Here is a 72,089-nt window from a genome sequence, read left to right on the forward strand (position 1 = left end):
CAGATCAAAATACCCCACGGATCATTTGTTATATGATGTATTAACTGCCTCTTTTTGGGTGGGCGAAACAATGTGCTGATTTCATGTGTTCGTGATTCACTTTACACTGACAAACAATACAGGAGAAGCTCACACAGCAAATATAACTCAAAATGGATCATTAAAAACTGTTCATGATGCAGAAGTTTCAGATCACAGTGACATGAACATAGGGAGAAATCTGGAATGGCATGTTCAGAGAGACTGTTTGTGATTTAGGGGATTATAAAAAAATGAGTGGGTGGATTTTTACCATTACAGGTGTTGATTACATACACTGTGGACACACAATTGTGTTCAAACTCCTTATAAAAGAGAATTTTGCATGATAGGTCCCCTTTAGTTTAACCTAATCTAACGTAACTAAATTGGACAGACTGATTATAAAAACTAGGCTGAATGCACACATGTACATAGAATTTTGTAACCTAAAAGAGAGAAGCTGATCAAGAATTGTTGACTCAGGAATTGAATCTTTTAATAAAGGTTTCATATTTACATTTTAATTCTAGAATTTTACCTTTCAAAGCTTTGACAACATCATCATAAAGCGTGACGGGAGTGTTCTGGGGAGATGTCCTCTGCAAAAGACTGTTCTCAAAATCCTTGCTTACATTATCTTCTTGTTCGCTTCACTGTCCAGTGCAGCCTGTATGTTACATTTGGCACAAGGTTAGAAGAGGCTTAAAATATATTTTTACATATTTAAACATTTCTTTTCAATCTTACTGAAGGAACCAATTGGACACCTGAATTAGAGCATGCTTTATGAATCTCCTTCTAAAAATAAGTGGTGGCTAACCTTGCTCCATTAGTCAGATTTGAAAAAACAAACAAACAAAAAAACTGTTAAAATTATTTCATATGAAATTAAAACTCTGCTTACTCTTTTCCTTGATGGTCTCTGCTCTGTATTTTCAAACGGATCAATGTCAGTGTTATCTGAATCGTCTGACATTGGAGTAGAGGTTACAGGTGCTGCTTTTTTCCTTTGTAAGTTCTGGAGGTCTCTTTTGAGTTTGTCTCCCATCGCAACATCAGCTGCACTTTGAGTTGTACTTGCACTCTAAAAGCAACACATTAAAATTAACACTTAAAAAAAAAAACAAACAAAAAAACCCTTACAGGTGCCGTATGTAGGATTGACACCGAGTGGTTGAACTAGGTATTGCAGTCCAAATTCTAAATATTGGAGAGGGTTTTTCACCCTGCCTCTCCTCCTCACGCAGGTTGCCAGATTGCCGACACAAACAGGAACGAGCGCACTTGACGATGAATGAAATTGAATGCGCTGTGTTTTCCGCCAACTGGCAACCCAGGTGCCGAAATACAATTGGGTAAACTGGCAGTGGGCGGGTTTCACAAACCAAAACAGATGGACATTACGGCCCGGGACGCACATTTTCAAAGGAGAATAACTGACTGTAGCATTGTATTTCAGATAAACAAGTATGTTAACTTAGCATGTTTCTTAAATATCTGCAAACATATTAGGATATTTTTATGCTTTAGTAGAGTCAAAATCTTACATACAGCACCTTTAATAGAAAAAGATTAAGAAAATCTAAAACCTTTACAGCTATAGATGTTTTTTTCCCCTTGCAGTTCAGTGGCCTTCCAGATGTCTTCTCCTCTCTTAAAAGCATCTCTCTTTACAATTAATCTTTGTAAGCGTCTGTAATCATACAGACACATACACAAATTATTTACATATTTATATATATGGTTTCAATGGAAACAACATAAACAAACTTAACTTTCGTTAGACTGCCACAAAGAATTGATAACAAGAGTCCCTCTAGGTATTTGTTCCAGAGGTCAAATTGCATCCCACAGCACAACAACCTCAGCCCAACTACTCATCACCTTAACTTTAACTGTGTTTGTAGTCGGCGCCATATTATTAGCCACTAGCCAGACCAAAAACAAACACAGACCTGAAGCAAACTTCATGCCAGGCATGCATGTCAGATGAAACACTATTTATTGCCGTTTTAATTACACAATGTACATTATTTAATTTGTTGGTTTTTTATATATATATATCCCTATAGTAAGTTAACTCTTTTTATAAGTAAAGACAGTGACAATGCTTTTATAGCTATTTAATCAAACAGAGGAAGTCACTTTCTACAATAAGCATCATAATTTTCTGTTCAATCAATTTTGTAGGTAACGTTAGCAAATAAGTATTGAAAAATGCACACTATCCACGTGGAAAAATAGTTCATACACCCAAAGTGATCTTAAAGCTAGTTATACTAATCACTAACAATAATAAACTTACCACTAAGAAGTAGTATTTTTGCTGGCAGTATCTTGGTCTGTCCATGTTGGCTGCGACTTGTCAGGCGCACCTCTACGTAGCCCTCTTCACTTCTAAGTTGTTAGCGGGAGTTGACCTGGTACTCTGCTCGTCTGTGTTCTCTTAAAAGTATATCGGTGCTGTCCACCTTCACCATGTCCGAGTCAGGGAAATAAAACAAAGCATAGTTAGGAAACGACATGATTTCTGTTGAAATGTTATATCGGTTGCCCGCTCAACCTGTAATTTGACAGTCTGTGATTGAACAATTACCTGTAAAGTCGATTTGAAAAGCTTGTTTCTGATTGGTCAAACAGAATGCACTGCTACAAAAAATAAAATAAAAAAAATAAAAACAAGAATGATCAAGTACTGATGTATAATTATTACTATAATTTCTGTCACCTGACTTTCAGCTGAAATGAAGAATGAAGAAAACTACACATCATCACTGCTTTAAGTAGTTGGGTACAAAAAATAAAGAGGTAATTGTGAATTTTATGTGTAATTGTTGTTTTAAGCTAAATGTATTCTTTTCTGAACTGTTAGAAGACAGTTTTGCAGCCAAATCTGAAACAAAGGAGATTATACTAACAACTACTTGTTATCTTTTAGCTCCCGGTTAATTACAATGACAACGAGGCCACCACAAAAAAAAAAAACAGGGTCCATTATTCTGAGTGCGCAAGACCAGCAAAGAGATACAAAATGGAAGAACAAGTGCAGAAAATAGTTGAGTGGGTAGGTAAAAAATATCGTGTGAACTGTTTATTTGTTTATTTATTTGTTTGTTTATTTATTTGTTTCAGTTTTTTTCCTTACACCACATATATATTAGTGCTGTCAAAAAATTAGTCGCGACTAATCACGTCCAAAATAAAACGTATTATTTACATAATATATCTGTGTGTAGTGTGTATATTTAATATGTATATATAAATACACACATACTGTATGTATTTTGAAAATATTTACATTTATTTACATGTATATGTTTATTCATATAATTTATGTTATATATAAATACATTTAATATATAAACGTAACATATTTTACATAAGAACTTTTCTTTTAAGATGTCATATATCATTTGGACTTACAATTTTGTTATATGTATGTTGTATAGTGCTGATGATGTGACCAATAATGATGGAAGAGGGCAGCCTCCCCAGAACAACTCATGCCAGTCTCTTGTGAGTCCTCATCAAGAACCAAACATACATTCTCGGGTACATATATTATTTGCTATTATCAACATCAACATTTCACATATGTGGTTAGATTGATTCTGTTAAATATTATATGTTTCCTGTTACAAATTAGGTTTTGGAATTGTGAAAGGGTTACATGGGTTATTTTTGTATTTATTGATTTATTCATTCATCTGTTTCTTTATTGGAAGTTCACTTTACAAATAGTATGTCACAAATATTTAGACAGTTGCAGATGCCCCTATGATTTAGGAAGACTGCCTCAGAATGCAGGCATAATTGTAACAGCTAAGGGTGAAGTAATTATAAAACTATTACAGGTCATTTAAAATGTCCGTTTTACAATATTTAACACTTCTCTAAATTCTTTCATATGAAAGTTGTGTTTTTTGGTTAGTTGTTTGTTGAAATTTAGATCATGCAATTTTGTATTGTACAAATATATTTTGAAGGGAAGGTTAGGTATTGGACCAAAAAAGGACCAAACTCAAATCCATCACAGGTATTGTCATAAAATATGCATGGTGTGGCTTTATGAGTTGCATCCTTATAAATGACTTTGAAATTAAAACCCTGCGTAAAAAAAGGAACCTATTTATTATGATGTTTCATAGGGAGGACAAGATGCAAAAACTGTTAGGCCCACACTTTTGGATAATAATTTATAAGATAAACTGCATTGTTGCATATTATGTTGTGGCTCTAATTTTCGCAACCGAGGACCAGGAGCCATTGCAGGGGCAATGGTTTCAGAACTGTTTGTTTGTCTCTCAGCAAGATTCCCAATAAAAACACAAGGTATAATTTCATGAAACTTGGTAGAGAAGTGTAGCATGGCCTAAAGTATAAACTAATAACTTTCTGCTGTTGATCAAGATCAATTTCTTTAAAACTGAGATAGGAAACTGGCCCAGGCATATGCTTTCTGCAGGCAACCCTCTAATTGCTAATCTGTTTGTTTGTTTATTTTTTTTTTCTTCTTCTTCTTCTTCTTCTTGTAGGGATCAGAGGAGGATGAGCTCCTTTACCGAAGAGCACCTATCTCCAGAGGACAGAGTTTGCTGCTTTTGATGTCCTTCATTTTGAGACACAACCTCACAGGGACAGCTCTTGATGACCACCTCAGATTGTTTAACAAACATTTCCCAGGATCAGTGCCAGCTATTTCTTACCTATTTCATAAAGCTTATGGGCAGTATGGACAATATGAATCACATTTTTAGTGTTCTGGACGCACAAACTATATAGGTAAGGTTAATGGTCAGACACAGTGTTCTATGTCACATGATGTTTGATGCAGACACAAATCTGAAAAATGGGGCGTATTTTCTGGTTTGAATTTATCAAGCCAAATTAAGGACATTCTGGAAAATCCTAAGAATACTTTAGACAGAAAAAGGTCAACTAATGGCATTATTAGTGACATACATTCAGGAAAGAAGTATGAAAAACTAATCAGGAGTGGTAAAATTAGTGAAGAAGATGTGTGCTTACTATGGAACTGTGATGGTATCCCAGTTTTCAAGAGCTCAGATTGTCAGCTGTGCCCCATTCAGTGCCAGATCATTGAGCTGGATCCAAAAGAACAAAAAAATACCATTTATTTGGTTTGGAGAGAAGAAACCCAACATGACAACTCTTTTAACTCCATTTCTTGATGAGCTTCAAGAACTGGTTAAAAATGAAATACAATGGATAGACAGACACACAGAACCAACGACATTTATCTAAGGTGCATGCCCTGGTCTGTAGCTTAGATTCAGTGGCTCGTCCCCAAATTCGAAACACGAAACAGTTTAATGGCACATATGGCTGTGACTTTTGCTATCATAAAGGTGGAGGTTCATACTCTTACATAAATCCTGAACCTTCTCTCGGATGTGAATCTGAGCATTTTCAACATTTCAACCTCTCAGCAGCCAGTAATGGGAGTGAAAGTTGATATTGCAAATGGTTGATATTGATATTGCAGAGAAAGCACTGAAGAAATTTGTAATGGAATTTGAGAAGTTGTAAGGCAAGGACAAGATGACATTTAACATGCACTTGATGACACACATATCTGCAAGTGTGAGAAACTGGGGACCCCTGTGGGCTACATCCACCTTTTCTTTTGAGTAATTTAATGGCACACTCTTGAGGTTCTTTAATCGAACCACACATGTCCAACAACAGATAGTCAAGAGATTCCTCAAATGGAGAGACCTCACAATCAAGGCTGACAAGTACATGAACATACCAAAGACACAGTCAAAAAAACTGTTCTGTGATCTGCAGAACAGCAAGCAAGACAAAGCTAAATCAGCACAACTGTCAGAGAATGTTAGGGTTTTTGGTCATCCTCATCCAGTGACCATTCCAGTACACCACATGCTTGCTATTGAGCATCTTTTTGGTGTCAGAGTACAGGAAAGCCAGTATTCTGATCAGTGTACTTTATCACACAGAAACTAACACAAGGCTTCAAAAAAGAAACAACTCTGTTGCAGAATTAGCTGATGGCACATTATGCAAGATTCTGAGTGTTGTGGCATTTAACCCTAATGTTATTAAGTATATATTTACTACCAAAGTAGTTGTAGTATAATTTTTAGAAATATATTTATAGTACACTTATGTTTAGCATATTTCTTAAAAGTATAATAAAGCATATATTTATTACCAAAGTACTTTAAGTATACTTTTTGGAAATATATTTAAATACAATTAAGTATATTTTTAATGCACTTAAAATAAGCATGTCGGTAATACAAATGCATTGAAAACACACCAATTGAATTTCAAGTATATTTTTAATACATTTAATACGTCTATTTCACCTGGGATGTCACAGAAAATTCCCATGATACAAAGGGTATTACAGTTATTTACTGTAAAGCGAATTTGCAGTATTATACTGGGTGATATACAGGTGCATCTCAATAAATTAGAATGTCATGGAAAAGTTCAATTATTTCAGTACTTCAACTCAAATTGTGAAACTCATGTATTAAATAAATTCAGTGCACACAGACTGAAGTAGTTTAAGTCTTTGGTTCTTTTAATTGTGATGATTTTGGCTCACATTTAACAAAAACCCACCAATTCACTCTAAACAAATTAGAATATGGTGTGCCAATCAGCTAATCAACTCAAAACACCTGCAAAGGTTTCCTGAGCTTTCAAAATGGTCTCTCAGTTTGGTTCACTATGCTACACAATCATGGGGAAGACTGCTGATCTGACAGTTGTCCAGAAGACAATCATTGACACCCTTCACAAGGAGGGTAAGCCCCAAACATTCATTGCTGAAGCTGGCTGTTCACAGAGTGCTGTATCCAAGCATGTTAACAGAAAGTTGAGTGGAAGGAAAAAGTGTGGAAGAAAAAGATGCACAACCAACCGAGAGAACCGCAGCCTTATGAGGATTGTCAAGCAATATCGATTCAAGAGTTTGAGTGAACTTCACAAGGAATGGACTGAGGCTGGGGTCAAGGCATCAAGAGCCACCACACACAGACGTGTCAAGGAATTTGGCTCCAGTTGTCGTATTCCTCTTGTTAAGCCATTCCTGAGGCGTCTTACCTGGGCTAAGGAGACGAAGAACTGGACTGTTGCCCAGTGGTCCAAAGTCCTCTTTTCAGATGAGAGCAAGTTTTGTATTTCCATTTGGAAACCAAGGTCCTAGAGTCTGGAGGAAGGGTGGAGAAGCTCATAGCCCAAGTTGCTTGAAGTCCAGTGTTAAGTTTACACAGTCTGTGATGATTTGGGGTGCAATGTCATCTGCTGGTGTTGGTCCATTGTGTTTTTTGAAAGTCACTGCACCCGTTTACCAAACAAATTTTGGAGCTCTTCATGCTTCCTTCTGCTGACCAGCTTTTTGAAGATGCTGATTTCATTTTCCTGCAGGATTTGGCACCTGCCCACACTGCCAAAAGCTCCAAAGGTTGGTTAAATGACCATGGTGTTGGTGTGCTTGACTGGTCAGCAAACTCACCAGACCTGAACCCCAGAGAGAATCTATGGGCTATTGTCAAGAGGAAAATGAGAAACAAGAGACCAAAAAATGCAGATGAGATAAAGGCCACTGTCAAAGAAACATGGGCTTCCATACCACCTCAGCAGTGCCACAAACTGATCACCTCCATGTCATGCCGAATTGAGGCAGTAATTAAAGAAGGAGCCCCTACCAAGTATTGAGTACATGTACAGTAAATGAACCTACTTTCCAGAAGGCCAACAATTCACTAAAAATGTTTTTTTTTTTTTTTTTTTTTTGTCTTATGAGGTATTCTAATTTGTTGAGATTGGTGGGTTTTTGTTAAATGTGAGCCAAAATCATCACAGTTAAAAGAACCAAAGACTTAAACTACTTCAATCTGTGTGCAGTGAATTTATTTAATACACGAGTTTCACAATTTGAATTGAATTGCTGCAATAAATGAACTTTTCCACGATATTCTGATTTATTGAGATGCACCTATACAGTAAATAACTGTAGAAATTACAGAAATGTCTAAGTGTTCTTAAAGACGAAAATATATTTTTAATCCTTCCCCAGATGCATTTGTAAAAAGTATAGTATTTTACAAATGAATTTGTAGTGCACTATGAATTTGAAGCTTGTGCTTGATAAAAGCATGAAATACACTGAACAAAATTATAAACGCAACACTGTTGTTTTTGCCCCCATTTTTAATGAGCTGAACTCAAAGATCTAAGACCTATTTCGCTCAAATATTGTTCACAAATCTGTCTAAATCTGTGTTAGTGAGCACTTCTCCTTTGCTGAGATAATCCATCCACCTCACAGGTGTGGCATATCAAGATGCTGATTAGACAGTATGATTATTGCACAGGTGTGCCTTAGGCTGGCCACAATGAAAAGCCACTCTAAAATGTGCAATTTTACTGTATTGGCATAGAGTTGATCAGGTTGTTGATTGTGGCCTGTGGAATGTTGGTCCACTCCTCTTCAATGGCTGTGCTAAGTTGCTGGATATTGGCAGAAACCGGAACATGCTGTTGTATACACCGATCCAGAGCATCCTAAACGTGCTCAGTGGGTGACATGTCCTTTGAGTATGCTGGCCATGTTCCAACCAAGCAAAATCGATTTGTTTAACCCAAGTTAAAGAATAATAATGTGCATTAAATCAGATATAAATGCAGTACAAGATTATGAGATGCATTATTTGAATGCTTGGACGAAGAGATGTGTCTTTAATCTAGATTTAAACAGAGAGAGTGTGTCTGAACCCTGAACATTATCAGGAAGGCTATTCCAGAGTTTGGGAGCCAAATGTAAAAAAACTCTATCTCCTTAAGTGGACTTTGCTATCCTTGGTACTACCAAAAGTCCAGAGTTGTGTGACCTTAAGGAGCGTGATGGATTGTAGGGCCTTGTAGGTAAGTCATAATATTTTGTAACTGATACAGAACTTAATAGGTAGCCAGTGCAGAGACTGTAAAATTGGGGTAATATGATCATATTTTCTTGACCTGGTAAGGACTCTAGCCACTGCATTTTGCACTACCTGTAGCTTGTTTATTGAGGATGCAGGACAACCACCTAGCAGTGCATTACAATAGTCCAGTCTAGAGGTCATGAATGCATGAACTAGCTTTTCTTCGTTTGGGAGCATGGTTGAAACATGAGGAGCTGAATTCCACAGAAAGGCTCAAGATACAGGATGTTGTAAATCAAATCATAGTGCAGCCAGTCTGAAGCAAGCCTTACCAAACAACTCTTTCACAAAACAGCTTTCAACATTAAACAACAGAACACTTATTGACAATTCCAACACTAAGCAAGATTGATGGTCAAAGAGATGCACAGCATGACCATCACATGTAAACCAATCATGATCACAAGTTCTTTGGACTGCTATCCCCCACCCAGGACAAAGACCAGGCTCCTTCAAGACCTTTTGATCTTTTGTTCCTCACAAAGCACACTCTCACGTTCACAGAACGACAGAGAAACTGCCTTTTTCATACATAGATGCAACTAACACAATCTTAAAAGGACATAAACAAATATCAGTCCATTACATAACTTCAAATCATATATGTAACCCTCACATTTAACTATCATGTTTCTAATCACTTATTGTGTGTCTTTTTAATAACTATTGAGAATAGCTTAAGGGATCATATTCATGTTAAGTATGTGTGTGTTTGAATCTTCTTGCTTGAAATGTTTCTGCCAATCAATTATTTGTCAAATGTATCATATTCTTATCATAGGAATCATGTCCAAAATTATACTCTGCAAGAGGGGGAAAATTCGTATCACATGATTGATAAGATAACATTTGATTTATGAATGGGGTGGAGAAATATACAACGCCCCGAGCAAAGACAATATCTAATTGGTTAAGACACCATTTGGGAGGTGTCCCACAGCCCAGTTTAAATACTCAGGACACCATCAAACTTTGCTTTTTAGTTTTTTTTTTTTTTTTTTTATTTTTTCAGTGATTTTTTTTGTTTTTTTTGAGCGGTTTTATTGTGTTTTTGGGTGTGCGCGCGCTCTTATACTTAGCCACGATGAGAAGAAACACCACCTAGTCTCACCAAACTTTACTTCTAATCTTTAACTTTAGTTTCTTTTCTTTCCGTTGAGAGTTTCATGTTCTGAATTAAGTTTTGGAACTCCGTGTCTCCGAGTCTGACCTCGAGTGCCCGTCTGAAACTTCAACCAGCCCACAACTCTGCATCGTCAGCCAACGCCCAACCACGGGCTTCCCAAGATGCCACTTCCACGACAACTGAACTTCCAGCCAATCAGCAACATAGGGAACCCCCTAAACAGGAAATACAAGTAACGTACCTCCAGATTCTGAACTGGTGTGCATCTAATAGAATTTTAACCTCATTGAGGAACTCAATGCGAGGGTTAATTAAGTGATTGACAGTTGTTCATGTCTATGCAATTTCACATATTGCTTTAAACTTGGGATTTCACATTTTCATTGTCTTAAACTCATTCTTTCCTAACTTTCTCTCTTCCTGCAACATGTGTGAATGTGTGAGTGCGTGTGCTTATATGTTAGATTAGTTTATATGGCTTAGATTTATCTAATAAACCCTTATTCATGTTGAAAAGAGAAGTATCTTGTGTTTTGTGCTTACAAGTTAATGTCTTAAACTGCCGATCTTGTTACTGTGCTAATTAATAGTGTTTTCACTATACTTTGGATATTAACATCCATTGCAGAGTTGATGTTAAACGGCTCGTTCAGTGAATCGCTGGCCGTTTCAGTGATCAGCCGTAAAACAGTGATTCTGTCCAAATTCCCTTTAAAATCTTAAATGATTCCCTTTGAGCTAAATTGACCTGTTTCCCAGCTAAAAGTAGCTGGAAGCGAATGTCACCGGTAGCCAGACCTATAATGTACAAATGGCCACGCCCATTCTTACGGGAAAAAATAAGTTGGGCATGTAAGTGTTTTACTTTGAACAATTTACTAGAATTATCAACACAATATGAAGCAATAACAGTTTTTATTTTATGATCCTCTACAGGCATTGCAAATTTGGTACAATTAAAATGGTTACTCTTTTGTAGTCTTTGCCAGGTCAACTGCTGAAATGTTAAAGGGATAGTTGACTCGGAAAGGAAAATTCTGTCTTGTACAATCCTTCATGGCATTCCAAACCTGCATGACTTTTATTTTTTGGTGGAAGATTTTATTTATCAATGTATATTTTAGTTCATTTTCGCAAGTTTTGTTTTATTTGGCACAGATCTGATTCCATACTTTTCTAGAAGGCAAAAGAAGAGATTTAGAAGAATGTTTAAATTGTTTTTGTGCAAGGAAAACAACATTGGATGCCATTGACTTTCATTGTATTGACAGAAACAATTTAAATGTTCTTCTAAACTCTTCTTTTACCTTCTAGAAAAGTATGGGATTAGATTTGTGCCAAATAAAACAAATGAAACTTTCGCGAAAATGAACTAAAATATACATTGATAAATGAGAAAAACACACTGAAAATAAAAAAATCAACTAAATAGGAAAAAAAGTAATATTGTCTTCAAATAAACTGCATTCTTTTTGACTTTCAGCTTCACTTTCACTAAACGCAGTTTTGAATGCGCTGCCAGCGTTTTAGTTTTCGCTTTCCAAGGCTACGTCTACATTAATCCAGATACATTTGAAAACAGCATTTTCATTTTAAAACGCTCTCCGTCCAAACTAGCGTTTTCCAAAAGTGTCTCATCCACACAGAAACATCAGAAAAAGTTAAATTCGCTTTCTGCGCATGCGTAAAGCCTCAAAAAAGCTCACTGCAGATTATACACATGGAACCGACATGAAACGTTTTCATGCAGTTTTTCTGACAGGAAATTTTATATATTTACGAAAAGAACTCACCATTCACTGATGCGTCCAGGTCGCACACACTCACGATTCTATAACGCAACTCGCGATAGCGAGTAAATTTGCTTTCATCTTTTCAGGACTGTGATATGAAGAGTGTACAAAGTAACACATTTATAGCAATAGTGTCAAAGTACATAGCACATAACGTGCACAATACCAGTATAAACACGGATATATATTGTATAATATGCATCACATGACTAAACTTGCATCATTGTTTTCAAAAGCCTCCGTTTTCACAGTCCACACTACAACGTGAAAACTGCGTTTTCAAATTTATCCACTTTGGAGAGCGTTTTTAAAAAGCTCAGTTTTCCTTGATAAAAATGCCATCTCAGTGTGGACGGAAGGCCAAAAAAAGGCCAAGTCTACACTAATGATAATAAGAGTAAATTAAAGAACATTAATGATACACAGATATTTTCCACATCAAAAGAAGAAGAAGAATAGGGTTATTCGAGATGAGTAATTTGGATGCTTACAGAGCGTCATCAACATCCTCCTCGGCAGGACATTCGAGGCAGCCTGAGGTATGTTTGTTATAAGTCAAGTCAAATCACCTTTATTTATGTAGCGCTTTTAACAATACAGATTGTGTCAAAGTAACTTTACAGTATTAAATAGGAAATAGTGTCAATAATGCAAAATGACAATAGTAAGCACTAAATTTTCAGTTAAAACTCCTTTTTTGGTATTTTTGCCTAAATTTCACACCCAAATTCAAATGTTTACCTACATACACAAACAATTTTTTTTTTTTTGTCATTGTATAGAAAACAGAAAACCCTTTGATCTACAAAATATGATTATAATTCTTAATAAATAACATTATATAGGTTTTAAAATTACAATAAACACTAAAAAAAACATAGGTGCTTTTTGATTTTTTTTTTCGTGAAAGTCTGTTATTCAGGTTCTATTTGCTCCAGTTCTCTGCAACTTATATTGTTTGATTCCACTAGGTGCCAAGATGTACCAGAAAAAAAAAAGAATCTTTCAAATAACAGCTTCTTAACAGGGGTTATTGAATTATAACCGAAGGGAGTAAAATTGTCCCTTTTTGCATCTAAAAGTGTCTTTGTGAGTTTCCTTTGCAAAAACAGGTTTAATTAAGCATATTGTCCCCAGAATCCTATTTTACTATGTGCCATAGCACTTTTCTTGATTATTGACTGAATAATGTTTCATTTTAATGTTTGTCTTAGTAGTAATATTTGATATAATTTGCTTATGCCATTTTGTATATCAAAATTTGTGTTTTATACAATCTGTTTTTTTTCTTTCAGGAGACACAAGACTCTATAAATTGTAAAATCCATGTGGTTTATTAAAATCTAAAAAAGAATCCACATCCTCCAGATTTATATCATTCCATTTGTTGACATGTATAAATGGTATGCTCTCATTTGTATTTGTATTTTTGTTGTTTTTTTCTATTTGGGACAGGCAATCCAGTCACACTGTGATATGTCATGTGACCTAATCAGTGACTGAATGAATGCACGTGTTTTTCTGTTTTAATAAAAATGTGCCAGTCAGAGCGACGGTTGGTAAAGACGTATCTTCTCGTCTGTTATTTAGCGTACTCTGTTAACACCATTTATGTGCATAATTGTAGTGTTAGCTGTGCTTTTATGTTTCAAAATAATGATTCTATTAAAAACGGAACAAAAGCGCTCGTATGCGCTCACCAGACGCATTTTCTCTCCTCTGCACAGCGCTGTTGAACGTTCTTCATCATTTTTAGCTTTTGTTTTTGCTTTCAAATATCGCTTTTATCCATGCCGCCGATGCATTAGCCTTTTATGCCACATTTCCACCGAAATTACCCGGAACAATTGTGCCAGGAACTCCCCCCCAAAGTTCAGACTTTGCGCATTCGACTCAGGAGTGTGATCTCCCGCGGACGGGACGAGCAAGTCCGTTAATTCTATAAAACAGTAGCGTACTTGGTAACATCAGTCAGCTCACCTTGGTTACTGCAATTTTCCTCACTGTATATTTACAGTAAGACGAAATATGATATATAATAACAACTCCTTTCATTTAAACATATTAATAGCCGCAGAAATTAAGTTCAGGGAAATGTGTATATATATACAGCCTACATTACAATGAAACAAAATATTATATCAGTTGCCTCTTTTTATTTTCATTTTAACATTGATCAATTGAATAAAGACCAAAGATTACCTGTTAGATTTACCCAAAACGAATTATATTTTATGTTTAACCACTGAAGAGACATCAGAGCCAGTGGCAAATGTCAGAAGGACTAGCCGAGTTGAGAGTGCTCTCGGCGGATACATGATCACTAAGCTCCCGCTGATCGCGTGGAGCTGTCCGTCTCCGAAATCGGCGAAACACATTTTTAAAAAGGCGCTGTCTTTATAAATAAACCACAGATTTGAGTTTTAAACAACTACGTTCTCGCCTGAAATACTTTAAAACTACATTTCATGACACAATAACAGTAATATTTTGAAAATGATCAGAATAAATGGTGGTTGAAATCACAATGCTGCGTGAACTCAACCAATCAGCTTGTTTAGCGCCCAAGTCCCGCCCCCGAAAGTTCCGGACCTTTGAAAAAGTACTACCTCGCCAGCAGGGACTTTCTGAGGGGCTTTTTTTTACCCGGAACTTTATTTAGTTCCTGGTTCCTGCGGTGGAAACACAGAGTACCAGCCCAAAGTCCCTAGTTCCTGGGTTAAGTTCCAGCAATGGAAAAGCGGCTTTAGCGTGCCATTATCGCCTTCAAACCAGTTAAGCGGCTTTAGCGTGTGAAGCGCAAAACAGCTCGAGTGCTGACCCAGATCCTCCCTGTCTATTGACCCATAGATGTCAAATTTCACGGCTCTGAGTGCCCGGCGCGCTTGAGTAGCATGTAATCTGATCTATTGCAGCCCACTGAGCAGCTCGTAGAACATAAGAGCCGCTGGCTGGAGCTGCTATGATTTGAAGAGTGCATGTTTGTCAAGAGAGCATCTTTTTCTCTGGTGCACTTCTATTGAGCTTCTGCGACAAAACAGTGGATTTCTCACCAATGCGAGAACACAGAAATGTGAAAATGGTCTCTTTTGAAAGAATAATCTAAAAGATAATATAGAGTTTTTGGCTGTTTGTGGCTGACTGAAGCAATAGTGCGATTAGGAATGTGACATCTGAATGTTTCCTCAGAGGTATCAAATTTCACATTGCGATTCTATTGTCACACAATAAAATAAACTACACAGTCAAATTCTGAGAATGAGAGCTTTCTTGTGATATATGACTTGACTGTTTTGTGAAAAATATAAAAAATACACATTCTTCGTAAAAATTCTTTGCAATCATTAGGCGGAAATTTGTGTGTGGAATGAATACATTTCTAAGCTTCATTTTACTGCTTTGTGTATCATAAAACCAAAAGGTATGGCATTCTTTGTAAAGAAGAGACTCTAAGCTTTCAAATGATACCATATGAGCTGCATATTCATGCAAATGAAGCATACGTTTTTTTTTTTTTTTTTTTTTTTTACTGATTTTATACCTGTATCCGGGTCCGCAGAGCTGAGGTTTTAAAATTATGCAGGATAATATATGTTTCAAGTAATTTAAAAATGTATAATTTCATGCCCAATATATTTTGTAGTTCAAAATAATACGAAATACACTGTTTCATGACATTTCTTTCATGCAAATGTTAAAGTTATATTTAAATAAATTTTGACCTGTTTTTCAAGATCAAGAAGTTTCAAATTATTTGTTTTGTTTGTTTTGTGAAATTATAGGTGAATTAAGTTATGCATTATACAACACTTCATGCACTTAAATATTGTTTAAAGCTTATGCAGTTAATGAATAGTTTAAATTTAAAATTCAGCTGCCAGTCATTATTTTTGATTACTATTATAGCATACACACTTTAAAGTAGTTTAATGTAAAATATTTTTGATTAATATTATGGAATTGTAAAATAACTTTAATGAGTAATTAGAGGATATTGTTTTTTTTTGTATTTTAGATTAAATAATGTATAATGTATTAAATTAAATTGATGGGATGGCTGCTCTGATTATTTTACTGTAAAATTTACAGGTTATTTTTTACAGTGTTGATTCAGTTCAGCTGTAAAAATGATTAATTAATAAATCAGTTCAATTTGGCTATAAGGCAGCTCTGCAGAAAACAGTGATGTCATCATCCAGCTCAGTTCAGTTCTCATCAAATCGAACTGTTTGGTATGGTTTTGTTTATACATTTCCTTAGAACAGAACTGGGCTAATCTGGTCATACCTCCTAGTAAGAACTAGCTGCTGCATTTTGGACCAGCTGGAGTTTGTTTATTAAGCATTCAGAGCAACCGCTCAATAAAGCATTACAGTAATCTAACCTTGAGGTCATGAACACATGAATTAACATATGTCACGGTGTGACAAATGGCATGTGGAACTTATTCCCGCTGAAGCAGTGTTCCCGGTGGAACGCTTTGAGTGTAACCCTGTTCCCAGGCCTGTGTGCGCGTTTGTTGCTGTGACAACCCCAAATGACGGATTGGCAACAGGTGTGGGGGATTTACTCAGAGAGTTTGCGTGAGGCCTCATCAACAGTGGAGAGGATAAAAAGCAAGAGAGAGGTGGTCGGGGTGGTTTTTCTCCCTTGTGAAAAGTCGTTTTATTGGGTTAAATAGTTACTGGAGGACGGGTGAATGAAGAGGAAAGTGTTGCTTTGATGAGGGATTCGAGGACAACAGAAGGAGAGTGAAATACCCTGTTTGCATTGGAGAGGAGCTAAGTAACTGAGAACTGAGTCTTGTAATTGCACACGTTTGACACTGAATTGGATGTGGTTTGGAGTGTTTGGATCACGATCATAAATAAATTCATTACCGATCTCTTACCTCTCCCTCCTTTATAAATGGTGATGTGAACTCTGACTGTGAAGAAAAACATCTCAGAACATCCTCAGTGGCAGTGAGGATCGCGCCCTCCCTTCCCCTCGGACAGAAACCCGAATGTGAGTGCTGGCTTTAAATTGCACTTCGTGAAGTGAGTTTGCAGTGCCTAAAATTGATGTTTTTCCCCCACATTATATGCTTGAAGTGGAATTGTCGTGTGTGTGTAAGCTACATTCCTTTTTGCCATGCACTCTCCATGTGTTATGCGGGCTGACTGTCAATAGTAAGAGTTCTGTGACACTGATCTGTTCCAACTGTCTGGATGTTGAGGAATTATCATCTGGGATGTGACTTAACCCCTCTGTTGTGCTAATAGGAGAAGAGATGCCCTGTTGAAATATTTACTATCTGCCTCAGAAAAGCCCTGTGCAAACTGTTGACTTCGAGTCTGCTGTATCCTTGCCATTCAACTGTATTGTGAGAAGTGTTCGTTCCGTCCAATGCATGTGAACTGTACACTTGCCTGAAACATCCATTCTGTCTGTCTCAGAAGAAGCCCCGTTCAGCCTGTTGACTTCGAGTCTGCTGTATCCCTGCCATTCAACTGTACTGTGAGAAGTGTTTGCTCCATCCAACGCATGTGAACTGTATACTTGCCTGAAACATCCATTCTGTCTGTCTCAGTAGAAACCCTGCACAGCCTGCTGACGTCGAGTTTGCTGCATCCTTGTAGCCCACCTGTGCTGAGAGAAGCGACTGTTCCTCTGTCACGAATCTGAGGCTGGCATGCTCTGTCTGGAATATCCACTCTGACGGTGTCAGGAGAAGCCACCTTACTGTAAGACCGTGCACCTGCCGTATACGTACTCGACTGATATCATTCACCTCAAATTCCGTACCTGTGGAAGAAGGAAGGAAGGCTGGAATTACATACTTACCGGAGGAGACTTATCCGGACCCCTCACTTGCCAAACACATCCCCACCTCAAGGCTGTGTATCTGCCGTGTACGGACCTGACCGATATCCCTCCGTCCCAAGTTCTGCATCTGTGAAAAAGGGAAGGAAGGTTGGAAGTATTTAATTATCAGAGGAGACTTACCAGACTGCTTGCTTGCCGATCGTATTCCCACCTGTGAAATACCTACTTGACCACCCATCTGTCCATCTATTGCGGGGCCCGCACAGAGGAAGAGGGTGGGAGAGTCCCCGGTCGCTGCACTGTTCACCTTCAATCCCTGAGGGCAACAAAGAAGAAGATTTTAGATTAGGATTTCCAATTTGCTTTTACTTCAAAAAACTTGTTAAATTTATTCTCTGTCTCCGACTCTTCCCTCTGATACGCTCCTCGAGGTGGTCCTGGTTTAGGGGTGGGCGCAGTCTAGCTTGGGTCTCCCGACCTGTGACACATATACATATATATACACACACGCATTTGATGGAAAACACATAATAGTGAGAGAAGAGAATTCTTCCTCCTTCAAACTGTCTTCATTTTAGTGTGGTTGTCTGGGCAGATATTGTTTGTGTAATATCAGCATTTGTGTAATATCACTTTGTGTTTGTGTAGTATCAGCATGACTTGCTCAGCTTTGTAACAAAAAGCAGAAATATACCATTTCGAAAGCACTGACCTATGAACCTCAAACGTTCCAGTCCAGACTGTAAAGTCATTGTTGGCTGCAAAGTCAACAGTTTCATTATTTTTGCAGACTAAATGTCTTGGTAGTGCCACCTTATATTACTCTTCTCTCTCACCCTACTCCTTAAGCATCTGTGAAGTGTTAAGTCAAGGTCTTTATACATGTGCATCTCAAAAAATTAGAATATCATTTAAAAGTTCTTTATTTTTTTGTAACTAATTCAGAAAAGCAAACATTCTTATATTCTAGATTCATTGCACACAAACTGAAATATTTCAAGAGTTTTTTTTATTTGAATACTGGGCCTTTTAATTCAGCCTTGTGAAGATTGTCAGGAAAAGCCGATTCAAGAACTTGGGAGAGCTTCACAAGGAGTGGACTGAAGCCAGAGTCAGCACATCAGGAGTCACCGCACTCAGACGTCTTCAGGAAAAGGGCTGCAGCTATCACATTCCTAGAACCAAGCCACTCCTGAACCAGAAAAAACGTCAGAAGCATCCCACCTGGGGTAAGGAGAAAAAGACCTGGACTGCTGCTCAGTGGTCCACAGTCCTCTTCAGATAAAAGTAAATTTTACATTTCATTTGGAAATCAAGGTCTGGAGTCTGGAGGAAGACTGGAGAGGCACAGAATCCAAAGTCCAGTTTGAAGTTTCTGAAGTCAGTGATGATTTGGGTGCCGTGACATCTGCTGGGATTGATTCATTGTGTTTTATAAAGTCCAAAGTCAATGCAGCCATCTACCAGGAGATTTTGGAGCACTTTATGCTTCCATCTGCTGACAACCTTTATGGAGATGCTGATTTCATTTTGCAGCAGGACTTAAGCACCTACCCACAGTGCCACAACCACTTCCAAGTGGTTTGCTGACCATGATATTACTGTGCTTGATTAGCCAGCCAACTCACCTGACCTGACTCTCACAGAGAATCTATGGGGTATTGTGAAGAGGAAGATAAGTAACATCTGAAAAACAATACCTGGGCTTCAATAACGCCTCAGCAGTGCCACAGGCTGATCTCCTTCATGCCACGCCAGCAGTAATTTGTGCAAAAGGAGCCCCAACCAAGTATTGAGTGCATAAACCTACTTTGGAGATATTAAATATTTCTGTTTTGTAAGAAAATATTCAAATTTTTTGAGATGCTGAATTTTTAATTTTCCTAGTGGTAACCATCAGAAATAAAACAAAACACTCTTGAAACATTTCAGTTTGTGTGCAATGAATCTAGAATAAAAGAAAGTTTGCTTCTTTGAATTAAATTACAAAAAATAAAGATCTTTTCCATGGCATTCAAATTTTTTGAGATGTACTTGTGTGTGTGTATATATATATATATATATATATATATATATATAGATATAAAGATGCATGCAGATTTTTGGGCACCGCTGGTTAAAAATTTCTATTACTATGAATAGCAGCAGAAAATAAGTAGAAAAACAACTCCCAGACTAGTGTGTTACAATTTTAGATGTAAAAAAAGAAAGGAGCATCATGCAAATGTTTGGTACGGTGCCTGCAAGGTGACATGTTCGGTTCACTTAGTTTTGTCGTGGCCACGACATAACTCATGGGAACGTGATAATATGTCATGGCCACGAGATATTCATTTGAGGGAACATCATATTAACTCATGGGAACGTGATAATATGTCATGGCCACGAGATATTCATTTGAGGGAACATCATGGGAACGTGATTTTATGTCGTGGCCACGAGATCATTTTGTTGAAGTAACGACATCCTTATGTCATGGCCTTGAGATGCTATGTTAAACAAACACATCCATTTGTCGTGGCCACGACTTCTCATGTTGAGGGAACAAAATATTTTTCTTCTGGCCACGAGTTTAATGTGTAAACAAACCTGCGTGACCATAGCAACCCGGGAATATCAAAAATAGAAAAACATTTTTATTAACATTAAACATTTAATTTAATATTAACTTATTAGGGCTATATTTTTATATTTATTGTTATATATGCTTATTTCTGCTTTCAATTTGTGTTATATATGCTTCCAATTCTGCTTTACCTAGTTAACGTTTTGTATAATTATGCTAGCATTTGCTAGCCTACCATGTATTTTGGGAATAAATGCCTGACAATTATACCAATAAAGTTTTGACTTTATGATTGTATGTATGCTCATGTGTGATAAATGAGCATGTTGTGTTTTCATTTACAAATGAAACTACGTGAATGATTAATTCCTCTTTATCGGTATATTTTTCAGATAAATGATAAATGAGCATGTTGTGTTTAAATATTAAATATATGTTAAATTTAAATTACATTCCACCAAAAGTTCCAGACAGCATAATTAAAGCTTTATTGGCATGTCGAGCACTTACAGTAAGCTAATATTTACAAAAGTATTCAGAAAGTTATGTAGAGATTGAAATGAAGGGGAAAAAAATAAATATAAATGAATATGAAAATATAACCAATAATAATAGTCTAATAATAATAATAATATACAAATATTATGGGAAAAAGACGATCAGTTAATGGACTTACAAGACTATAGGATGGATAAAAAGTTTTCTTGTAGGCCTATTTTATATTATGCACTTTATGTAATATTTATTCATGATAAACTTAACGGAGTGTCTATTTACACTTAGTGCAAATAGCCCACATTGTTGGCTGAGGCTATGTACACTAGCTCCTCCCACCAACGTGTGAATCGGCTAGTCAGGATAACAAAAGACAGTCGTCTATCATTAGTTCCAGTGGCGCAGATGGTGAAACGTGTGTCATACTCATTTTGACATGATCGAATCCGCCTTTTGACAAACTTTTTTTCTCCCTTTTCAAATTTCAAATCACATCAGAAAAGCATTTATTTTCAATGAAAAATAAGAAAATAATTAAAAAGTTGAAAATAAAGTATCGGGTATGGTTAGGTTAGGTGTAGGGAGGGCTTTATTTTGCCAAGGTGGCATCCATTTAATAATTTGAATTAAAATTTACACTCAATAAGTTATTGCATACTGTTTTATAATGTATTGCAATACTGAGGTCCAGACAAATGCCATTATTTGCAGTAGTAGTAAATCCTGCTATTTTTAACATAGTGTAAATATAATCCATAGCTATTTTCACTTAGTGTAAATAGTCAGCATTCAAATTAAGTTTAGGCAGAGGCTATCGCACGTAATACAGCCCGGTAGCCAAGGCCTATGGTTAATATAATAATTTAACAGTGGTATCATTTCTATAATAAATAATATAATAATTTCTTAATTTAAAATTAATGAATCCATCGCTGGTAATTCCGAGTTGACATGGTTACGCAGGTTTGTTTACGCATTAAACTCGTGGCCACAAGAAAAATATGTCATTCCCTCAACATAAGAATGTAACCTCGACAAAATCATCTCTGGCCACGACATAATATCACATTCCCACAAGTTATGTTGTGGCTACGACAAAACTAAGTGAACTGAACATGTCAACTCCCCAAAGAGATTTTTGTTCTTTTTGCTTGGCATACAATGGAAACCTCAAGAGATTTGAGCTCTCAGATAACTTTTACAAAGGTCTCAGAACATATGTAGCTTGTCACAGGTCGTGCAAATTTCGAAGCTTTGTAATCTATAAACCTTGCCCCAGAAATCAGCAGAAAAAGTGATGATGTTATCTGTAAAAATAAAAATAAGGCACATGCAAGTAAGTTTTTAATGGAAAAGGACAAAAAAGCAAGAGTTTGAATGTTTAGGATTGACATGAATTCCAGGGGACCACTAGGGGTAACTTTGTTTTTTTTGTGTTACAAAGGACTCTATTATGAAGCCTTGGCCCTTTACCAAAAAAACAAAAAAAAACAAAACCTCTTCCTCTTTATTGTTGTCATGTGATTCATTAACTATAGTATAAATATCCCAGTATTGGTTCTAGTCTTTGTCTGAATTTGTACCTATATGATCGTGTGTTGTGGTGAGTTATTTTTTATTTATTTATTTTTACTGTTTTGCATATTGTATCTCAACATCATTTGCCTTTTTCCTAAAATGGTTACTCAAAGCTTTTTAGCACCATGTATGTTGCAGCAATCTGGTAGTCAGTGGTCTGGTTGTGACTGTTTTTACATCTTGTCCTTTGACAGCATTTGAGTGTATTTGATTTTATAGACATTGATAGATGCAATGTAAATCAAAACAAAAATGTACAGACCAGTGGCATGTTGCATGAAGCTATTTGAACAAACTCATGAGCTGGTTTAACTCTCAAAGTAAGTTTAGAGTTGACAAAAGATACAAATCCAACCTGGTTTAGATCAAGTTCAATGAACTCAAAACACTCAATATAAAGGTTCTGTCAACTCAGGTTTGAGCCAGAGTTTGTGATTAACTATGGAGTGTGTGGATCTGAAAGCGAACAACCAATCACACTTAACATGGAGAGTGTCAGTTTGATTTTAACAATTCACTTGTTGAAGATTAAGCAATTTCATGATATTTACAACATTTACAAGCCAGGAATAAACACAACTGCTGCAGCAAAACTATGAAAAGGCAGCAGAAAGAAAATACTTGACTATATCAATGCAACTGAATCGAATGAATTAGAGTAATAATTTATAGAAGTTCACAATTTCAAGAAAACAAAAGCTTAGTCATTTTAAAAGCTACATATTAAAGCCAAGGTTTATATGTATACATTTGTATTATTTAAATTAAAAGTTTATTATTATTATCAATTCATAATAATTAATTGAATAAATGAATTATAACTTATAATTCATATAATAAATATTTAGCACCCATACAGAAGTCACATAGATTGAAATATATTTTTAAGAAATAGATTGATATATTTAAATATCTTAAATTCAAATAGAAGAAAATATATTTTATGCAATATATGTAAATATATTTTGAAATATATATTAAAAATACATTTAAATATTTGATTTTGGCTGCTTTTTAATATTTTTCACATATATTAAATATATGTCAATATATTTTTATTGGAAATATTTACATATATTTATTTCCTTTATATTTAAATACATTTATATATCAGACTATGTAAATATATTAATTTGCAATATATGTCCATAAATTAATTTATAATATTTGTTAACATATTACATTTCTGTACATGTAAATATTTTAGATTTCTATAAATCCAAATATATTTTAAAACATTAATATATTCAATTAAATAAACATTTCATAGAATATATTCCCGTTTACTCAAACTTTATGAAAATAAATTCAATCTCCACACATGTAAATGTTTTCATTATCGAGATTATAATTTGCCCCTTCAAAATAAATATAATACAAACTAAATTTGGACACTGAAAACCTGGAAAACGTAACTTAAACTGACAATATAAGTTGACTTATATAAAGAGTTCATTTATCAACAGCAGTTCAGCATGAACCAACAAAATTATGAATGCTTATGATGTTTCTGGCACATAAATGAAAGATTAACCTTCTGTAAGCATCCAGGGTCAAAACATTATGCAAGTCTTAGTAGGCATTAGAGGTCTGCACAGGCTTTAAACCGAAGGTCTGCACGGGCTTTAAACCGAAGCCCAAACCCGAGATCGTCTGACCCAACGGGTCAAAACAGGGTCTGCTAAAATCTTTTTTTTTTTTCCCCACAACGAAAAGCCAATTAAAATAAAAAAATGCTGTATTTCACGATAGCATGCAATGGTTAGTAGCCTAACAAATACATGTAAAGAAACAGATTCATTAAGGCTCGGCCAGTTCACAAGGCAAAAGAACAAAACACTTAGCAGTTATGAAGGCAAACGACAGACACAGTGGGTGTGGCATCAGGCCTCGGAGAGGGTTTTTATTAACAGAAAAATAACAAAAACAGGGAATAAAGTGTCCAAAGGGGAAGGGTGTTCAAAATAAATAGGGAATCTGATGTCCTCGTCATGCTGTGGGGCTCGTGTAGGTGGGGGCAGTGTTCAGGAAGGAAGGGTCCAGGTAAGGGGACAGAGTCCGGCAGCCGCACGCGCTCCTCTCTTCAGGCCGGGGTGCGAGGGGGGGGGGGGGGGTGGTGTTCTGTCGATTTGTCCTACGCTGTCAGATTTTCCTACCTCCCATTAAAACAGTGGGTAGTACAATTCGACAACGAAAAATGCTGCCGATAAATTTATGGTTTATTAACATCTACACATACCATAACCCTAAACCTACCCTTACAGTAATGCAAATACAGTAATTATGTGTTATATTCGCGGTTGAAGCAATAAGTGATACATTTACAGGAAACAGCAATAAATTTTTTCTACGTATTAGATTGTGTTTTATAAAAGTCTATACCTACCCCAACCCTAAACCTACCCTTATAGTAATGCAGATACATTAAATATAGTTGTTTATCATGAGAAAAAAAGGACCCGATATTGCGGTGCGCAGTTAACCCTGGTAGGAAAATCTGATGGGTAGGATAAAATGTCAGGACAGCGGCTACTTCTTCCAGCGGCTGCATTCTTCTCGTTGCCTTCAATGCTTGAAAGGATTACACAGCCCGGCATCCTGGCCCGACGGCCGTGTAACGAGTGCGGTCTTCGTCCAGACCAAGGGTCCGGCAGCTCACATCTCTGGCGGTGCGGGAGTCCCTCTACACACCCTTCCTGGACCCATGAGGACACCAGCGTGCATGCACAGGGAAGAGACCAGTCACTCAAGAAGAGGCATGTTCAAACCGCATTTAAACAGTGACGGTGATGAGGCTCTATTTGCGTCAGGTGTGCCTCATCACACGCCGCCAGCCCTGGCTCTTCCAGCGCCCCGCCTCTCTCACACCCACTCCTGTCGGGAGCCTGGTGAAGGACGGTGATCAAGAGACGGGGTGACGATGTAATTAGGGGGGAGGCGGCTGACTTGTCACAATATATATGAAGAGATCATTTGTAAAAAAACGATAAATGCCACATTTAAAAAAAGTGCATAATTCTCCAAATATAGCGTGAAATACAGCATCTGAACCTAAATATGTTTGGTCAAAAAATCTGGTACTTTCAAGGCATCGTGAGTTCATGTTTTACTGCAGAAGCCGACAAGTGCCCTTGATGTTTTTGAACAGAAGCCAATAAGACCGTTTTAGCGAATCAGCATGCTGTATTCAGGTCAGGTGACAAGGCTACTTTCACTTTGGAAAGACATGCTAGGTGAGAGGAGTTTTGTCAAAGCTGACTAAAAGTGATCGAGGATGGATAATTTCGCCAAACTTGATGAACCTGTGATATCTTCTTCAGGGCGTAAAAGGAAAATAAAAGATGAAACGTTTTCACAGAACCTTGCAAAAGTAGCACGTTACAATGGTGAGGGAAAAGCTCCGTGTAATCACATCCATACAGTCTATGATCAACAACAACAACCTTTGTCATGCATCTACATTGTCATCTGAGGAGATTACAAAGATTAAACGAGTGTTTTTTAACTCTAAAACATGAAATGTGGAGTTATCTGCTTTTGCTAAAAAACAAACTTTTAATATGTATTAAAAAAACATACTTTCAATGAACTTTAATTTTGTAAATTACCTCTAATTTGTTATTATTACTTAATCAAAACAACCCAACTGCAGTTTGATTGATGTTACTTGGAATGCACAATAAAAAACGTGATTTCTGGAAAAAATTAAAATGGAGTTATTGGTTTTTGCAATTGAACTCTTTATATATATATATATATTATTGTGAGAAGTCAGGTGTTGGGGGTTGATCTGGAGCTGAATTCTGTCCAGGTTGTCACAACATCTCTTGATTTTCTGTCTTCACGAACCGCCCTGAAATATAATTCAAATATTAACAACGGTTGTTATAAATGTTATGTGAAGCTTTTTCATTCACAATACTCATTTTGATCTTGGTGGTGAAGTGGGCAGAAAATTCTGCTGGACTGAAATTTAGTCTTTGGTGAACAGTTTTCAAGAGTGCAAATAAGATTTTAAGTTTAAAGCACCTTTCAGGCTTGTGTGAGGTTTCCACAAGCAACAAAGTCTACTTGAACAAACACTTTACTACATTTAAAGTTTAGAAAATCTTACTTATAATTCCCAGCTTCACCATCGATCTGGCACGGCAGATGACCATTAAAGGCTGTTTCACTTTGAAGTGAGGCGCAGTCACAGTACTCGGTTCTGTCTTACCAGTATTAATTTTCATTTCAAAGCACTTTTTTATTATCATCTGTGTCTCATTTTGAATTATGTTGTACCTCTCTGGTTGTAGTGTCCTCAGTGCAGTGTTAAACAGGATGGCCTTGTAAGACATACAGGACTAAATATATATTTTATATTTATTTGACATATATTTTTAATATCTGATAAACTTCTGAATGTTTGGGGTTTTTCTTACTAGTCAGATGGTTCATAGTGCCTGGAGAAGTTCTTCAACAAGAGGTCCACTCCAACTCTGCTGCACGGTCATCAGCATGAGAGAATATAGGAATATAGGACAACAATACGTAGTATACAATGTCAGATTTATTATAAATAAACTACAGCAGAGGTGAAATGCAGAAAAGAGAAAAAAATAATGTATAGAACTGTAACCGCACTGGGTAGTACGTTAACGTTAGCTCAAATTATATATAGGGAATTTTAATAATTAATCAGGAATATGATTAATATATATATCTCGTGTGACAGTTACATTAAAATTATTGAAGATGAAAAATAGGTCAATTGTATATATCAATAACTCATTACAAGGCACTGTAATAATATGTCAATATTCCATTCTTCATATCAATTAACGTGATATCTTTTACTGGGAATTAATGCAAATCAAACAGTGGTTTGTCCAGCAAACGGCCGTAAGATTAACTTATCAACTTTAAATGCACCTCGAATGCACCTCGTCACACCTCAGAACGTTCGTCAGCCAATCAGATTCAAGCATTCAATGGCCCCATAGTATAATTCAATATATTTAACAGTGCTTCACATATATGTGAATATATTACCTTTCCATATGGGCAGCAAAAGGCAATTTTGTCACTGTCACTGTAATTTATTTTAATTTGGAGCAAGAGATACTGGGGAGTGTCTCTATTGATATATGTCACTTTGTTCACAGCTGATTGGTCAAGCTTTGGTTTGTGATTTGTAAATGAGACCAATGGAGACCAATGTACCAAACTAAGACATTTAAAATGATGCCAAGCATGAGAAAGATAGGCAACAAATACACAAAGTACATTTTATGTTGCATATAAGAATTCTGTATGAACTTAAGATGACCTGGGCCTGGTGGAAGGGGGGAAGGGGAGAAGGGGAGATAAGGACAGGTATGCAGGAAGGACCGGGAAACGAGCACTCTCCCGCAATCAGTCGATGGATTGGATACTCAGAGACGTTGTATGAAACTTGACAGCACCCGTTTCAGTGCATCAAAATAATTGACAATACAGTCACAGTGATTTTTAGTAGTGCTGTGCGCTGATCGATCAGCGGTCTGGTAGTTTTTTTTTTTTTTTTTTTTTTGCAGGAAAAAAAGGTTAGAGAGTGGGGGAGGGGACAAACACTAAATATTTACTGGGCCAATAAGTATTATTGAGCTCTTGCTGACATTTGCTCAATATTGCTTACTTTTACATTTTAATAGCAATGGTAATTAATCCACAAATATTGTTCAGTTAATGTCACAACTATTGGTTTATTGACTAATTTGATTAATCATATTTGACCTGTGCTGGCAAAATGAGTCACAATGAGCAAATTTTCTAAAATGTGTTATTATTTTTAAATTCTCTATTAAAAAGCAAAATGATGTATGACAAAAAATGACTGAGCTACACCTGGTTGAAGTCAATAGAGTCAGCAAAGTCAATTTTGAGAAATATTTTAAAGTTAAAGTTTTCTGAAGGTTCCAAAACAAAATCAGCAAGCAACCATACCTTTAAAATCGCTGGTAATACCACCAAATTCAGCACACATTAATCTAGAAGAATAAAGTATATGTTCAACTTTATATGTTCAAACAATGCATCTTTTCCTCTAATTATTTTCTTAATAATAATTAATATATTAATCATAATAGATTTTTATTTTATCTTCATTATTAAAAATAAGAACAAAAAAAAATGCAACAGTATATCAAACATAAGAAACAAATCAAATCAACAGTGCTTTACTTTCTTCATTTTACATCTAAGCAGAATCAAGTAAGAAAAACAAATGATCAAATGTAAAAAATCACTGCATAGTCTTTAGTGTATTCATTACAAATAAAGTAGTTCAATCAAGATCAGTGAGTTATTCACTCTTGTCTTTTATTGTTGATTAACATTAATGAGACAGATGGACTATATATTATGCTTTATTGTAATGCACGGGTACAATATAATGTTACACATCAGATATTTTCCCCCAACAGTTAACTAAATGTTCACTAAGACAAAACACATTGTTTGCATATTTCCAATCAAAAAAATCCTGGCTGGTTCCAAGATCCTGGTTCCGAACCGGTCCTGAAACCTGGCTAGTCTCAAACAAAGGTATCTATGACGTCATTAGGCAGAGCTTCCAATACAGACCACAGTTTGAAAAGAACAATTTTTAAAAGTCGCCAGAATTCAGGTTAATTAACAACATAAACAATAAAATGCAAGGCATCTTCGTGCGCACACTTGAAATGTCAGTCAGCACGAGTAAGATCCTTTTCATGGCTTATCGTTCTTTTAACATCAATCAGGTCCCACACTTTTTCTCATTCCTGCATGTTCCTTTATAAACCAAAACCAAAACGCCAAACGCAAATGCTTTGCTTCCGATGGACAAACAGAACTTTTTAAAACAAAGAAGTTAGACTCAGAAAACATATCTATAAAGAGAATTTTAGATGTTTAATTACTATGTGAAGCAATGTGTTCACTAGACGAGGGTTTAAATAACTAATTTTGTGAAAACCACAAATTCGACCAACATTGATATTTTTCGCTTGTTTTGCCTGTAGCTCTTAATTAGCCCGTGTGCATTCTGACTCATTTGCCAGCACGGGTCACATGTTTACTAAGAACTTACTCCTTTTTGGTGATTATAAAGGGAGTAGTCTTTGTGCACTTTCTTGGCTATATAAACCATTCCGAATTTGAATAAAGGTTTTGTTTATCATGCTGCTAAGACCCAGAGGAAAAATGTATTGCTCAGTGGTTGTTCTTCCTAAGCTAGGGAGACTTAGTTGTGATTCTCATATATTTCTCATTTTAGTATCAACAGTATCACAGATGTTTCTCCTAAAATTCCTTAGGAGAAATGAAAGTAGACACAACTGAGACATGAGAACTATTTGAGAAAAAAGTCAAAACAGAGAATGTGGTGGAAGAAACAGAGATTATCTCTTTATTGTCTAGTTGTAATCTCTATGAAGACTCCATTGTAGGAATATTTTATTGCTCAGTGGTTGCTCTTTCTAAACTCAGGAGACTTAGTTGTGATTCTCGTTTACCTCTAATTTTAGCATCAGCAGTGTCTCAGATGTTTCTCCTAAAATTCAACATTCAACGGGGGTGCTAGAGTGCTCAAACGAAATTAATAGCACCCTCAGTTTAAGCTGTAATGATGGCATTTAATTGCAAATTTGGTCAACTATCCAGTAGGTTTGCGCTCTGGAGATCGGTTTCTATTGAATGTGTTTGTGCAGCGTTGAGCAATGTAGGCTTTTAAGTTAGAATCCACTCACCGCTCAAATCGCTGAAGTTTTTGTTCAGGTGTTGTGTTAATAATGTAAATAAGAGATTCATTGTGCAGCATTGAGAACTTCTTTGATTGCAACTTTGTGAGGTCACGGTGAACTAAGATGAGTGATTATATTATATAGATTATATAATATATATATATATATATATATATATATATATATATATCTGTCATGACAACATATCTGTCAGGGATTGGCATGGTAATGTACATGACAATGTTAACGTATTTAGTCTTGGTGGAGTAGATCTGCTACGCTGCTGCTGATGCAGAGCAAGTACAGAGACTTGCTACTGCCAATACATCCACAACATGCTGCTGTGAGCATGTAAGAATATTGCTGCTGCAAATATAACATACATGAAATAACCCCCATATAGCATACATGAATCACCTTGTAGCATCTATACAGGTGGAGCTGGGGAAGGTGGAGGGTTCTGAAACAAGCTGGAACTGCAACGGCAAGCCCTAGTCATATATTTAAATGTTGAGCAGCTAGCTCATTGGCTTCACTGAGTTTCATGCCAGAACTCTGTTTATATACAGTGTGTATATATATATATATATATATATATATATATATATAGAGAGAGAGAGAGAGAGAGAGAGAGAGAGAGAGAGCACCCTCTCTAATTTAAGAAGCAACAGGGATTTTGATCATGGGGTACATCTGCTAGTGTTTTTTTTGGCCATTAAAAAGTGTCGTCTTGTACAGTCCATTTTTGCATGCACATAAATGTAAGCAATTATTTCCTCTGTTTAATCATTGTGCAATAAAACACTGTCTACATAAAACAACTTCAAATGTGACAGTGCATGTATTGTGTTTGATTGAAATGGTGTGCATAAATGACATTGAAGCTAACCAGAGGGAAGAAAAAATAAATTAAAAAAGAGATCTCTTTAAAAAGAGATCTCTTTATAGTCAGAAATGTTTTTGCTTGAACATCAAATGGAGACTTCCCAAAGGAAAGAAAATCAAAAGTGAGATCTCTTTAACATATCAAAAAAAAAAAAAAAAAAAAAAAAAAAAAAAATCCTAGACAGAAATGAGGTTAAGATGGAGATTTTTGCTCGAGTCTCCTGCTTCTTAAACTTCTCAAGCTCTCAAATTTGTTTCATTTGTCTCTCTACTTTACAAAGTGTGCCAATGTCAAATGTCTCAATACGAGCTCAAACATTTCTACCATATAATATGTATTAATAATCAAATTAGTAAAATAATAATCAAGACGGGTCAGCTCCAAGGTTGCTCCAGGGTTACTTTTTTCTGTAATTCAGTTTTGATAAAGGCATTGAGTACATTACTATTTCCAACAACAAATTGTGCCTAAGCTGCATTATTCTATAACAAGTAACTTTATCCTTATTTCTGCATGATTTCTCTCTTAATACAACCTTAAACTCTGGATTTATGTTTTTCCCCTTTATTTAGAGCCTTTCAAGTACTTGACTTGGTCCACACTTTGTTGTTGAGATATTTTCTAAAGGTTTAAAGGAGACAAATATGAGACCACCAGAGTCTTTAGTTTAGGAGAAAAATCTGAGCACAGTATGTGATGATGATGAGGTCTATAGATTAACATATTTTAATTTTTGTATCTAAATATTTGTAATGCTGCTACAATTGTGCTATATTTGTAAAAATAATAACTTGTAGTCTAAATCTTGTAAATCACTTACTGTACATTTAATGCTTGTTATGGTGGTGATTAGAGCTGTTGGTTACATACTGCACTTTACTACAATGTTTGTCCTTGGGTGCCCCTAGTTGTCCGTCACATAATTGCAGGGGGTCCATAAAATCATTACTAATATTTTTAAAACCTTCTTCTTAATATTATTATCATAAACTGACACGGTTTATTGTTACTTGTCACTAATATAATGATCAAAACCAGTCAGTTTTGGTATATTGGCCATTGTGTTTACATGCATGTTTGTTTACGTAAAAAAATAATTTCACCAAAATGTTAGCCATTTGCGCTGCCTCTGTCATCTCAGCTGTGTCTGAGGCAGAACTTGGGTATCTCCACACACAGACAAACTTTTGGGATATAAGAGGTCTTTGTGCCATTAAAACATCCTACAAGTTTCATAGCTAAAACCATAAACAGCTCGTTTGGATCTGAGGTCGTATGTGACGTCACAAGGGCACAAACATTTGCATAAACACTGCCTCCAGAGCAAGACATCAACGAATAGTCATCATTTTACCATAGGCCCCGCTCACTGTGATTCATTCCATTAATGGCTGACACTCCCTTGTGAAAAAGAAGTGCACTTAAGTATACTTTTATAAAGTGTACTTATTGCAGAAATAGTATACTTTAAAATAACACACATTTGTGCAAATTAAATGTTATTTTCAATGCTTAAGTAAAATGTATACTTAATTAAACTCATATGTATTGTATTTTAAAGTTTTATCATAAACTATATTAAATGCAATAAGTTGAACTTTTGAGTTTTTTTTTTAAACCACTTAAGTGGGACTTTTTAGTACATCTTTATATGTACAATATGTTCATAATTGCTTCTAGTGTCTTTAAAATATGGTTAAAGTGTACTACTAATACACGTTAATGTCAGTTAACAATACACTTAAGTGTGAATTAAATGTAATGTTTTTGACCACATAAATGCATATTTGTACTTAATTTAAAATATATTACAGTTTAAAATTACATTTATTGCAATTAGTTTGACTTTTGAGTGATATTTTTGAACCACTTAAGTGGGACTTTAGTATATTTTATATGTGCTTTGAAATATGGTAAATATGTACTTCTGAATAAGCAATTAATGTGAACTAAAATATACTTCAATGTCATATATCTCTGGCAATGAAGTTGAAATTTAGTATATTTAAAAAAAAACAACCTCTTAATAACCTAGTTACAATCAACGCAAAAACACAATTAACACAGTTAATTTTTTTGCAGTGGGCCGCGCAAACATATGTGTTTGGTTGTGTGGGCCGTGAGTTGAAAAAGGTTGGGAACCACTGGTGTATGTCTTTTTAATAACTATTGAATAGCTTAAGGATTCATATTCATGTTTAGTATGTGTGTGTTCGAATCTTCTTGCTTGAAACGTTTCTGACCATCAGTTATTTGTCAAATGTATCATACTCTTATCATAGGAATCATGTCCAAAATTATACTCTGCAAGAGCGGGAAAATTCGGACCACGTGATTGATAAGATAACATATGATTTATGATACCCCGAGCAAAGACAATATCTAATTGGTCAAGACATCATTTGAGGTGTGGCCAAAAGTATACTCAGGACACCATCAAATTTTGCTTTTAGCTTTGGCTTTTCAGCTGCTGCTTTTAGTCATCACTTTTAATGTTCTTTGAGCACGGTACCAGCGTGCTTCGGCCTGCACGCCTGCTGCTACTTCGCCACGATGAGAAGAAACACCACCTAGTCTCGTCAAACTTTACTTCTATTCTTTTACTTTAGTTTCTTTTCTTTTCCGTTGAGAGTTTCATGTTCTGAGTTAAGTTTTGTAACGCTGTGTCTCCGAGTCTGACCTCGAGTGCCCGTTCAACTTCAACCAACCCACAATTCCGCATCGTCAGCCAACGCCCAACCACGGGCTTCCCAAGACGTCACTTCAACGTTTACTGAACTTCCAGCCAATCAGCAACCTCGGGAAACCCCCTTTTCAACACAACAAAGGGAACCCCCTTTACACAGGCAACGCAAGTACCTCCAGACTCTGATCTAAACTGGTGTAGCTATCTAATATAATTTTAACCTCATTGAGGAACTCAATGCGAGGGTTAATTAAGTGACTGATGGTTGTTCATGTCTATGCAATTTCACGTATTGCTGTAAACTTGGGATTTCACATTTTCATTCTCTTAAACTTATTCTTTCCTAACTTTCTATCTTCCTGCAACTTGTGTGAATGTGTGAGTGCGTGTGCTTATGTGTTAGATTAGTTTATATGTCTCAGATTTATCTAATAAAGCCTTATTCATATTGAAAAGAGAAGTATCTTGTGTTTTGTGCTCACAAGTTAATGTCTTAAACTGCTGATCTTGTTACTGTGCTAATTAATATCCAGCGCAGATTTGATGTTAAACGGCTCGTTCAGTGAATCGCTGGCCGTTTCAGTGATCAGCCGTGAAACAGTGATTCTGTTCAAATTCCCTTTAAAATCTTAAATGATTCCCTTTGAGCTAAATTGACCTGTTTCCCTTACACTTATTCAAATGCAATAGTAAGGGGGTGTTGATATTGTTTCATATGCCATGACTTTAGACCAGTGGTTTTCAAACCGGTCCTGCAAGCACCCCCATCACTGCACATTTTTTGTGTCTCCCTTACCTATCACACCTGATTCAACTAATCAGCTCATTAGTAAAGACTGCAAGATCTGAAATGTGTGTTAGATATAGGGAGACATACAAAATTTTTAAGGTGCTACGGGTGCTTGCAGGACCGGTTTGAAAACCACTGCTTTAGACAATCATAACAGTGGACAATTATTGACAAGCCTTAAAGGATCAGCCCCTTAAAAACAGATAATTTTTAGACATAGGGTCAGAATCATGGTTAAAGAGGGATCATATATGGCAATGGCGAAAAGACAAAGATAACATGCAGTGTCTATTATAAACTATCAAGATGAGGTGAATAGCAAAAATGCCAAAAAAAAGTAAAGAAAAAAAATTGGAACACAGCTATCCTCAGAGGGCTGTTACAATGAGCCAAAGCAGCATGCAGGGCCCAGGGGGACCACCTTAAAAACCCTGTAGGAAGAGATATCCACAAGATTCACCCCCAAATGTCTCTCCATAGCCACAATTGCATGCCTAATGGTGGCAGCAATTTGTTTAGTGGTGCGAAGAGCCAAGTCTGTGCTATGGCACAGCTCCTCAACTGCTTTAGGGGAAAAACACTTCCCCTTATCTAGGACTTTTAAGCAAGTCAGCTCCTTCAGCCACACCCTCAACGTAATTCACGTGCTGAAAGAAATACAGCTGAGCTGAATATGGTCTCTGTGTGAAGGTCAGGGAGAAAGGGGAGACTCCTGGGGGAGGGGAGTTCATGGCCGGCTAGAAAGCACTCATGTAATCTGCTGCAGGCAGACTTCTGCCTTTCACGCGACCAGCTTAAATCAAGTCTCTTAGTAGTGCACACCATTACGTCCACCATTTCCCCATATGCGGGACTAAAGCTAGCTTGGGAAGGTTCATTGCTCACATTCTCATCTGCAAACCACATCCACGTCATCACTTTCACCAGATGAGCCCGATGTAGTGCTATCTGCGGAATCAGATGACTCAAGAGAAATGGTGTCTGTGTAGTGTTGTGTGCCCGAGCTCGCAGCATATGGTTGCTTATGAGTTTTTAGGGTTGGATTTCAAAAGGTCCATACCCTTCTCAAACTTTTCTGCAAGCTCAAGCCTCGGCAGTAGCGGGCAGTGGGACCCGAACCAAAATATGCAGATGCTTGTCCCTCATCCTTTGAGAAGAGGACAAATTATTGGAAATGTGTCACCAGCAGTGCACTCTCGAGCACTGAACACGTGCTTTTCACCAAAACAGAAAACGCATAGATTGTGTGTGTCCTCAGGTGTCAGAAACCTCGGACATGGAAAGGAAAAGACATGACATGTGGCCAAGTATGGTGTCCAATACTCGGAATTTGTGCTCTGCATTTCACCCAAGTGCACACACACAGCATTGAGTAGTGAACAAACACACACAAACCATGAACACACACCCGGAGCAGTGGGCAGCCATTTTTTGCTGCGCCGCCCTAGGAGCAGTTGGGGGTTTGGTGCCTTGCTCAATGGTATTGATCCCTTATGAAAATTAACAATGGTTTTACTACAAATAAAACCAAAAAACCATGGTTACTATAGTTAAACCATGGTAACCACAAATTAACCATGGTTTTGCTATATTAACCATAGTTTAACCATGGTATTTGTAGTAAATCTGTGGTTATACAAATGGTAGTCAACCCGCCAAAAAACCATGGGTTACTACAGTTTTACTATAATAAAACCATGGGTGTAAGAGAGTGCTGTACATTCATTCCCTCACCTACAATCCCTGGCAGTACTGAAACTCAAACCCGCAACCTTTACAAGTCCAACTCTCTAACCATTAGGCCAAGACTGAGAGGCACACAGCCTAAAAAATGCTCACTTGCCTTGGTTTTCTCCAAAGTGTCCACTAGAGCAGTGGTTCCCAACCACGTTCGTGGAGGCCCCCCAACACTGCAGGTTTTCCATGTCTCCTTAATCAAACACACCTGATTTATATCATCTCATTAGTAGAGACTCCTAGACCTGAAATGGTTGTGTCAGACAAAGGAGGGATGCAAAATGTGCAGTGTTGGGGGGCCTCCAGGAACAAGGTTGGGAACCACTGCACTAGAGGACACAGGACGAGTTCCCTAGAAGAGGAAGTCCATATCTCTGTATCTTTTGAATCCTTATCCTTTTTCTGCATATTGTTTCTCTATATTGATTGTTTGTTGTTTTGCACAGACCTACGCAGTTTTGTGTTTTATTTAATACAAATGTACATTTCTAAATATTTCTCTTTGTGCAAACCAATATGCGAGCTGTGACACTGGTCCGCTCTGGGGTGGCAAAACTCATTTTTAGGGTGCAGCTGCCACCCTGTGCCACTCTTGTGGCCATGCCCCTGCTCTGAACCTGATCTAAACTGGGTTAAATTTATGTGGTCTTGTCAACTCTAAACCTATTCTGGAACTCAGAGTTTGTTCAACTAGCTTCATGCAACAGGGCTCCAGTTTCTATGGTTTCTTGTGTTCTCAGTTATTTCTTTGGTTACCAATTATGTTCACCTGAGTCTTGTTCAATTCCTCTTTTACCTGTGTATTTACAGCCCTTAGTTTCCTCAGTTTATTGTCTGGTATTATCTTAGTGGGGCTAAGCTGTTTTCATTGTTTTTGTCTTGGATTGCTCCTTTTTCTCTTGACTGGCCCTTTTGCACAGTGGATCTTTGCCTCAATTTTTCTTTGCTTCTCGCCTGCAATGTAACAATATCAGCAGATCCCTTAAGATATTTAGGTGAAGGAAAAAAAAATGTAATTAAACTTGTTACTACCCACCTCTGATGAGTGATGTATTGGTGTTATTTAATTTTTCCTCTTTTCCAAATATTCACAAATGTGTTAGTTATATTATGAAATATCTGATTTTCAGATTCTCGAATATGTGCAAGTTAAAGTATTTAGTCGTTTAAATACCTTTATAATGATCATGTTGGTTGATCTATAGCCTATGATGGTATAGCCATGTTAGCAGTGTTGGGAAGTAATAATGACCTAATAAGTTGCAAAATGGTCCTCCAGCTGTTCCTTGTACATTTAACTTTTCCGGCCTCTTATTGCTACCTGTCCCAACTTTTTTGGAATGTGTAGCTCTCATGAAATCCAAAATGAGCCAATATTTGGCATGATATTTCAAAATTCTCACTTTCAACATTTGATATGTTATCTATATTCTATTGTGAATAAAATAAAAGTTTATGAGATTTGTAAATTATTCCAAATTATTCCATTCCTTTACTCACAATTTGTACAGTGTCCCAACTTTTTTGGAATCGGGTTTGTAACAATGGTTTGTAAAAACAAATATTTAATTAAAAAATATTAAATAAAAGCATATACGTCAACTCAGATACAGTTATCTAATAAGCATAAGTCCTATTCTGTGCACTAAACTCCTGAAACATTGGTGTCTTTTGAAACATTGCTGTTTATATATGATATGATGATAGTTTCCTCAAAATAAGTCAAATGCTGAGAGCAGTTCTAGGGATTATGTTTATGTGTTCATGTACATTTAAACACTGCTAGCATCAGTAGGCCTATGTGTAGTAAATGAAACCGCATGTATGCGCTATTAATTTTCACGAGGGGCGGACTGGGAAAAAATTTCAGACTGGGAAATCTCAAACTCATACAAACAAATTCATGGACAACACTATTTTTTGTATGGACCTGACATAAAAAAAGGTTTAAATCTTAAGGTTGTGGACATGCAAAATAATTAAACGTTCTCTCCTGAACTACACCTTCACTTCCATTTTTCTTTTCAGTTTCTTCATTTTGCCCTGATATCTATTTCTCTCATGACTTTAATACTTAAGACTTAACAAAACTATACTTTCTAAACTGCCTACTTGTCAAAATTAGTACATCTCTACAATATCTTTATAGAAAAATCCTAATACTGAACATGAGTCATTATAATTCCCCTTATAAAAATTAACCATGCTTTTATTATAGTAAAAGTACAGTATCCATGTTACTGTTAACAAATTACTACCTTAACATTACAATAGATAATAATGATGTCCTTTATACAGTATTTTGAGTGATGATGAGCAATGTGCTGCTGCTTCTTGACTAAGTAAACAAAGCAAAACTACAATAGCATATTTACAGATGAAAGTGACCTGCTTCTCTTTTCCACCTGTGCACTTCCACAGTCCACTCCATTCTCTCTCTCGCATTGATAACTCTGATCCAAACATTTTTTGGCGGAGGCGCGGAGAGCGCGTGAGCTGAAGCATTGCCGGTCACGACTAACCGATTCATGATTTATTAGAAATTTAATTATCGAATTGTGGATTCGGAATTAATCGCTTTAGTGCATTCGGCAGGCAATTATATAATAATAATATTAAAATAGCGGGCCAAATGCAGCTGATTTCCACAGACACGCAGAACGTGCAGGATTCATATTATTGTCTTTTTGCGGCTTAATATTCACAGACACTAGTCCATATCGCGTTTTGATTCAAGTGTACTGACCTACTTTTGATTTATTTGTCCAAAATGTGGCATATTCCGTCCGTGTTAGGCTACAGGAATTCCGTTTTTATGACTGGATTCTACGAACCAGTCTTGTGTTTTCCGTATCGCAGAAATTATAGAGCCGTTATGTCTCAGTGCAATTTGGGAATGAAATCAATTAAATCTGTATGTGGATGTGTGTGAATATTCAAATGTAATCCCCTTTGTAATCATTAAAATTTTCATAAGTAACTAATTTAATTACACATTTTTTCTTTGTAACTGTAACTGATTACAGTTACATTTATTTTGTAATTAAATTACATAACGCTGTTACATGTAACTAGTTACTCCCCAACACTGCATGTTAGTTTACACTGAATCTGAGCTGTCAGATTTACAACACATAAATTCATCCTCTCCTCCCAAAAGACATGAAAGTAAGTGACCAGTGAACTGGGAGATGAATGGCGTAGAATAGTGTTTTAATTATCAACACAATGTGTATATGATATGAATAAAGTATGTTGTTAAATTGTGTTTGAAAGGATCATTATTTCCACTGACAGTGTGTATTTTACAAACTATAAATGTATTTTGTGCTAGTACTTATATGTATTTAAATGTCTGAAACATAAAATAAACATTATTTGGTTGAAAACGCTGAAATTTTTTAATATATGACACACGATGAGCACATCCATCAGCGCCAGACAAAGTGCAAAAGCAGTTTTGAATTTGCCAGTTGATCATGTGACGCACTGATCAAACCGGTGTGATTGTACACTCCAGGGACCAGCCTAAAGTGATTACACTGTTGTGATCATTTGTGTTGAAGGGTTACGTGACACCAGGCCACATATCAAGTGCTTCTAATTACACATTTAATGCAATTTTTTTTTTTTAAACAGGTTAAGCTGTCATGGCTACTGGGAAGACTTTCCTCACTGTCCTTTATCTGCTTCTATACAGCTGTTTATGCAGAGCTGAAATTGATGTCTCGCATGTCAGCAGAGTGGAGAAGGGCATGACAATGTCTAAAGATTTTCTCCAAAGTCTCGGTGAAGTTTTGAAAAAAGATGGGGAAGTCCAAAAAGTTTTCAAACTCCTTGGTTCTCTTGGCAAAGTTGCAGCAAGTTTTGGCTTTATTGGGTCATTAATTAGCTTCATCTTTGCATTCATTCCACAATCTGATCCAACACTTGAGTTCATGAAGGAACAATTTGCTGAGGTCAACCGTAAACTTGACTCTCTCTCCCTTCAAATTTCCACCCTGCAAACAGAAATGGAATGGACAAACTATGCAAGCAGCTATGGCAAAGATGAGAATGTGATCAAAAACTCCTGGGCCAAGTTAACAGAATTCATACAGACTGCTCCTTTTGCCTCCACACAGGAGCAGAAAACCAGGCTGGCTGAGAGGTTTACCAATTTCTATGAAAACACTGGCACAGAGAACAGTGTTGCTAATTTATACAGATACATCACTGAGAACAATTCTGTCAGTTTGAATAAAAATCTCTTGAAGCTAATCATTGAGAAATCCAATGGTGATTTTAATGTCCTGGTGAAATACTCTGCCTACTTCACCACTCTGATGGTTTCAGGACTAAAGTTAAATGTGTTTTATTACAACATGAAGGGCTATGATGGTGAAGTAAAGGCAAAAGAAGCAGTCACACTACTGTCCAACACTTTATCAGCCATGCAGGATGCCTTGATTGAGTGTGCTGGTGACTTTGAGAAATGGGCTTACAAGGACGCTGTTAAACTTGGCAGTGAACGATTCTCAAGTAGCGAAAAACTAGCTTCAGATATTAAGCATCATTTGGAGAGCAAGTTCCACTGGTTCAGATGGGTAGTAATTGCCCACTCAAACGATGCTAAAAATGAGTTTACCTTTGGACGGTCAATTAAAATTGATGTTCAAGAAAAGACAGTTGTTCACATAATTCATCTAGAAAAGGGCTCTACTGTTGATCAAAACATTAAGGACAATGTTAAATACAGTTTGGAAAGAGTATTATTAAATCTGACCATTACCCATCGGTGTGGAACGATGAAGGATGAGCTGCTCCACAGATTTGGTGCTAAAGTTATCAACCATATACATTTTCTTCATGCTGTTACAAAACCATCAGATTATGCACAAACAGATGTGGCGGATATTAAACTGAGCTGTCAATTAGCAGGATACCCTATTAACAGAGAATTTAATTTCTTCCTTAGAAGAAATTTTATGGTGAAGCCTCCTTGTTCAGATGTGAACTGTAACAATGGAGAATGTAAACCCATCAAAGACACCACACAAGTATTTTGCAAGTGCCATAAGATGTTCCATGGTCCAACTTGTGAAGAAAGCATTCAAAATATTATTGACTATGCAGCTCTTGAAGGTGAAATCAATGGTATGATCTATAAACCTGTCCCTGATCTGACAACAATTTATTTTAGTATCTGGCAGCTAAAAGAGTACACACAAGAAATAGTTGGGTCTGTCCGAAATGACATCCAGTGGACACAAATCCTTGTGAAATACAACGAAGTGATTCAGAAGTTTCGCTACATCAATACATTACATTCACAACTTGAAAACAGTACAATAACCCAACGCCACTATGTTTCTGAAGTTGGAGATCAGTTCACAGGGGGACGATCATTTCAATTTTATCTCACAGAATTTAACCATATGATGATGGGCACTGGATTTGGAGACAAACACAACATTCTGGATATGTTTCGCAAGTCGCTGGTCCAGGACTCCCAAAGACAGTCTGCTGAGCCAGTAGTGTGTTCAAAATACTACACTGACCAGATTGATTATTTTGTGCGCTACATGTTTGCTCTTGAAAAGGAAGCTGTTTTAGCTTGGTCGAAATATTTAATGGTCACTGGAAAATCAGAGAACTTTGATTTTGTTGAGAAGGTTTTTAAGGACTATGTTTCACAGCAGTGGAGACTCTTCAATAAAAATGGATGTGGCCCTCTAAAGGCTGTGGATCTTCAGAACAACCACTGCGAGAAGCTATACCATAGCACAGCCCAGCAGCAGGTGAAAATTAAATGTGGTGGATTATTCAAGCCATTCCCAGATATTGTGGGCTGTTCTGGAGGGCAGTGGAGCGCCTTGCCTGTCTGCTACTCTGAGCAGGTAAATGGGCGAGTTGAGTGCAAATCTGAAGGTGGAGTCACTGTCTGTAAGGCCTCATGCTCGCCTGGCTGGGGCTCTGCCACACACCCTCTGCCTGCTGAGTATAAATGCTCAAAGCCGCCATGTCCATCCTTCACACCACACAAGTGTAACAATTGCACACAGAAAAGCGTTTGTAAGGACCATGAGGTCTGCACTGGCTCCTTTGGCACATGTCGTGAAACATGCCTAGTTAAACCCTGTGGAGTGAACGCCAAATGCTTGTCCTCCAATCATGACAGGAGCTGCACTTGTGTGAGCCCGTGGAAAGGAGACCCACACCAGGGCTGCAGAAGTCAAGATCTCCAGTGGGTTCAGACCGGAGGAGTCCCCAACAGTATGCAAACTCTTTTACTTTACATATACTTGCATTAGATCAGGCTGATTATTAATTTTAATATGCCTATGTTCATGCGTTTAAGTTAATGTGCAATACCACAAATCTTCAAATTTTTTAAGCACATGAACATCTTTATGCAGCTTATTCTAACAGTTCCATTCTGTACCTGATCCCATGTAATGGACTTATAAAATAATGCAAAGGTATAACAATGGAATGAACTGATAAGCACAGAAAATTGAAGGACAGTTAATTTAGAAAAAAAATATATGTATAAAAGTGCACTTTATCTTTATGCTCATCTAAGACAACAGCATTGTATCTTCAAGATAGAGAAAGCTACTCTTAAATCATTACCTGCTTTTCCACTGTTTGGCCAGATTGAGCCAAGGCTAACAAGCTGGGTGGGACCAGTATATTTCATGTACAAATGATTTATGATAAAATATGTTAGGGTGACACTAATTTATTAATTTGTGTCAGAAGTGCTGATCATTTCACATAAAAAGAGAACAAACAAACTTGTTCAGTCGCAGCTGTTCTATTTATTTGTAATCACAGAAATGCACATAACTCAGTTAGTCCATTAAAGTCCCAAGGGCGAACATATAATCCAGAAGAAAAATATTGAAAAACCCTCATATGTTTGCATCAAATTTCTTTAGAATGAAAGAAATTTTATATTAAGTCTCCACAAAGCAATATAATCTGCTGATAGCATTTGCCCCAACTAGACCCGAACAAGCCCCAGAAGTGACAGTGGAAACGTGACTGGCCCTGGCATTCACTAGTATACTTGTTTTTGGCCCGACAGTGGAAACATGGCTATTGGGCTTGATTAACCCATAAATCCTTGTGGTTCCCAGATGCTGTTCGTTCTAAAACCCAACTTGCAGTGTGCAGAGCCATTGGACGTGACGGTGGGTGGCACAGTGGATTTGTAAAGAATCAACGCTGCACCTATGAATATGACTGGAGAGAGTATCAGGCCGATAGTTATGAGGTACTCAGTGCTGCATATTATTTTTTATATTTAAAACGGAGATAAATGCATGTAGGACCATTAGACTGTGGGCAAGACAACGCCTATTTTTCTACAGAAATTACTGTGTAAATAATGTGCAGGTGCTGGTTGATCCATGTGGAGGAAGTGGTTGGAAATGGATGGAGGGGGAACAGCAGAACATGGTCTCATATGATGAATCAAAGAGGTTTCCTGGAGTCAAATACTACGTGTGTAGGTTAGTGCCAATACAAATACAATTCATAATACTCATCTTGCAAAGTTGATCTTGGCAGACTTTGAAAAAGAATTAATTGATCGCAGAAGTGACGGAAATGTTTTATTGAGTTTAAAATCATGTCTCATTGTGCATGTCTGTGATGGTGTTCTAATTTGCTCTTTTTTTACACAATAGTGCGACACGTGATGGCCTTGTAGGGAAGCTTTTCAACACCCGACAAGGCTTTCTTTGCCATATTGCCAGGTACAGAGATACCAGGGATGGAAGTTTCTATGCTTTGGTTCCACAACCATGTATCTGAAGAACGATACATGGTTGTGATTCACTGTTCAGTGCTCAAGTTTCTCTAGTTCATTTTCCAAGCTTTAAATTGGTAAAGGTGCTGTATTTATCTTTCGCAAGACATACTAGACCTAAATGCATAGAAGTTCCTAACTCTCGCAAAACATTTAAGAAAGTGGCACAAACACATATTGTTATTGTTAGTCTTTTTATTTAGTTATTTTGCATTGGGATCTTTTTAGGATTAAAAAGAGTTCAAAAACATATTGGCTATTAATATTTGATGAAAGTGAACTAATGGAGTACAGTACATTCCCACCTACAGGATATGCTATGTACATCTGCAGTAAAACCCAATGTTCTCTGCACAGTCAATATATTATGAACTCAGTGCCATAATGTCCTTTGCTGCCATCATGATGTAAAATTTGAAAGTGTGCAAATTTCAATTACAAATAAGTGCATTAATGTATGTTACTAGCTTCATATTGGTTGTCTTGCTACAGTTACTATTATGCATGAATTTTATAATATAAATATTAATATATCATATATATCATATTAATAAAAAATAATATACATAATTCTTTTTTATTAGTGCAACAGACTATATTTCTATCCTTCAAAGCCTTGTTTTCGTTTGCATTAAAACCATAAAATATCAACCTGTCTCTACTGCTCATCATTCACAGCAGATTCTGGATGAACAAACAGTTTGTGTGTGTGTATATATATAGATATATATTAGGGTTGGGCAAGTTAACGCGTTATCACATTAATTAACGCTGATGCAAAATCGAATCCAAGTCAGACGGTCAAGGTGCAATAATATGTAAATTTATTAAAAAGAATATAGAGAACAGAAACTACAAATCATAACTTGGAAACAAAACTCTTGATAATAATAATCATCTTCGAATATAGAGAATCAAATACAAGTCAAATGTTAGTACATTTTTAATAACAATCCATTTATGATGGATTGAACCCATCTAGTATTAATCAAAACATAAACAATTATTCTGTCTGAATCAAAAGTATAAAAGTATTAAAGTATCAAAGTATCTGAATTGAATAAAAACCTGTAAGAGTTCTAAGTCTGAGTGAAGACAAAGAAAGAGGAAGTGAGAGCTTAAACGGTAGAGAGACCAGGGAGTCTCAGAAAAGTCAAATAGTCCCATTTTGCAGAGTGCACAGGCCTCTCTTATATACCATTGTTCCAGACAGAAGTCACCATCTACAACATAGAAGGACTATAATTAATAATACATCATGACCTTCAAAAATAGCCTAGTCTGCGTCTCGGTTTTGGACCTCTTCCTCTTTTGAGATCTAAAATATCATACTAACTGATAGTTCTTGGAAATAATGGCACACAAAAACAAATACACGTGTGCAGCTTAGCAAACTCAGCTGCCTTCGCAGTTAGAAATACTTGTCCATAACTCTGAAATTACATATGAAAATATACCACAACGTTTACCAAAAGACATTTTAAATATATATAAATGAAACATTATTATATATAACACATATAATTACCATGGAATATTTTTGAACATTTAAATGAAACTTATCCTTATGAGACATACAATTACCATGGATCACCCCCGAACATCCAAATGAACCACCCCACCATTATGAGTAAGACACATTTTGAATATGTGGGTAAAATAGATGAATACTGAGTAAAATAGATTTTGAATATGTGGCTTTCTCAGAACGCCGACAATTATTTTATCATGCATTAACGCAGTTTTTATTATTATTATTATTTTGAAAGTCTGTTGCTCACTGGTTCTGAATACACATACAGACAAACCATGTGTAACAGGAGGGGTGGGATGTTGATCAGTTCTGCCCTACAAAGGCAAAAGACCTTAATTCGCTAGAGTGTGAAACTGAGAAAAATGACTTTAAAGATTATGGAATTATATTTGCTTAAAAAATATCAACGTAACTTTATAAAACTGAACGTAACTTTTTCACAAACTATCAAATATATGCAATTACAAAAGAAGAAAACAATGAAAATAAAAAAAATTAACTCAGTCGCACAAATTTAACAGGCTCTTCAAATATGCTTCATTCTTTGTTGGTTTTTCAAAGATTCTTTTTCGCTAATAGTGGATTCTGAATGCATTGCCACACCAAATTTTCGTTTGGTGTTTTGACACAAACTTCTCGTGGGGGCGGGCTTAACAGTGATCTACTCTGATTGGATAGTGAGCTTTTGATGGACAGGTGCTCTCTGACCTGGAAGTACAGACGTCACTCAGTGGTGCACATATTGGAAAGCTCTCGCGGTGATTTGTATGCAATACGTCATGCTTTGTATTACTAAATATGCAAATAATATTTGACCTTCGATCGTCTCAGTCTGTAAAGATGAGCTCTCCGGGGAGACACGGAGTGTCATCATCTTCCTCCTCCGCTTGTCCTTCAAGGCAACTTGAAGTAAGCTTGTGTTACTGAAGTAACCAATAACATCGATACAAGTTTTATTCATGTTACAGTGTGCAGCAGTTCGTTGCGGGTTATTGTCATTCAGTAACACAAGCTTACTTTAAGCTGCCTTGAAGGACAAGAGCTCATCTTTACAGACTGAGACGATCGAAGGTCAAATATTATTTGCATATTTAGTAATACAAAGCACGACGTATTGCATACAAATCACCGCGAGAGGCTTTTTTTTAAATTAATCCAGAGAACAAAAACATACAAAAGTATAAACATACATCACATAATATCAACCACAAAAAAAACAAAAAAAACAATAAAGAATAAAATAGAACTAAAGAAAAGAATACCCAAAGCCAATTTAATTTGTGATGAATCATTCAAGAATAAAGCTATATCATCCGCTAATTGACTAATTTTTATTTTAGTGTTAACAATTGTGATACCCTTTAGTTGACTATTGTTTATATGTGTGCTAAGGAACTGTGTTGCAATTAGAAACAGATAAGGGGAAACTGGACATCCATGCCGAACTCCTCGTTTTAAAAAGAATCTAGGTGAAGTGCCATTACTTAATTTGATAGAGCTGTTTCCGTTTATGTAAAGCATTTGGACCATCCTGCAAAAAGCATCGCCAAAGCCAATTTTTCATAGAGCCTGAAATAAAAATTTATGTTCCAATGTGTCGAAAGCTAATCTAAAAAGAAAATGAAACCATCACTGTCTATTAAATCTGAATAATCTAACACATCTTGAACTAACCGTATTATTAGTAATGTGCCTAATGTGCCTGTTTTCACTGCGAGAGCTTTCCAATATGTGCGCCACTGAGTGACGTCTGTACTTCCAGGTCAGAGAGCACCTGTCTATCAAAAGCTCACTATCCAATCAGAGTAGATCACTGTTAAGCCCGCCCCCACGAGAGGTCTGTGTCAAAACACCAAACGAAAAACTGCGAAGCGTAAGCGAAATCTGTGGCATGCATTCAGAATCCATGATTAGCGAAAACAAATCTTTGAAAAACATCAACAAAGAATGAAGCATATTTTAAGAGCCTGTTAAATTTGTGCGACTGGGTTAATTTTTTCCATTTTCATTGTGTTTTTCTTCTTTTGTAATGGCATATTTTTGATAGTTTCTGAAAAAGTTACATTCAGTTTTATAAAGTTTCGTTCATTTTTTTGAAGCAAATATAATTCCATAAAAGATGTTTATTTGTCCAGACAAATTAATCATAGGTAGGACACTGGAAATCTGGCAGTTAGATGTTTTAGTAGTGAAAATTAATTTACATTAAAAAAAATAACTTGAACTTGATTTTACTCTTATTTTGTAGTTACTGTACTCTGCCTTTGCATTGTCGGCAAAAAGTGAGAAGTCACGCAAAGGCAAAAGGCAGTAACAGCCACATTATATACAATATTTGGTTGCTGAACACCATTAAAATCTAGTGATCACGGGCTGTCTCATATGCTATAACATACAGTAATGTGACTGTGTTAAAAAAAAAATTCCAAACCGTAACAACCAGACAAAAATTTAAACGTGAGTGGATACCGTTTTGAAACTGATTTATTTGCAATGTTCACTAACGTTAAAGAATACATGCTTAGTCTATTGCTTTTACATCGAATTGAATGAAAATAGCCTTAACTGAACTAAAACGATGACTTGTGTATTGAATTGAATGCCAGCAAGTAGAAATAATGCTTAGGATGTTTGTGGATTAAACATTAATCTCCGATGACGTTCATTGCCATGGATTCTATCGGGTTACAAGAAAAGGTAGCATATATGGATTTAATTGCGAACTTTATATGCTACAAACAACAAACAACATAATAGTTACATAACGTATTCATAATTTTTGGTAATTTCGTGATTTACCAACAGATAACGTTACCACCAGGCACGGCGCCAGAATTTTTTCTCTGCCAGTACTAAGGGGGGGGCTAGACCAATATGTGGGGGTGCTAAGAAAATAAATGATTTTGATGTCAGAGTTACTTCATAAAGAAATGGGGCTAAACCGGGGCTATTCAAAATTCTGACGGGGCTATAGCCCCCCCCTAGCCCCGGTGTAGCACCGTCACTGGTTACCACAACGTCATATGCTCGTAATTCCATTACCATCCCATTACTAACTCACAACGTCGTCAATATGTCCCCATAATGTAACAGGATAACCACAAACGTCCCAGACAGGTCCTCTATTCGTAATAATTTGGTAATTTCATGACTAGTTACTGGCAATGTAACTACAACATCACTAGCCTGTAATTTCATTACCAGAACATGTCGCCAGTGTGTGTGCGTTTTTAGTCTGCAACGTCATACACCATCATTTAATTGCATTTCTTTTGAAGATTTTTTTGCTATGTGGTACGTTTGTGAGAAAACATAATTTAACAAAAAAAGAACAAATATTTATTTGCTATAAATCAATTTGGACTTTTTATCAAGTTCATTCCTTAGAGTCAGACATCCCGTGCATTTCATAAATGTACAAAGAAAATATAATACTATAAATTTGCTATGTGCAAGATAGGATAAAAACAAAAAAACACACTTTTAGACTTCATGTATCAGACATCTACTTTTTGACTTTATGTATCAGATATCTAAAGCTTTCAGCATATTCAACACCCTCCTGCAACAGCTGTCTAGTGCTTTGTAAAAAGTTCAGTTTTAATCCCCTATTATCTATACTATTTTAAGTCATTTATGATCATCACAAGTAAGTGTAAATGTTTATTGTAAATGTTCATTGTATTTATGCCAAAAATGTTTAAAATGAAGTTTACTTAGTTAAGTTTACCTATTTCATGCAGAAATGGTGCAAAAGACACAGAAACCACAGAAACCCTCTTATTAACATTTAATTTACTATAACACATCTCTACTTCTTCACACCACAAAACTGAAAGAAAAAAAAACCTCAAAGTTTAGTCACTGATTTGTGATATGTAATTCTCAAAATACTAAAACCTAAATATTACACCAGTATAGGACATTATCAATTAACATGTATTAAAAGGAAAGTGGTGAAAAACACAAAACAAACCAGAAAAAAATGAATACAAATATTAAAGTTCAAATCATGGCCCAAGAATAGAAATTACACAAAATTCTTGTCAGATGATAATCATTCCAGTGACAGCAGTGAAACATCTGTAATCAGCTCACTGACAAAGAAGACAAGAGACAAGTACGTTTTGCTTGACAGGCTGGAATGTTGTTTAGTTTGACTTGCCTGTCATTTATTCTTCGACAATTTGCATGCTTGCTGGTATTGTATTTAAGGTTATGGTCACACAAACTTCACATGTTATTTCACAGCAAATAAAGACTTAACATTCAATAACTTATTTTTATTTTCCTTGCAGAAATCCAAGCTTTGTAGATGAAAACTGGAGACATGGTTTTATAAATAACATTACATTTTTAAATGTCACAAGGCAAGACTACAAGGCTTAATTTAATGCACAGAAATAAGACTGTGAAATAAGGCACAAGAACATGTGTTTAAGAGACTTCTGTGTTGATCTTGATGCATGTGCAATATTGAGTTGTTCAGTTTTATTTATTATTTAGAAATAAAGAAATAAACAGGATGGTTCTCTTGACAAATGTCTTGTTTTACTAACATATATCTTAGATGGTGGGGCTTTAGAGTATTCATCATGTGTAAAACACTTAAGTACTGTTAAAAAAACCTGTCTGAATAATTAAGTTTGATTGGCTGGAAATTGTGCAATTAACTTTTATGAATAAAGTAATAGCAAAAAACACATCAACACTGCCTGTCACATTAATAAAATATCTTCACTACTGAATTGCAAAATTATTTTTTTCAGCAACAAAGGGGTAACTCAGAATTAAACTCACAGCCTCGTCATTAGATTGCAGATGCTGAACAGATGCAATCATGCATCGCTCTTCTTCTCTCTCAATAACTATTTCAAATAAATGCTATAATTCATTCATTCATTCAAATAATAATAATACACACTTCTTTATTTTCTGTGTCTGATTCAAAGCGGACAGAATGGTAGATCTAATGAGCCATAACTGTCAAAAAAAACAAAAAAAACAAACAACAACAACAACCAACCCAGTTGACCCTACGCTCAAATACTGTGCTGCAAACATCAATAATAGCTTTAAGTTGACATTGCTGACAAATGAACAAGGAATAAGTGGGATTAATCCACAGCTAGCTGTGCATTTAAGGAATAGTCTATCCTTAAAATGAAAAGCAATTTACTGTTTGAATGTCCTATCCTCTCTTTCTTTTATGGACCACAAATGAAGATTTTTCTTTAAACAAATGGTCTGCTCACTCTCATCTGTATGATGGCAGTAAATAGCGACCAGGGAATATGTTCTGGGGGAGTATGAAATGAAATTTTATGCATTCAATGAAAATCCTGATATTGGCCTTTGGTCATGGTCCATAAAATTAAGAAAGGCCTACAGCATTAAAACAACACCGGGGTGAGTAAATGATGACTTACTTTTTTAATGTTCGGGTGAACTATCCCTTTAATGCTTTGAATGCACTCTGCAGAAGGAACCACCCTCTGCTTCATGTTGGGTGGTTCTTTGCCTCCATGTTGCACATTAAAATCATTTATGCACAGCTAGCCATGGAAAATCCCTTATTTGTGCACAAATATGGATATCAGGTACTGCACTCTTTACACTTTTGTTTTAAAGGTCAATGTACATGTGGCAGTTGTTACGTCATCTGCCGTGATTAGCCAATTGAGGGCGCTCACAGGCTATAAAAAGGTAAAGTATGTGCTACCTGGGATACGTCACCTGTTGAATTGTTGCGTCGGTAACGCGTTTTCGTCACTTCCGCACTTCCGTCCCTCCTTGGCGCTAGCAAACATCAAGGTTGTAATTAGTTTGGAACGTCTGTTTCGATTCAGTGATTGCTGCCGTGCGGCTATGTAAACAAGCCGTGCGTAGACTTTAATGACGGTAGGATGAATGCTTTGTGTATCTATTCATGACCCACATTTTATAGCAACTGAAAAGTTAAGAACGATAACTTGCTCCCTTTCTCAGCTGTGAGACCCAATGCAGTCGCTGTGATTTTGTTAATTCCTACCCTGGCCTTGGCTGTAAGAGTCCTGTCGTGTGTGTTATTCAAATCTCCTTGACGATTGGTAAGGTATTTTTTTATCTGTTCCTGTATTGGGATGGGAGAGAACCAATCTAACAGAGTCTCGTTTTGTGTATAGGTTTGGGGAAGCCAGTAGCTGCTTTTCATTTGAGGCACTCGTGTCTTTTTACAGCTGCATTGCTGTCCTGTTTCCAGAAACTATTTTTTTTATTATTTTCTTTTTCCCAAATAATACTTTGGGTTTCTAATATTATTTTCTTGTTTTCAAATATTCTTTTTTTCTTTTTCTTGTTTTTTCAATATTGTTGCTTTGGTGGTTTTTTTCATTGATTTTGTCTACCTGCCTTAGTTGCATTCTCTGCTATTCTTTTTGATATTTGAATTGTTTTACAGCAAAGTCCTAATTGCGTGACTTCCTTTCTGTCTTCATATTCTTATATTTTGTTGAATTTGTCTGTTTCCATCTATTTGTTTATTTTTGTGGTAGGTTTATATTGTTGTTTTGTTTCTTTTTGATTATTTTTGTGATTTATTTTCTGGCCCCATGCTCTTCTCCAGCAGCTGTTGTTTATTCCATATATTTAGATATCTGTTAAATTTTGATTTTCTTTTGTATTTATTTATATATTGTATTCATTTATATATTGTATTCATTTATATTGTTACTGTGACCTCCCCGCGAGGCGACTGTAGATTTTATATTTGCAAAAGTGTATATATATATAATATTTTTGTCTTGGCAGGGTCTGGGCACCAGGGCAGAGGACCAGCTTATTTTAGGTGGTGGCACCTCTGTCACAGTGTGCAGTGATTTCTCACAGTGTGTTGTGGTGTGTCTCCAAGTGTGTGTGTGTGTGTGTGTGTGTGTGTGCACACCGTGATTCACTTATAGGTGGTGTGGTCTGGTCAGTCGCTGTCCTGTGGTAAGCTCCAGCCCCTTTGCCTTTTGGCATTGTATCAAATTTCTCTTGGTGGCCCATTGGGCTGAATAACCAAATGTTCCATTGCCTATTTTATAGTGGTTTTAACTGTCAATAAAAAGATTATTTTTATATGGTTACCTCTGTCTCTGACTCGTATATAATTGGTGATACGAACCTGTGTTTGCCCTTTTAAAAGGTGGGTTGATTAAAATCTTTGGGTGAAATTCCCATCGTGGCGTAGTCTGGTTATATTTATCATTGTAAGTCACTCCCCCGTGACGTAACATTTTCAGTCTCCACCGACCCTCACGCCACATACACATTAGAGGTGTAAAAAATAAATTCCCAACCACAGTTCAGCAAAACAGTCTCACTAATGTACATTTCTGTCGATGTATGTGCTCCACATTCATTTCACATGAACAACTGTTATAAATGTGTTGGTGTGCTACAGTTTATCTCTTTTCATACTGTACTATGGAAGTCAGTGGGGACAACAGCAAAGAAACTCATTCAGGTTTAGAACAACTTGAGGTGAGCACATGACAGTTTAAATTTTTACAACCTGCACAAATATAAACACAATAGTGGGGTAGATTAGTGTTTATATCAACATCCTTAACCATAAAATGATGGTTTTCCTGGAATAAAATCCTGGAAAGACCTATTCTACAGCAGGTATTAACAATGTGGTCCCATCGTTTGGGAAATTGATAGAAATTTATTTTTCCAACATTTGGCCTAACTTCATAAAACGATGATTTAAAAACAACGATTTAAACAACTTGACAAGTTCTGACAAAACTTAAAATCAATAAAATATATAAAAATAATTATATTAAATAAAATATAAATTAAAATATTAAATAAAATATTATATTAAATAAAAATAGAATATTAAATTAAAAAAATCTTAAATAAAATTTGTATATGTATCTCAAATTATTAGGGATGTACTGATGGGATTTTTGGGGGCTGATACCGATTTTAATCACTTATTGGCCAAAACTGATATTTGTCACTTCCTCTCTTATTTGAAATTGTCATCAAAATACAGTAGGTGGCCATCCAAAACGTTGCTTTTACCGCCGCTCGTACCGCCGCCGCGGCGCTTTAATCACAAGTTATCAAACAAGCGCATCAAAGAACATTTTCGCAAATAGATGTCAGTTTTGCCTCGCTGATGATACATTTGACGGCTGCAGTCAGGGAAAATGAAAGAAAAACACTGTAGTTAAAATATTTAATATTCACAGATGAAAGTTTGGTACTTATGAAGTTATGTGCATTTCTTAGAACGAATTCAAGCAGGATAAATGTCAAGCCTGTGCCTGAGCCTGTGCTTATATTTTCTCTAAGCTACACAGTATTACACCATATTTTAGATTTGACACATTTAATAGGGTGTGCAGTATTATTTATATAATATGAATTATTTGTTATATTATTCAAAATAAATTGTGGCTTACTTTGCATCGGAGCATTAAAAGTGGTAGCCTATTTTAGTGAGCTAGGCTACATGGATTAATATGCAAAATGTCAATATTCTCATATATTAGGCCTATATTTTAATTTATATTTTAAAATTCCTTTAATAAAACAACATGCATTTTTGTTATTCGTTACCTGTCCTTTATTTTGACAGACAACTTGGGAAAATATATTTGTCTGTACACTGTTTAAGAAATTGTTGCGTATTTTATAAATTATTTTCTTTATTTTAGTAAACATGAGGCACTGTATAATTTCGTTCCCATTATTTAGGCCTGATTAAAACAAGAAACTAATAAATTAAACCTGCACGATTTAGCTAAATCATTGAAATTCTAAAGAATGGACTGAAACGCCCTCACGTTTAAACTCAAGTTCTCTCATTATAATCACCAAAGTGCAAATGATGTTAAAAAAAAGAGCTTCATTAATAGACAACTTCAGTGATTTTAAAGGGAGCCTTCTTTACTTGCATTCATATATTTAAGTAAAAAAAAAAAAATATTGCAGCCGCATTTAAATGCAGGTGTGTAAAACATCTGCGTGCAAGATTTGCACGGCGCGAGTGATGCTGAGTGCACGAGCAGCATGAGCACATTATTCTTATTTGTTTTATCTTCTTTACAAATATTGTTTGGTTTTATTTTGGATAATTGCATGTAAAAAATAATTTACGTTGTAATGCATATGCAAGATGTGAATTATTATTCATATTCAAGTGTTTGTGTGAAAATTTATTAATGCGCATGCAGGACAGGGAGGCGCCCTCTCTCGAGCAGTTGAATTTTTTCCTGATCATGAATTAACTTAAAATTGTGGTGTCTCACATACATGAGAAATATATCTACAGAAAGCTTGAAATGTCTTTCAAACGAATCAATTCAAAACTAAAGCATTATGTAATTTGTGAAGGTTGTATTTCTCTTTAAAGGCACGTTCATGTGGAGAGAGTCAGCGCTGTGAATTTCATCTTGCAGCCGACAAGAACACATTTGTTTATTAATAAATAATTAAAATGTCTCCTTTTTTACAATTATTAGGCTACTTCTGCCTGTGCTTTGGGGCAAACTTAATGCATGTGCTTGAGCGCGGAATATATTTAAGGCTCATTATGGATTATAGATGTTAATTTCATATAAACCTCTGATTAGTTGAATAATGACAAATGAACGACTAGTAACTAGAAAAATCTTACGTGGGGGGCAGATCTATTAAATACCCTCTAGACATCTCTGTTAAAGTTTTTAAAGCATTTTATTCGCATTTGCATAAATTCTTCTTTCAGAATGGTCCGTAATGGAGAGAAGCTTTAACAATGATTTTTTATTTGAAACACATAAACGAAAATTTAAATAAAATTGATATTTTATGTTTTGAGAATGGCCATCCCTTCTCTGCAGATATTGTTGCTTCTGGTTTGTGCGTTGTAAATAGGCAGGCTAGAAAAAAAAAAAAAAATATATATATATATATATATATATATATATATATATATATATATATTATTAATAATAATAATAATAATAATAATAATAATAATATTAATGTCTCCAAAAACTCCTAAATGTTTTTTGTCATGTCTGTAACGCATGTGTATTCCCAAATCTAAAAAAGCCTATAAAACATAGACGTATCATACTGATGTCTGGACTCTGTTCAATATATTGGTTATGAAAAGGCTACATTCTGTGAGAATTTATTTTTCATAGTCTAAAAAATATTGTTTAGACGAAACAAAATAAAATTAACGCAACAGTTTGCGAATTTATTTATTTAATTTTTTTTATTTTATTTTTTTTTTTTTTTTTTTGAGTTATGGCAACTACCTCTGAAATTAAGTTATAATAACCAATAAACTATATTGCGCTAGTAGTCAACATTTGAAGTGGATCAAAACCTTTCTTCAAACTTGCCCTAAAACCAAAATGACGAGGCAATCGTCCTATCTACACCTGTCCATATGAAAGAGCAAGAGATTCACACATTTATATCAACCCCCACAAGCTATACAGATCTACCCCAAAACCCCCTCCAGCTGAAATGAACTCGGTGTGTTTTTGGGCTGTGAGGAACGCTGTGTTGTCATGTTACTGGGTTACTGGGTTACATATGTTACTACACGCAGCCAATTTTATTGTTTTCACAAGACCATAATAATAACAAATTATCAATTGATAATTAATCATTGTTTTACGAAAATCATTGTTATTTGTGAACGTAGCTTTTGTGGATGGCTTTAAGTCCTCCATCAGCTGCTCCCGCTTCACAGCGAATGTGACTCGCGCTAACTGCAACCAGCTTCAAAGTCCACAAGTTTTGATTTAACTAAATCAGTTTGAGCGAATACAACTTACTGATCATGAGCCCAACATTTAGCAAGACAAAAAACATTCAGTCTACCTGAAGGAAGATGTATTTTCATTGTAAGTTAATGCTGTTAAATAGAGAGTTAAATGGAGAGAGAGAAAGAGAGAGAGAGAGAGAGAGAGAGAGAGAGAGAGAGAGATAAAAAACCCGTGTTGGCTATTCCGAAACTTGGAGCTCATTATATTGAAGTACAAATCCAAACACCAGAGACAACCTACACTCTCAGTGTTCTTTCATTGAAAATTATGTTTTTTTGTTTATTCACAGGCTATATGGTTGAAATAATATTTTAGTTCAAAACTTTAAGTGCCATTGTTTAAAAAAAAAAATGCTTTATTGGCTAACGTTTCGTAGACCTTCAGTTTTTTATGCTCTAAAATCCCATGCCATTTGTAATTTCACAGTATTTTCACCTCCTAAATCACTAACCTTTAAAGTCACAAATCTATAATGGTAAATTTACTCAGGCTGATGGCACTTTTAATGACATTTTTTATTATTTTATTTATTTTATTTTTATTTATTTTTATTTTTTTTGGAATAATTGTAGCCTACATAAATAGGTGAAGCAAAACAAATATGAATAATATTTGGATCATCCCTTATTTTTTCCCTTATTTTCTTAAAGAACTTATTTTCTACAAGAATAAACCTGATAACATATTATTAATTCATAGAAATAATTGAAGCAATTAAAACCTGATAATATATTATTAATTCATAGAAATAATTTAAGCAATTAAAACCTTTTTTTTAACTTCAATACTATAAACTGACTTTAAAATCTCAAGGAGTTTATAAGTTAAAAAGGGTAAAATGTCACAGTGCTGTTAGTATGTTAAATAGCCTAAATGAACTTGTGTAAACAATATAATTAGAACTAACAATATAATTCGATTTTTTTTTTTTTAAATGAACGATTCCTGTATAAAATGGGACATCAACCTTTATATTAGGGCTGTCAAATGATTAATCACGATTAATCACATCCAAAATAAAAGTTTTGTTTACATAATATATGTGTGTATACTGTGTATATTTATTATGTATATATAAATACACACACATGCATGTATATATTTAAGAAGAATATGTTATGTTTTATATATTAAATATATTTATATATAATATAAAATATAAGAATATAAATATATAAATGTATATACATCTAAATATTTTCTAAATATATAATTTATGTGTGTGTATTTATATATACATAATAAATATACCCTGTACACATACATATATTATGTAAACAAAACTTTTATTTTGGATGTGATTAATCATTTGACAGCCCTAAAAACTTTTATTTTTTTTTTGATTGTTCATTTGTGAGCAATGCGAGTGGTAGGTTTATATAATTTGTTGAATGTTTTGCATTATTTTGTTTTTAATTTATTAAAATAAAAACAAAACAAAACAACAACAACAAAAAAAACCCTGGATAGCCTAGATTAGGCCCAGACTCTGTTCCTAAGTATATAATAATTATAATTACTGTTAACCCACAGTAACAAATTTTAACCGATTAATCGCCTATTTTCGTTTGCTGCATGTTTTTTAAAATTATTTATTTATTTATTTATTTATTTATTAAAACAGGCTAAAAAATAAATAAAGTTTGTGAAAGGAAAAAATATATAAGTCATGTATAAGTTGAACTTTTAGATGCTGCTGCTGCGTATGCTTTGCCAATTAAGCGAGAAGGGGCTTAGATAGCAAGGAGGGAGATTAAGAGAGGATGTCTCCCCCGCAGAATGAAAGCTCTTTCTACAAGGGGGCATCCTCTCATAGCCGTTTTCGCGCATCGCCTCGATGTCTGGCAAAACTCTTATGCCGAAACCGATGGATGCGAGAAGAAAACGGCCTCTTTTATTTCCTTTCGATCTTTGTATGGAGATCAGGCAGAAATGGAAGGCTCACCTGAGCTGGGTCGGGCAGGAGAATTGAGAAGCTCTAGATCAGCCTCAGCTTCTTCACCATCCTCAAATATCTCCTGCTTTTCCTGGGTAAAAACCCAGCAGAGCACTAACCTCAGTATCAGAAAGTGTTAAAGATATAACATCATCCTCCCGAGGCTCTCTCTCGTCCGCCGCCATTATGAGCGTGAAAGGGAAAGTCCCTCTTTAAACCATTCAGACAGACCCACCTGAAATTCTCACAAGCTCATTCTCCTCCATGCCCAGACATGGGTCACGACGAGGTGTTCCCCATAGCGACCCCTATAGGACGCAGTTCGAAGTTCCCTTGAAAGGGAACATTCCCGGTTACTTAGCTGTAACCTTGTTCCCTGAGAAAGCGGAACGAGATGCTGCGCTGCTCAGCGCATTGGGAAACGTCTTGTTCGTGACCAGCTGTGAATAATGTGTGTAACACGTCGATAGAATTGACCCGGCGGTAATATAGCCTCGGTTGATGACGTCATCTGAGCGCGCGCCCGCAACACGGGGCTATAAATAGATAAGCCACAGGTGCATCAACAGGACATTTTGTCTGAAGAGCAGTCCTGGGACATATTTCAGTACGGCAACGCAGCGCAGCATCTCGTTCCGCTTTCTCAGGGAACAAGGTTACAGTTAAGTACCTGGTAATGTTCCCTTTTGAAAGCTTCAGTCAATGCTCGCTGCTCAGTGCATTGGGAACGAGAATACCCACGCCGCCGTGGTTGAAAATGTCTGGACCCCTAAGGTTGTGCAGGTGTGCTACCCAACCACAAGAAGGCCTCAGACATTAGCTTGTGATGTCGACTCAAGGACATGAGAGCCCGGAGTAGCATGGACATCCAAACTATAAAATCTTATGAATGTGTGTGGAGAGGACCAACCTGCCGCATCACAAACCTGTTGTAAGGGGGCACCCCTTGTTAAAGCACTAGAGGAGGCGACCCCCCTTGTGGAGTGAGCTCTAAGACCTATAGGCGAAGCTTGACCGCGCGCGCCTCATAAGCCAAAGCAATAGCATCCCTGACCCAGTGAGACATGGTCTGCCTGGTGGCAGCTGCTCCTCTGTTACCACCACCATAACAGACGAACAGTTGCTCCGACTTAGTGCTGGCTAGGTGCGGGACGTAAGTCTGAAGAGCACGGACTGGACACAGTCTATAAGATTTCTCCTGCTCCGGCGTTGTGAACGGCGGAGGACAGAAGGCCTCTAGAATGACTGGATGTACAGCTGAAAACGGAACCTTAGGCAGGTAATCAGGATGAGGATGCAGAATCACTTTCACGCTCCCTGGGGCAAAGTCTAAGCATGATGGTGAGATAGACAGAGCCTGCATATCCCCAATTCTCTTCAAAGAAGTTATTGCCATGAGAAAAACCATTTTTAGAGTTAGAAGTCTATCAGACGCTGACTCTAAAGGTTCAAAGGGGGTTTCAAACCAGACCCTCGAGAACTATAGCTAAGTCCCAAGAAGGCATCTTGGTTTTACTGTAGGCCTCAGTCGTCTGGCCCCACGAAGACATAGAGAGAGCAGAGGGTGTCTCCCGAGTGGCATCCCGTCAATCAAGGCGTGGCAAGCCGAAAGAGCGGCCACCCCTGCCTGAGACAGAAGGTCCCTCATCTCCGGAATCGCCCATGGCGAGCCTGCATTCTGGCCATGAGTGCGCTATCGCATCCAGACCCAGGGGGGCTGGGTGACTCAGAGAGAAGTAGAGGGGACATTGCGCTGTCTGATGGGAGGCGAAGAGGTCCACCTCTGCTTCGTAAAATTTTTTCCCAAATCTGTTTCACTACCTCTGGGTGGAGTTTCCATTCCCCTGTCGGTAGTGTCTGTCTGGACAGTAAATTCGCTCCCACATTCAAACGCCCCGGAATGTAAACTGCCCTGAGTGACAGGAGCTTGTCCTGGGCCCAAAGAAAAATCTGCCTCGCTATCTTGTTCAGATTGCGTGAGCGCAGATCCCCCTGGTGATTTATATAAGAGACTGTTGCTGTGTTGTCCACCCGTACTAGGACATGACAGCCTCTCAAATGATGGAGGAAATATTTCAGAGCCAGAAATACGGCCATCAGCTCGAGGCAATTGATGTGCCAATCGAGCTGATGACCCCCCCATTCCCCTTGACCTGGGTGACCATCCAAGACTGCTCCCCAGCCCATCAGGGAGGCATCTGTCGTTAGCAGTCTGCGACGACAAGGTGCCCCTAGAGTGGGACCCAAGGCAAGGAACCGGGGTCTGAGCCACAGAGATAGTGTACGAAGCCAGCGGCGCGTCACTTTTATTTGCCTTTGAGGATTGGCTCTCGGATGAAATCCTCTGGCTTTTAGCCACAACTGAAACGGTCTCATGTGTAACAGCCCCAAAGGAATCACCGTGGATGCTGAAGCCATGAAACCTAACATCTTTTGATACTGACGAACAGTGCGATCCTGGCCTAGCCTGACCTTGCTCATGGTCTGCTGAATGGTCTCGATCCGAGCGGGAGACAGATGTGCCCGCATCGTGATCGAATCCCAAACGATCCCGAGATAAGTTGTTCTCTGGGCCGGACAGAGAGCACTCTTATCGGTGTTGAGTCTCAACACCAGAGAAACTAGATGAGCTAACACGATGTCCCTGTGTTGTAGCTCCACCATCTCTCGCGATTGCGCTAGTATCAGCCAATCGTCGATATAATTCAAAATGCGAATGCCCTGGAGTCGTAATGGAGCCAGCGCTGCATCCATGCATTTTGTGTACGTGCGGGGTGATAAGGCTAGGCCGAAAGGAAGAACCCGAAACTGGTATGCTTCGCCCCCGAAAGCGAACCTCAGGAATTTCCTGAAATTTGTGGCAAAATTTCTATATGAAAATATGCGTCCTTCAGATTGATCGTGATGAACCAACCGACCGACATGACCGTCTTGACGGTTAACATCTTGAACTAGAGTGCTCTGATTGTACGGTTTTAAGCCTTGAAGATCCAAGATTGGACGCACTGGCCCCCACCCTTTTTGGGAACTAGGAAGTATCTGCTGTAATAGCCCGACTCTCTCTGTGGAAGAGGAACATGTTCTATGGCCTCTTTGCCCAGAAGAGTTTGTAGCTCTTGAGACAGTACCTGCATCAGCTCCGGTTTCACGGAAGTGGAGATCACGCCGTTGAAACGTGGAGGATGACAAATAAATTGGATCCTGTATCCTATCCGTACTGTGCTCAACACCCATGCAGAAATGCCTGGCAGAAGTTTCCACGCTGCCAGACTCTCTGAGAGTGGTACCAATTTCAATACTTCCTTTTGAGGGGATGTTTAGATGTTCCGTGTCCTGAATAACGGCAGGAAGCACTGGAACATCTAATATCTCGCTGGAAACCCCCGCCGCCCCCCGAGGCACAAGAAGCGGCGGGGATGGAGGGGGTTTTGTGAGGGTAAACGGGGCGGGGCGAAAAGCTCTCGAGCTCGCACCACCCCGTGAGGGACTACCCCCACCAGCACGGGCACCATAGCGTCAGGACTTCTTCTTCTTATTAATGAAAGTCCTGAGGTCTGGCTTGGGAGGTTGCTGAGCACGGCGAACCTGTCCCCTATCCCTACGAGGGGGAGCACGGTCTTCCACGCTCTGCTTTTTAACCTCCCTGATTTTTGAAGGACCGGGGCGAGGCTGGGTGGCTGATGGCCCCTCCCCTTGAGTGCGGCGAGGAAGAAACTGAACGAACGCTTCTTCATGTTTCTTTACTTCCCTAAACCTGTCGACGACCGTATTAACCGAATCGCCAAACAGGCCAGATGGAGAGATAGGAGAGTCTTAAAGAAACAAACGTTCCTTCTCTTTAATGCCCGTCAAATTAAGCCACAGATGCCTCTCCGTGCTGACTAAAGCTGACATCGACCGGCCAATGGCACGAGCCGTCTGCTTGGTCGCCCGGAGAGACAAATCTGTGGCCCGACGAAGCTCAGCGAATGCTTCCTCGTCGATTGTACTGCCCACACTCAAGTCCTTCAACAGGTCAGCCTGGTATGCCTGTTAACACTGCCATAGTGTGCAGCGCAGCACCAGCCTGACCTGCAGCTTGGTAAGCTTTACCCACTAGCGATGATGTAATTCTACAAGGTTTAGTGGGGAGAGTAGGTTTCTTCACCGAGGATGCAGATTCAGGCGAGAGATAGCTCGCAAGCGACTCTTCAAACCCGAGGCATCTCCGAATACCCCCGCGACTTTGCATCCACGATAGTTGAAAAAGTCAACGTCAAGGGCACAAAGATGCGGGAAGTATATGGTTTGCTCCATGACTTCGACAGTTCATCATGGAGGTCCACGAAAAAGGGGAGAGACTGATGTTGCGGTCTCTCTCTCCTACCACCCGACAGAAACCTATCCTCCAGCTTACTACGTTTGGGGGTCTCTTGTTCGCGTGGCCAGTCAAGCTGCAGCCTGTCCACCGCACGAGTAACCACCTCGAGCAGCTCCTCGACCGATTTCCTCTCGCGAGAGAAGCGTTCAGAGGCGGCCTGCTCATCGCCCGAAGACTCAAAAGATATATCATCCTCCTCGTGAATCGAAGAAGCACCGGAGCGCGCTTCGAGATCACGAGAGAGGATGCGTGGATCTGGTGACACTGTAAGCGAAAGGGATGGGCCCGTCGCTCGCTCGTCACGCAGACCCGCACGAGAGCCCTCCGACGAAAAGGTGGGTGCGGTCTAAAAATAGTTCAGATGAGCACGAAGCATCTTCACTGAGAGCAGTTCACAATGCTCGCACTCGCCCGTCTCTAAAGCCAGAACCGCGTGCTCTTCCACCAAACAAACAAAACAGTAATCATGCATATACAGCTAATACATAGGACGAGAGCATGGAGGAACACAACACTTACGTGTTTCGTTGGGTCATCGTACGAAGATCTTTAGTATACAAAAAGAATCTTCCTGACGCACACATGCACAGAATGATCTGAAGACAAAAGACCTGTTGATGCACCTGTGGCTTATCTATTTATAGCCCCGTGTTGCGGGCGCGCTCAGATGACGTCATCAACCGAGGCTATATTACCGCCGGGTCAATTCTATCGACGTGTTACACACATTATTCACAGCTGGTCACGAACAAGACGTTTCCCAATGCGCTGAGCAGCACAGCATCGACTGAAGCTTTCAAAAGGGAACTTAATATTCTGGAGCAAACTGTTGATGGAATGAAATGCAAAGCAAATGAACTGAGGCACATCATGAGTTTTGATCGGTATTTATTCTTTATGAGCTTTGTTTCTTCCAAGCTTTTGTGAGTTCTGTTGTAATGGTTGTGCTCTATAGAGTTATTTGCAAACTACAATTGTTTATTAAGTTAAAGATTTGTTGGTGATTAAAACTTGAAGTGGTGATGAGGTCTTAAAATATTTTGAGAAAGTCTTCAAAAAGTCTTAAAAAGGGATTGAAATTAAATTAAGGATTCCTGCATATACCCTGTTTTAATATGTAAAGCATGGCAAACATGGTGAAACATGGTTAAATTAGGTATAAAATTGCAAAGGAATACATTGTTGCTACACTGGTAATTGTATGGGTAATTTAATGTTCACCATAAAATTATTTCAATATGTTTTGAATATTTATTTATAATTGAAAAAGGTGTATGTAATATTGTGTGACAAATGTATCATATGACGTTTTATTCAGTTAAGTTAAACTATTGGTTAACTAAAAACAGGTAGCTTATACTTAACCTTTTGAACGGTATGGTCCCACATATGGGATTTAGAACGTTCGGTGACGTCGCATAACTGCCAAATTCAAACTGTGTTTTCACGCGGTGGCTGGCGCTGAGCCAGAGACAGACGTGCAGTGCTCTTGTCATATTATCACAACTATGCAGTGTTCTTAACCACATAATGCATATTTTAGGTTTCAGACATTTAAATACACATAAGTACTAGTAAAACAATACATTTAGAGTTTGAAAAATACACGCCTATGTCTATGGAAGCAACAATAACAATCCATTCAAATTTAATTTGCAGATGTGTTTTATTCATATCAGATACACATGGTGTAAGTCACTATAAAGTTCACTCTATTCTTCACCAAATTCACCGGCCACTTATTACTTGTATTTCGGGAGAGATTGATGAATTCACGTGCTGTAAATCCGACTGACAGGATTCTCTGAACTGCAGCGCGAACAAACATGGTGGTGCCCGTCTCACATTACAGATCACACTCAAGATCATTTAGAAAGGTTTTTAAACGATAAAACACACTCATTTACACATATTTATGAATCGGAATATCAGATTGTTCATGACATGGAATGCAAGTTTGTGAATATTTTTAAATAAAAAACGAAAAAAAAAATTAAATAAAAAACGGGCGATCCATCTGTCATACAGTGTTATTGTAGACGCGGTGTGTCACGTGACAAGCCTGATGCGTCGCCATGGAAACAGTAAGGGGAACGTTCTAAAATAATGGTCATCTTAAAAAAACTCTCTCTGGGGGGACCGCTGGAATATTTTAAACTCACCACTGAAAAGGTTAACATGTAAATTGCCACATGGCAGCAATGATTTAATTTGTAAAAAAGTGTTTAATTTCTATGTAAATAGTGTCACACCATAAGACACAAAACATTATGACCAGAATATCAGATACAGAGCTTTTTTATTAAAGATTAAAAAGTCAGAACTCACCTCTTGACCTTCCAAACCACTCCAGAGATGACGCTGCAACTTCCTGGTTGAGAGTGGATCTCTTCATCATAATGATGTCCAAATGGGCAATAATGGCCATTCAAAATACAGATTGTAATGTCACACCATATGACACCCATTTTACGAACTTGCTTTAAAATCATGCACAGACATCAACACTTTCTGTGTCCATAAAAAATGCCTAATTCTGTTAATTAAACTGTAAATCTATCAATTATTTATACTTTGCTGAGATATATTGTTGTATTAATAAAGTCACACATAGCTCAGACAGTCACACCATATGACAATTTTGATGTTTAGATTTGAAGTAGAGGTCTTTATACACCAACTAAAGCAATGGTATGTAATATCTTGTCAGAGGAACAACATAAAGATATATAATTTTAACAAATATCCATATTTATTTGTATATGATATCATGGACAGGTAGAATTGTATGTCATGTCATCCACCCTCGTACTAATGTGACACATCTTTACTGCCTTTCTCATCTCCTCCTGTCTATAAAGATGTAATCAAATTTGTACATAGAATAGTGTAAAGCACATCAATCTTTGTGATAAATATAGAGAATGCTGTGTTGCATATTCATTTCATATTTGAAAGGCAAGTGGTAATCTGCTTAATTTTTATTTTTACTCTGACAGGGCAAAGACATGTACACTGCCAACATGCATGTTATTGCCACAACCCCCTAGCCTACTCTCCAGTGAGTATTGAATGCATAAATCATACTATTTGACATCTACCATTGGTCAGAAGTAAAATAAAAGGTATTCATTTTTGGTGTTATTTATGTGTTTTTTAGGATAATGCTTTCATGAAGGATGCCCTTGTGTCCCCTGCATGAACACAAGCCACCAGCCCAGATCATTATCTGTTATTATGTGTAAGATTTTACATGGTGTAGCTCATAAGAATATAGGCCTAGTAATTATTAAACTTTGTGGTTTGGAGGGATTGTTCTTTTATGCTGTTTTTTTGGAGGGTGACTTTACCCCCAAATTATAACATAAGGCAAAGATAATGCAAATGTGAAATTGATTTTCATAACACTTTTATATGCATCCCTATACTGTAGGTACAGAAGCCTCTCTGAAGAGAGATCATACTTCTAGTCTCTCTGTATAGTAATCAAAGCCTGGTTTTGGAGATAACTAGCACAGAGACATCTTTAGGTCCACAGCTAAGAAACGATTGCAACGTTCCTATGGCATATAATGTTGACATATTCTCTCTACACCGTGCTAACGCTTCAATTCCCCTCAGGAGAGCTTTTCTATTTTCTTAATTTTCTTCATTAGCTCTTCTGTTTTCTTCAAGTTGTACTTTATTGCTGGTCATTGAGTTCTACTGATAAGCTCTGAATACTAATCCTGTAACATTTCAGTCTCTGTTAGCTTGACATTCCTACAGTCAGGGAGTGCTGGTATCTATGTCTTATTGAGCGGTTTGAGACAGAGGGGTTTGTGTACTAGTTTCTGAACATCTCTGTTTGTTTCATTCTTGAAGTCCCTTCTTTGCCAGTGGAAATAACTGACCAAACTGAGGCAACACAGCACAGATGAAAAATGCAATAAATCATCAGCATAGTTATTATGAATCAATGGCTTTTGTGCAAAATCTGTCCATCCTAAAGGCTGAGGAGAAATTTCTGCGAGGACCTTTCATTTACATAAGATACTATAAAGGAAAACATGTTGAAACATCCTGCCTTTATTCACAAATAACTGTTTCTTTCTACAGCTATTCAACTTTAGTTTTTTTTTTTTTTTCACAAACAACACAACAACAACAACAACAACAAAACTCTCAATTAGTTAATATCTCTGGACAGGACGGTTATTAATGAAGTTTTGAGCGTTGGTTTAATCATTTCCTTATATCCTCCTCCACCCTACTGGACGCATCAGGAACAACAGGGGCGTGAAACCGTCTGGGCCGTAGCTCTGCCTGCTCCGGGTCTGCAGCCCCCTGTATAGTCCAGAGGTGACTTGGGCGAACTTGAGGCAGCCAGGTATCCCAGAATGCATTTCACACCAACCAACAAGTGTTAATGGTGGAGGAGAAAACTTGCATTATTTTTAAAATATTACTGTTATTGTATCATGAAATGCAATTCTAAGAGTATTTCAGGTGAGAATATAGTTGTTTAAAAACTCAAATCTGCGGTTTATTTATAAAGATATTGCCTATTTGAACGTTTATTTTCACTGAGCGCTCAGTGCTCATGTATCCACTGAGAGCATATCGTTTTGGCTGAGCACAAAGTTATGTTTAATAAATTATTTATTTGTTAATCCTAATACAACGCTGACTTAGTTGCATACATTTAACCGATTTTTTTCCTTTTTCTTTTATTTCCTATGACATAAGTCTTGTATACTTTATACTTATTCTTTTATAATGGCTATAATGTTCATTAAAACAAAAAAGTTGTGCTTGTCATATTTCATTTTATTAAAGGCTATACAGAGAAGATAATCATATTACCTAAACCACATATTAATATGTTTTATATTTTTAAATGAAAACGAAATGGGTTGTGTTTTATAGTTTGAAGAAAACAAATAAAGATTGTTAAAACAAATATACTTTTCTATCATCTCTTTTACCCCAATGAATTATCCAGTACTACAGTATTCCCTAAGTAAAGTACACTTACAAATGTATTATGAAAATACATACAAAGAAAATGTTATTGAATTAAGGAAACATGTAAACCAGGGGCACAAGCAGATGAGAGCTCATAAAAACAACAATGTGTGCAATGTTTAGTACATTTAAAAGCATTTTCATAACAGAAGCAGAACACAAGGCATAAATGTAGTTTAGACTTTAGTCCTCAGCTGAGTGAGTGAGATGAAGACTGAGCTGGGGCTGAAAGCTTGGTGTACTGGGTGTGCAACAAAGGGTGGGTTTGGGGATAATTTGGGGTTGGACCAAACTGCTCTCATAAATTGCGTTTATTATTTTTCTCTTTACACTAATTTGCAAAGTGTGATCTTTAATGTTGCTAATTTCTGTTGCCCAAACGCGGCTTCTGAATTAGCATCAGCATTTGAATGAATGCTGACCTCTCTTTTAACACTAAGTTTTTGAATTTCTCTGTCTTCAGATTGTCTCTGTTTCTGTTGTTTCTTCGTTTGTGTTTTTGGAAAAGCACTCTTTTTATGGTAAGTATCAGTTTTAACAGTCCCGGGGCGGTTCAATCGCCTCTTGCTTCCTGTTCAGATCCATCTGACTTGCAGGTTTCTCGATCACTCAGTTCATTTGAATACTTCTCATCTTCTTACAGCAGTTGATTTATTGATTGGTCAAGCTGTTAAGATATTAAAGGCTTGATGTAAGCCTTGAATATAATTCATTGATGTATAGAAGTAAAAAGAAAAGGTCAAATCTTTTAAAATTCTAGTTTAATACACATTTAATCAATCAATCAGTGACTCATAAAAATATAATTTGGTGTTCTTATGAAGTGAAAAGTAATAACAAACATTTGAATTGACATGATAAAAAAAAATTATAAAAAAATCAGAACATACATTTAACAATTTTTTTTTACATAGAATTTTTAATTAGTTTTTTTTTTTTGTTTTAGTTTGATTTATTTTTTCAGAATGGTCCTTTGCAGACATTTATTGTCATTTCATTCAGCATCTGACATTGTCAGTCCTCATTTGTATTTTTAATTGTACAGGAAAGAGTGCAGTAACTCTTTTTTACAATAAGTTATATTCACAATCATGTATTATAGTCACAACTCATTGTCTATACAACAAAAACTTTAAGTATGGAGAAAAAAAGTGTAATTCTTACAATGGTTTCTGTGTGGCGTCATGTGTTTCTTTAGGAATAACATATTTGTAAGAAGCCGGATCTGCTTTGCTGTAGCAGTTACATCTGCACTGTCACTTGACTTGGGCTTCAGTAGTCTGCTGCACTCGATACGTAATGAAGTAATTCCTTTCTTCACCTCTGAAACTGATGAAAATGTATTTATAAATGTTTCATATCTCAATGTTAAATGATAAGATTCATGTTTTAGAGATAACATTTGAAATATAGAAATAAGAAATATTGTAAAAAAAAATGCAATACTTTTCAATTAAAAGCAAATATAGCCAGTAGTTGACAGCAAGTCAATGTCTGAATGAGTGACTCATTGAAACGATTCATTCAAAATGACTGATTCATTAAACAAAGCACTGTCTCTCTTTATGAATGAGTCATAAAAAATTTTGTTTAAGGCATTGAATTTTTTAGTAGTGAATCTAAAAAAATAAAGAGTCCGACCATCATACGCTACATGATTTCTGATAAATTCTGTCAACTCAAATCTGCAGACTGGCTCTGACTTTCAGAAACTAGCGTTAACTTCTTCAGACTGTTAATAAGTTGAAAGTTGTGTAGTGTATTCCAGGCTTAAAGTTGAAACAACTAATACTGTACAGTCATGTCAACTGACAGAGAGCAATCCAACACTTGACAAGATTTAAAACAATAAGTTGAAAAAAACTTGTGGAGACACTTTGATTCCATTTAATTTATATAGCACAAATAAGCACAACAGAAGTTAACCACAGTGCTTTACAGAATATAAAACTAAGATACAAATAACAAAGAAAACAATAAGACCATTAAAAAAAAAAAAACATAATTAAGATTTGCTGAAAGCTTGGGCCAGAAGATAAGACTTTAACTTTTTTAAATTTAAAAGTAAACTCGTGGACAGAGGACAGGGATCTCAGATAAAAAGGAAAACTGTTCCAGAGCCTAGGTCCAACAACGGTGAATGCACGATCCCCTCTTGACTTCAGTCGCGTTCCAGGCTGAGCTAGAGAGAAGGGACTTTAAGCAACATCACGGAGTAGCACTTAAAGTCGCGCATGCGCAATCGCACGTTCTTTGCTGTTGCCGGTGTTGTGTAACATTCGGTTCCTGTGAAAAACTGTTCCCGTGGGTGGAGTTTACATAAATATTCATTAGTTCCCTTGTTGTGGGCATGTCCTTGAAACGAAGCGCAAATGAATGGAACTGAAAATATCAGTGCAAGCTCCTCAAATCACTACTTGTTTAATGGATTATTTTGAACAGGTAATGAAGTGTAAATGTTACACATTAATTAGCATTAACTGCAACAGTGCCAAAACAATGTGTAATATGAAAAATTGTCTGTAATGTTTTGCTTGATTGATTACAGGCACACAGCAAAACAGTTTTTACTATTTGGTGTATTTCGCTTTTTATACATTTCATTTGTGGGGCTTTGTTTTTAATAGTTTTGTTTGATTAACCTACCTAGTTGTCATTGGAGACTAGTACAGTTTGTATACAACTATGCCTGAAACAAACCACTACAAATGTATCTGTGGCCTAATTAAATTGGTGTGAGCATCCTGTGTCATTCTTTCTTTAATCTTTTGTTTTTTATTTTAAGTAACCAGTTTTTACCAGCCTCCACAGTCTCATCAGTATATAAATTTTTAAATATTCTGAATATCAGGTAAAATTCTAATTAAAGTCACATTAAATGTACTTTACTTCTGTTTTTAAATTACTTCTGTCACATATTTTCTCCTATTATTTTTTAAACCTCAAGATCTGCATAAGCCTGTTTGGGAATCACCAATCTCCAAGTACTAATAGATTGTAATATATTGAAGGTAGAAATCCACCCAAAAATGACAATACTGTCATCATTTACTCACACATTTGAAACTAGTATGAGCAAAAATAAAATAAGAAAATACATTTTTTTAAAAGTATCTTCTACAGAAGGAGTCATACAACATTGAAACAACATGAGAGTGAGTTAATTTTTATGTTTAAATGAACTGTCTCTTTAAAATGAACTTACAAAGTATGTCATAGCATAGCATATCACATTTTTATTTCTTGTATTTAGTTAACAGTCAAATACAGAGCTTAACAATTTAGAGAATCTGAAAAAAGCACTACTAATAATAAATACTATAATAATATCATGTATAAGCATACATCGTGTCTGTTCTTTGATCATATGTTGCACTGAAAAACAACCTCATCATATTATGTTTAAGAATAGTGTGAAAACATCCAAAATTTCATGATCCATTGTGTTAATAATGTTTAACATTTGAACATCTTATTCAAAATTGTTTTTCATGTTACAACTATTACATGCAATGAAGCCCAAGTGTTTTTTTTGTTTGTATTTTTGTCAGCCAAACTCTGTTCTCATGTCTCCTTTAATTAATTAAAGTTAATATTTTAATAATTTAACAACACACTTTAATGTTGACAGTCCTCTGATGTGGGTTAATAGTAACATGACATGCAGGTTAACAAATAACATGTTATCTTTATAGTGTTTTATTTTTACTGTTTAAAATTATACTCAGACAATGATATTGTAGATCACATAGATATTACATTAATTACATGTTACTATGACAAGTACAGAAGTAATTGCTTTATGAATATATCTCAAACTGAAAAGAAAAGTGTGAAAGTATGCATATGGAATGAATACAAAATTAAGTGAGTGTCTGAGATATTTATTGGCACTCGATGAGAACAGCCTCCATGTATGTCCAGTTCATACAGTGATCAACTACTGTACAGTGACTTCAGCTCTCTCATCCAGTCTGAAACAGTGATGTTACATAATGATCAATATATGTGGAAACATTACAAAAGCAAAACAAAGCTATATTATAACATTGATGATGATGAGACACATGATTTCTTATCCAAATGTAAAAATAATATTCCTGGAATAGCTGATGACCTATGTCCAAGAAGACTGCATCAGAACAATCAATTACAAATTAGATTGATTACAATATTAACATTTTCATTGCAAGAAAACTGTTCTCAGTAGCCTATTCATGTGACTTATTTAGGTAACAGAAACACTGGCTACATACAAACTAAAAAAGATTTTATAAATGACAGGGTATCTAGCTTATAGCTATATTTGTTAGGCGGCAGATATATTTGTTTCAAGCATTGTTGTGAACACACTGCAGTAATAGTCACCAGTAGCCTAACTATAGGCTAATCAAACTATTCAAACAGCAATTAATGCCCCCACAAATTAAATGTATA

The 72,089-nt window shown here is 36.6% G+C and overlaps 1 protein-coding gene and 1 long non-coding RNA gene across 2 annotated transcripts; both read left to right on the top strand.

Annotated features, from left to right (window-relative positions):
• Positions 1–22,361: 22,361 nt before the first annotated feature.
• On the top strand, positions 22,362–44,468 carry LOC122141610 (SE-cephalotoxin-like). The gene is made up of 5 exons (XM_042749502.1): positions 22,362–22,393; positions 39,852–42,467; positions 43,337–43,473; positions 43,596–43,711; positions 43,889–44,468. The coding sequence occupies exons 2-5, from the start codon at positions 39,863–39,865 to the stop codon at positions 44,013–44,015; spliced, it is 2,985 nt and encodes a 994-aa protein (XP_042605436.1). The 5' UTR covers positions 22,362–22,393; positions 39,852–39,862; the 3' UTR covers positions 44,016–44,468.
• A 6,853-nt stretch (positions 44,469–51,321) lies between these two features.
• On the top strand, positions 51,322–51,813 carry LOC109106017. Its single transcript, XR_006156161.1, has 3 exons — positions 51,322–51,445; positions 51,533–51,633; positions 51,709–51,813. It is a non-coding gene; the product is annotated as an uncharacterized LOC109106017 (long non-coding RNA).
• Positions 51,814–72,089: the final 20,276 nt, after the last annotated feature.

Source organism: Cyprinus carpio, chromosome A4 (genome assembly GCF_018340385.1).
Source record: "Cyprinus carpio isolate SPL01 chromosome A4, ASM1834038v1, whole genome shotgun sequence".
Lineage (NCBI taxonomy): Eukaryota > Metazoa > Chordata > Actinopteri > Cypriniformes > Cyprinidae > Cyprinus > Cyprinus carpio.

Coding starts and splice junctions, on each gene's coding strand:
- LOC122141610 (XM_042749502.1), top strand. CDS start 39,863: ATGGCTACTGGGAAGACTTTCCTCACTGTCCTTTATCTGCTTCTATAC. Junction 42,468..43,336: donor GACCGGAGGAGTCCCCAACA/GTATGCAAACTC, acceptor TGTGGTTCCCAG/ATGCTGTTCGTTCTAAAACC. Junction 43,474..43,595: donor ATCAGGCCGATAGTTATGAG/GTACTCAGTGCT, acceptor AATAATGTGCAG/GTGCTGGTTGATCCATGTGG.